Below are 64,888 nucleotides of genomic sequence, written 5' to 3'. Positions count from 1 at the left end.
AAGGTCAGGAGAAGAATAGTAGCCTCTGGCCCTGCCTTTGTTTTGGCCCAGTCAGAGCCTTCCCCGCTAGCTCCACAACTTTGCCTGTGAAGTAGCGGTGCCCAGGTCACAGGCATAGCAAGAGAGTCTCGTATGCTGCTTTGCACCTTGCGGGTGCCACCTCCCAGCATGAGAACTCATTTTGCACTAGGGGGAACACGTGCTAGGCCCCAAGAGGCACATTTATTTATTTATTTGCTTGTTTAAAGTATTTTTATCCCACTATTCAGTGAAAAAGCCTCCCGGAACGGCTCACAGACAATTAGTTAAGACAGTCCCTGCCCACAGGCTTACAATCTAAAAAGTCATGACACACAAGGAAAAAGGGATAGGTAGGGAAGAGAAAGAAAATGAGCCTGGCTGGTGGAATGGCCCTGCTCTCCCCCTCATGTCCTTTCGCTCAGCCTGCTGGAATGGCTGCTGGTGGCAACAGTTGAGGGAGGAGGAGTCTTCATGGGGGAGGTCTTTCAGTGGGGCTGGCAGAACGGCCCTGATCTCCCTCTCATGTCCTTCTATACAGCCTGCAGGAACAGTGCAGCTATCCAGCCAAACTTGTTCAGAAGCAGTACACAAGGCATTGCCCCACTTCTGAACTAGCAGGCACCCCCTTACAGAATGAAATGAGTAGATAGGCCCTCTCATTTCACGCTGGGAGGCGTACCTTATCAAATTCTTTAGTCTAAAAGTGCATTTCCTAACTGGGGGTCCCCAGATGTCGGTAGAAACAGTTACCATCATCCCCAGCCAACATGGCTGATAAGGATGATGGGAATTGTAGTCTAACAGCACCTGGGGACCTCCAACTCAGTACTTCTTCATTCAGACCCATGGCAAATGAGCCATGCACACTGCTGTTTGCATTTTGTCCAAGTGCAGAATCTAGATTCCTTGTACTCTCGGCTTTCATTTTCTAATTAAAAACAAACAAGCTCCTAGTCCTCATGACTACAGCGAGGAATATGGAGACAAGCGGATGCTCTCCAGGGAAAGCTGAGAAGATCTGCCAGGGCTTCAGTGGCCTGTACAGATTTTTGGCCTCCTTTCAGAACCTTGGACATATTGTCCTCCTGGCTATTTCCTTACTTACCCGAGTTGGTTCTACTGCAAGCAAAGTCCCTTTCAGAGCTTCCATCGCCTGTTCTTCATGAGGAGGGGATGATCTGGAGCAAAAAACGGATGTTACTCTGAAGCCTGTCAAGATGGAAAGCACAACACAGGAACTATCAGGTGAATTTCATCTTGTGTATCAGCTACCGAGCCAAGTTCAAGATCTTGGCATATAAAGCCCTGCATAACTTGGAACCAGGTTAGCTGGTGGAACGCTTTACCCAGTTTGGATCTGTGCGATAGCTAAGATCATCAAGGAGGGCTTGCGAGTTGTACAACAGCCTGCAGATGGCTATCTGCCCATTAGAGCAGACACTGCTGAGCTAGAGAGACCCCTGGTCCGACTCACTATAAGGCAGCTCCATACGTTTAATGCTTGGACACCCGGTCCCGCAACCAGTTTGTAAAGCCTTGCTGATTACGAAATTATCTGTGCGATACCTGGATGACTTAAATGGTCTAGAATGGAAAATACTTGAAGCAGTAAGTAGTTCAGGGCTGCAGATAGTGCATCTCCCCATCACACACACCAAGACCTACCTGTGTCACCCTCCAGCTGTAAAGTCTCTGGACGGAAAAAGACAAGGGGGGATTTTAGACTGAAGCTATCGAAGGGAAGTATCACACACACACATATATCCCACCCTGTCCCAAATATTTTGGCAGGTGACACTGTGGGATCCTCACAAAAGTCTCTGTCATTATTGGCCGTCATTATTCCCAGTTCATAGGCGGGAAAACCAAGGCTGCAAGAGTGAGAGAGCCAGTATAATGTAGTGCTTAAGAGTATGAACTAAGAACTGGGAAGTCCCAAGTTCATATTTCTGCTCACTAAGGAGCTCACTGGATAGCTTTAGCAAGCCGCTGTTACTCAGCAACAGCCGCACCCCCTCAGTCAGCAATATACTGACTTTCCTCACAGGCTTGTTGTAAAAAATCACTCCGTGCAAAGATGGCTGACCTGGCACCTCCTGATTTTTGTCCCGAATAGCCACTGACAGACCTACCCTCCATAAATCTGGCTATTAAAGAAGAAGGCCTAAGTTGTACAAAGTAGATCCTAAAGCAGCTACGCTACTGGGCATCCGTTACCACCTTGAGGTTGAAAAACTGAGGGTTGGAGGTGAGACCTAGGCCAGGGGTGGGGAACCTGAGCTGTATAAGGGGGGGAAGGTGAGTTTTAATAGGGGAGGGGGTATGGAGTGGGAGGAGCTTGGCAGGAATAGTTGGCAGGCCACACGGGGGGGGGCATGTGCCAGAGGCCCCCCAAACTTGGCCTAGGCTCCTGCTCACCTTTGAATTCTAGCATCAGTTCCTGCAGTGCCTCCTTTTTCTCAAGAGAAACTGTTGACTCGCTCTTCAAGCTCCTCCAGGTCAAGTCCTGGATTCAGGGATGTGCCATCACCCTCCATACTGGAGCCACAAAGAGGAGGAAAGAAAGTGAAGGCTAGGTCCAATCCCAGTCCCCAGGTAACCCAGTGATCCTAATTTCCTTCGCAGAATCTGTCATGGCGGAGCCATGAAGGGCAGGGACTCACCTGCTCCCAGTGCTGCTGACGTTCTGGTGGGGAAGACAAAGAAGTGGGGATCAGTGGCATGTCTTGGGCCTGTCCCGCTGGAGGCTCTGGTACTCACATTTGGAGCTTTTATATCTGAACACATCCAGGCATGCTCTTCGGCATGTGGTTAATATGGCTACTTAGGCCTAGTGACCCCTCTGCAACCACCCTGTGTTAGCCTAGCATCTGACTGTCATGCCAGAATGGGACCTCCTCTACTTTATTTTTTTCCCTTTTTCCTCCCCCTTCTTTCAGCCTCTTAGTGGAACTCATCCTGTCCTTGGCCCTAAAAGTGGGGAGAATGATCCCACTCACAATTTTATATAGTGTTTATCTATTATTTCTATACCATCCTTCACCAAAGTCGGTTCCAGAGTGATTTACACAATTAACATGTCACAACAATGAACACACAGAACAAACCAAGAGGCAGATGCAGCAGATGCATTGGCAAAATTAAAAAATGCCTAAAACTTAAGCATTTGAGGGTGCAATCCTATGCATGTTGAGACAGAAAATAGCCCTACAGTTCCCAGCATGCCCCAGCCAACGTGGCTGGCTGAAGGAATGCTGGGAGGTGCAGGACGTTTTCTATCTAAACATGCATAAGATTGTGCCAAGAGAATTAAGATTTTAATCTGGTGCCTGAAAGAAAACAGTGTTGGCACCAAGTGAGTCTCTGCAGAGAGAGGATTGCATAAATGGGGTGCCACAGCCAAAAAGGCCCTCCCTCTGGCTGTCACCAGCTTCAAGAAGGAAGGGCCTCAGCTGATAATCTGATCGTCCAAAGACGATCAGACATGGGCTAGAGCTGTATCTTCAGCCTATCACGTGGTGGTGAAGGCAGCAAAAATATTATGCTGCCTCTATCACGTCTGCAGAGTGCTGTCCCAGGAGGCTGTTCCAAGTGGTCTGGAGCCTGGTCAGTCCAGTTGCTCTAGAACCACTGCAGCATTCTAAGGCCTACTGTGAGGTCTTGGCAAGGCACTTTGCGGATAAAATTGATCGGATTAGGAGTGTTATTCCATGTGCCATGGATACAGTTAGCGAGCGAGAGGCGGCCTGTGGCAAACCGATTTTGTGGGATCAGTTCCAGCTTCTTCCTTCTGATGAAGTGGACACGGTGCTTTCATCTGTGAGGCCGACTACATGCTTATTTGATCCTTGCCCATCTTGGCTCATTATGAGCTGCAGAGAGGGGCTGAGTGAGGGGATCAGGGTGGTGGTGAACGCCTCCCTTGAGGAGGGAGCGATGCCATCAGCTCTCAAGGAGGCAGTGATAAGACCACTCTTTAAAAAAGCCCTCCTTGGATCCCCAAGTTCTGAACAACTTTCACCCAGTTTCGAATTTGCCTTTTTTGGGCAAGGTGATTGAGCGGGTGGTGGCAATGCAGCTGAAGGCACACTTGGAAGAAGCTGATTATCTATATCCATTTCAGTTGGGCTTCAGGCCTGGGCAAGGGACAGAAACGGCCTTGGTCGCCTTGGTAGATGATATGAGGAGGGCTCTGGATAGGGGCGAATGCTCCTTCCTTGTTCTCCTCGACCTCTCAGCGGCTTTTGATACCATTGACCACGGTATCCTCTTGGACCACCTGGAGGGGTTGGGCATTGGAGACACTGTATTGCAGTGGTTCCGGTCCTTCCTCTCCAGCAGGTAGCAGAGGGCAGCGCTGGGAGAGGAGGTTTCGGACCCGTGGCCGCTCACTTATGGGGTGCCACAGGGTTCCATCCTCTCCCCGATGCTATTTAACATATATGTGAAGCCGCCGGGGGCTATCATCAGGAGCTTTGGGGTGCAGTGTCATCAATATGCGGATGACACACAGCTCTACCTCTCATTCAAATCTTCACCAAAGTTGGCCGTAGAATCCCTGTCCAAATGTCTGGAGACGGTGAGTGGCTGGATGGGGAGGAATAAGCTGAAGCTGAACCCTGACAAGACCGAGGTATTTTTGGTGGGAGACAAGAGGAGGTTGGGGGATGTTGACCTGGTGTTGAATGGGCTACGGTTACCCTTGAAAGACCAGGTCCGCAGCCTGGGGGTCATTTTGGACTCCCAGCTGTCCATGGAGGTTCAGGTGTCAGCTGTGAGCTGGACAGTGCTGTACCAACTCCATCTGATACAGCAGCTGCGCCCCTACCTTCCCGACCACCTGCTCCCATCGGTAGTGCATGCCCTGGTCTCCTCTCATTTAGACTACTGTAGTGCACTCTATGTGGGTTACCCTTGAAGACAGTTCGGAAGCTGCAGCTGGTACAGAACATGGCGGCTCGCCTGATTAAAGGCAGCCGCCGGCATGATCACATCACTCCGGTGCTGAAGGAGTTGCACTGGTTACCAGTTGTTTTCTGGGCCAAATTCAAGGTGTTGATTTTGACCTTTAAAAACCTATATGGTTCCATCCCAGCCTACCTTAAGGAGTGCCTCCAGCAACACCAGACAGGCCGCTCAAGAAGATCAGCCTCGGATGGCCCTCTCTCTGTCCCATCAGCCAGGACAGCTAGGCTGGTGAGGACGAGGGAGAGAGCTTTCTCTGTGGTAGCCCCCACTCTGCGGAACTCCCTCCCTAGGGAACTCTGCCATGCCCCCTCTTTAATGAGCTTCCGCCACACGTTGAAAACTTGGTTGTTCAGGCAGGCATTTGGGGTGGGTTAGGGAAATTTTAGAAAATGATGTTTTAATGTGTAACTTTATTGTTTTTAAACTGTTGGCATTATTGTATATTGCCCAGAGTGGCCAGGTGTCAGGAGTGCCCTAACTGCCTCTTACAGTCCCCTCCAATAGCCAACTCAAGACACAGATGAAGAGGATTGTTTCCAAGGCTTTATTCCTTTACAACTTAATGACTCTTTCAGATGCTAATCACCAGCGTCTAAGCAAGGAACTGCATTGGGGTAGTTAGCAGAGTAGCCTAAGCTCCAGGTAAGGCAGTTGGTCCCCGTTTGAAGAAGAGCGGGAAACCTCTGAACTTATGGGCTATGGAGAGGTCCTCCCTCTTACCTGTAGGTCCTTGGGACGCGACTGTTGTTTTAGTGCCAAGCGGGCAGAGCACCTCCTCTCGGCGCCCTCCATCTGGCACCGCTCCCTGTGTCTGCGCCGAGCATCCAGCAAGGCCCCCTCCCCCGATCTCTTGCTGCCAGGGTCACCATCTCTCTCAGGAATGCAGGCAGGAGGAATCTCTCCCTGCTGCTGTGCCCGTGAGCGATGAGCGAGCTCCTCTCCCACGGGCTGTTGCTCTTCCTCAGAATCAGAACTGCTCTGGGGCTCTATGAGCTCAGTCTCCACCCTGACACCAGGTGATCAGCCAGATGAGCAATTAAGAAATTTAAGAAATAAAATAAATAATAATCAAAAACCTCAGGCAGGATAATAGAGGAGAAGTGGCTGGGTCCCACGCCATTTAGGGCAGCCTTCCCAACCTGTGCCCTCCAGATGTTTTTGGACTCCAAATCCCATCATCCCCACCAGTACAGTCATGTTGGATGGAGGTAATGAGAACTGTACTCCAATGCCTCTGGAAGGTGCCAGGTAGGAGATGATTGGTTTAAGGCTTTAAAAGTCAAATACTGGCACTTTCACAGACAGACAGAGAAGCAAAAAGACACCATGTGACCTCACCTGCTGGGATCTGTGCAACGATGGCTGCTCTTTTCCACATAGCAAATCATCAAGCAGGAAAACCTTGAGGGAGACCTTGGAGATGCTCTCCTCCCATTTCTGCGCAATCTTCCTGTCCAGCTCTTCCAGCCAGCTCAGCAGAAGCCGCTCCTGCTCCTTCAGAAACGCACCCAACTCCTTCCATTCCTGGATGATTTTCTGCTTCTCAGCCTCTATCCATTTCTGCAGTCAAAAGAAGGGGATTATAAGGGGAACAGGAGAAACACCAAGGAAGGAATCCCTAGCTTATAGGAGAATGAATGGGGTGTGCAAATGTTGCCCAGACTTTTCCCAGTGCATGTCTGGATAGGGCTGGAGATAACCCTGCCAGTTATCCATGCACTAGTATATTCTTAGCTGGATTATTGCAATGTGCCGTATGTGGGGCTGCCTTTGAAAACAGTCCAGAAACCTCCACTGGCCCAAAATAGGGCAGCAAGATTTATCATATTACAGACATTCACTGGCTTCCAGTCCATTTTGGGGCCCGATTCAAAGTATTGCTCTTAACCTTTAAAGCCCTAGATGGCTTGGGGTCAGGTTGCTTAATGGATTGCTTTCTTCCACCTGCACCTTGGGATCTTCCTCGGGGCCCTCCTCTGGGTCCCCCTGTCGAATGAGGAGTGGCTGGTGGCTACCAAAGAGAGGGCCTTTTCAGTAGTGGCACCTTAGTTATGGAATGCACTCCCCAAAGCAACTCAACTGGCACCTATGCTCTGGTTTTTTTGGCGCCTCGTATAGACCTTTTTCATTTTCCTAGGCTTTCACTTGTTACATTTATATTCCACCTCTCCTCTAAGGAACCCAAGGCAGCGTACATGATCCTCCTCCTCTCCATTTTATCCTCACAACAACCCTGTGAGGTAGATTAGGCTGCAAGTCAGTGACAGGCCCAAAGTCACCCAGTGAGCTTCATGGCCGAGTGGGGACGAGAACTCGAGTCTCCCCAGCCCTAATCCAGCACTCTAACCACTGCATTACACTGGCTCTTTCTTTGTAAGTACAGATGTTATTTCTGGAGATTTCATATCTATAAAAATTGTAGTGATGACTGTGATGATTATTGAGATTATGATTATTAGCCTCCACTGCTGGTTTTATATGGAATTTAGATTTTATAGTTTTAATTTTGTATGCAATTGTTTTACTTTCCGGGTTCTAGTCCCCACTCGGCCATGGAAGCTCACTAGGTGACTTTGGGCCAGTCACACACTCTCAGCCCAACCCACCTCACAGGGTTGTTGTGAGGATAAAATGGAGAGGAGGAGGAGAATGTCAGCTGCCTTGGGTGCCTTGCAAGAGGAAAAAAGGCGGGGTATAAATGCAATAATAATAATAATAATAATAATAATTACTGTAAGCTGCCCACAGAACTCTTGTTACTGGGCAGCATATGAATACCGCACATAAATAAGTAAATATAAAATGCCAACCAACCCACTCCCAATGGGGAGACAGTCCTATGTGTGCCTTGCTTTTTGTGTTGATAGCCAGTGTAGGGGATCAACAAACCCCATGACCTTGTGCACACCCCCCCACGGCACCATACAAAATATTAGAAACAGGAATCTGCTCAAAGGGTAGAGAGCTCACTTAGCCCCACACCAAGGGTAGCAGGATCCTGCCCCCCGTCTCCTACAGGAGGCTTCCCCAACCTGGTGCTCTCCACCCCCATCAGCCCTAGGCAGAACGGCCAATGCTCGAGAATTATGGGAACTGAAGTTCAACATGTGGAAAGCCACAGTTCCCCACCCTTGGCCCTTTAGGCATTTGAAAATATTCACCCTAAAGCTTTTCCTTAATGCTTTTGGAGGCATTACATTCTCCCAACCAATCCTATGCTGATACCCTGGCAGGGTCTGCTCTGCCAAAAGGACAGTGGGTCTGCAACATGAAAACATGCTTTTCTAACAACGAAGGGCTGGTTGGAGAAAAGAGGATGACACTGGATGGCCTTGAAGTCTTGCCAACAACTCCTTGATTTTCTTCCCATCTGTTTTTGCTGCTTCTCTCTCTTTTCTTAGACAAGCCAGGCACTCTTGCAGCTCCACCTGAAGAACAGATCAAAAGAACTCCGTTTTCTTGGTGTGCTGTACCCACAGTATATCCTTTTCATTCAAACATCTGGCTCCACCCTCACACTACCTCCCACTTTTACACTCACAAAGCCCCAGTGAGATTTAACTAGTCCTGTTGCACCCATGGGCAGAGCAAACCAAACAAACTTTGCAGCTTCCTTCCAGCTCCATAAAGCAGGACAGAGACTGCTGCATTTGAAAAGGACGCTCTCCCCAGATATTTCAGTGAAGGGTAACTCCAGAAGGTACTTCTAAGGACAATTCTAGTGGCAGTGGTGCTCACCAATGTACATGGGAATTATCCTTAGAAGTAACTTCTGGAGTCATCCCTCACTAAACGATCTGGGGAGAGCGTCCTTTTCAAATGCAGCAGTCTCTGTCCTGCTTACACTACCATTAGTTGCCTTGAGCACTGTTTGATGAAGAGGTGAAGGGCGGGGGGGAGGGAGATGGGGGGGAAACCACAGAGGTGGGCAAAAATCCCAGTCCAGAGCAAAGGGAGGCCTTGGAGGTGCCAGGAATGTAGCCAAGCCCCAGGACCCAAACGACGCCTGATGTACTGTGAGATGGTCGAAGGCTATTTTTTAAAATGAGAGGTCCTGGGGCTCAGGCGGGGCGAGCAGTTGCACTCTTTGATGTGGAGCCCCCCCCCCCCCCGATCCGGAGTTTCTCAAACTTTGGGAACTTCAGGCCAACTTCTACGCTGGCTCTCCCCACCGCTGACCAGGCATCAATTTCTGCGAATGAACATGTGGGGAGAATCCTGCTGCCGCTGCCTGGACGCGCGCAAAAGCGCTCAGGGCGAAACAGCGACTGGAGACTTGTGCAGGCGGGAGCTACTCTAATGAGAAAAAGCCCGAAGCCCGGGACGAGCGGTTGCCAGGAGCCCCGATCCCCTGCGAAGGGACGCCAAACGAGATGGGCTGAAAAGGCAGCAGGCAGGGCGAGCCAGGCTCCCCAGCCTCCGAGCACCGGCCCTTCCTTTCCCGACGCCGATCTTGCATCCCGGATTGGTAACAGAAATGGAAATCGGGGAAGAAACAGGCGGGGCGACCATAGACACAAGGCGAGATGGATCGTAGAGGAGGGGGAGGAGGGAGCCGGAACAGGAAATAATGGGCGGGCAAAGCAAAATACCCCCCCGAGGAAATCGTAGATACTGGGCAGATTTGTTCCTCGTGGGGAAATCCGCGATTGTTTCGTCTTTTGTGATCCGAGAGCTTAAGCGGCGCAAATCGCTCCCAAGCTGGGCGTACATGTCAGCATAGCCTTTTCCAGTTTTCCTCAGGTAACCCTAGGAATGTTTTGTTCATCTAACAAAAACAAAAGGAAAGGCAGCGTGTTAGCCACAAGGGAGAGAAAATCCAAAATCCTTTATTAGGGCAACTCAAAGATCACAGAAAATGGGGATGGTGTAAAAGCCAGAACGGTAAAGAATGGATGGAACGGCTCGGAACGGCACCTATATATTGAAAATGCATGCCAAAATAGTGGCATGTGTTAGAAACACTTGAGTTCAATATTAGGACTAAAACCCTTGCAATATTATATTATTGTTGTTCATTCGTTCAGTCGTGTCCGACTCTTCGTGACCCCATGGACCATAGCACGCCAGGCCTTCCTGTCCTCCGCTCTCTCCCAGAGTGTGCTCAAGTTCATATTCATTGCATCGGTGATGCTATCTAGCCATCTCATCCTCTGCTGTCCCCTTCTCCTTTTGCCTTCAATTTTTCCCAGCATCGGGGTCTTTTCCAGTGAGTTTTCTCTTCGCATTAGGTGGCCAAAATATTTGAGCTTCAGCTTCAGTATCTGTCCTTCCAATGAGTAGTCAGGGTTGATTTCCTTTAGGATGGACTGATTTGACCTCCTTGCAGTCCAGGGGACTCGTAAGAGTCTTCTACAGCACCACAGTTCGAAAGCATCGATTCTTCGGCACTCGGCCTTCCTTATAGTCCAGCTCTCACAGCCATACGTTGCTACTGGGAAAACCATAGCTTTGATTATACGAACCTTTGTTGGCAAGGTGATGTCTCTGCTTCTTACTATGCTGTCTAGGTTTGCCATAGCTTTCCTCCCAAGGAGCAAGCGTCTTTTAATTTCATGGCTACAGTCACCATCTGCGGTGATCTTGGAGCCCAAGAAAATAAAATCTGTCACTGCTTCCATTTCTTCCCCTTCTATATGCCAGGAAGTGGTGGGGCCAGATGCCATGATCTTAGTTTTTTTAATGTTGAGTTTCAAACCAGCTTTTGCACTCTCCACTTTCACCCTCAACAAGAGGCTCTTTAGATCCTCTTCGCTTTCTGTCATTAGAGTGGTATTGTCTGCATATCTGAGGCTGCTGATAATTCTCCCGGCAATCTTAAGTCCGACCTGTGATTCATCCAACCCAGCGTTTCTCATTATGTACTCTGCATATAAATTAAATAAGCAGGGCAACAATATACAGCCTTGTCGTACGCCTTTCCCAATTTTGAACCAATCGGTTGTTCCATGTCTGGTTCTTACTGTTGCTTCTTGACCCTTGTACAGGTTTCTCAGGAGACAGGTAAGGTGGTCTGGTACTCCCATCTCTTTAAGAATTTGCCACAGTTTGTTGTGATCCACACAATCAAAGGCTTTAGCATAGTCAATGAAGCAGAAATAGATGTTTTTCTGGAATTCTCTTGCTTTCTCCATGATGCAGCGAATGTTGGCGATTTGATCTCTAGTTCCTCTGCCTCTTCAAAACCCAGCTTGTACTTCCGGTAATTCTCGGTTCACATGCTGCTGAAGCCTAGCTTGTAGGATTTTGAGCATAACCTTGCTGGCATGTGGAATGAGCGCAATTGTATGGTAGTTTGAGCACTCTTTGGCATTGCCCTTCTTTGGAATTGGAATGTAAACTTTTCCAGTCTTGCGGCCATCTCATGTTTGACCACCTCCAGCTTACCTCGATTCATTGATCTTACATTCCAGGTTCCTAAACAATATTGTTCTTTACAGCATCGGATTTTCTTTTCACCACCAGACACATCCACAGCTGAGTGTCCTTTCGGCTTTGGCCCAGCCACTTCACTCTTTCTGGCGCTACTTGGAAATACCCTCTGCTCTTCCCCAGTAGTATATTGGACACCTTCCGACCTGAGGGGCTCATCTTCCGGCGTCATCTCTTTTAGCCTTGTGATACGTTCCATGGGGTTTTCTTGGCAGAAATACTGGAGTGGGTTGCCATTTCCTTCTCCAGTGGACCACATTTTGTCAGAACTCTCCGCCATGACCTGTCCGTCTTGGGTGGCCCTGCACAGCATAGCTTACGGCTTCACTGAGTTACACAAGCCCCCCCATAATGCCCAGAACAAATCCTGAACAGAACAGAATGGCCCAGAACAGCCACTTCCAAATGAGCAAAATCAACCAAACTCACCAGTCACAAATAACTGCATGGCAGGGATGCGATAAGCCACAAAAGGTCCACAGGAACCATGTTCCGATACCCTTTCTGGGCCATAGTGTGTATTCTGCAAAGCAGGCTAGAACGGCAACTTCCATATGAGCCAAATCAACCAAACTCAGCAGTCACACATTACTTCAAGGGACTGATGCAATAAGCCACAAAATGTCCACAGAAACCACATTCTGATACCTGTTAGAGGCTGTAGTCTGTATTCTGCAAAACAGGCTAGAACTGCTCACTTGGAAGGTGCTGTTCTGATGTGTTTTTTGGAATATGGACTATGGCCCAGAATAGCTATTGAAACATAGTTTCTGTGGAATTTTTCAAGCTTATCATATCTATCCCATCTACTAATGTGTGACTGGTGAGTTTGGTTGATTTGGTTTACTTGGAAGTTGGACCATTCCAGCCTGTTCCATTACAGCTTTTACACCGTCCCCCCCCCAAATGTGCAAGCTTTCAAGATCGGCCCATCAGGCAAGTTCTTACAACACCTGCTGTTTCTGTACAGCATGTGTGTTTACTCACTGCAGCAATCTCACGGAACTGAATGGGACCAGCTCCCAAGGAAGTGTGCATATGACTACACCCTTAGGGCAAAAGCCAGCATCAGGTAAGCAGAGCACTGCTTGGGCACCATGATTTTCTCCATCTTTCCCCCTCCTGCAGTCTCCCAAAAATCTGCTCCTGAGGGGCGCCCCAACCCTCTGGAAGCTTTGTGGGTATGTGGGGGGGGGCAGGGGGGATTGCCCCTATATTGGATTGCACCCTTATGTTTTACTGAAGGAAATATTTTTACGTTGGTTAAAGGAAGATGATTAATCACTGAAAAATTATTTTCCTCTGTTGACAGCCTGAATTAAATTAAACAAGGGAATTGTTGTATAAACAGATGAGCACCAACCTATTGTATCTTTTGATCCATTATTCCTTTTGCCTCAGGCTGCTGCCTCAACTGCCAACTAATAATTACTTGTTTGTCAAGGTGCTTCTATCCCTTAGGGAACATATGCAAGATCATACTTCATGATGATGATGATGGGTTAAGTCATCTGGATGAGACATGGCTTTTCTGCACAAGGCATATATGGCTTGTCATTCCCTTCTCACAGTTGTTTACAGGTTCTTTAGACAATGTTGTGACCCTCCAGTTTTGCTTCTGTGTCTAACCAGCACTTTCTGCAAGTTTTTGTAGAGCAGGGAAAATGCGGCAATTAATTGTGAAAGTGAAAGTGCCATTTTCTCTTGCACATTTGCGCTATTGTGCTGTATCACAGTGCCACCTAGTGGTTATGTAGCAGAAAATCACGAAAGGAAATGCTCCCTGTGTAGTGCTTGGATCTCAGTTCTGTGATGAAGCTGAAAAAAGATACAGCGGATTAACTGCCTCATGTAGAAAAGCTCATAGAGTAGATTGAGAAACAGAGCCTTACTTCAGGTCTTTACACTGCTCTTGTGCCCTCATTGGCTGTGAGAACTCAAGGCAGCGACTGATTGGTTCAGCTTGCTGCTACTCAAAATTAAGAAAAAAACCTCGTTTCATTTAGAATGCTGTAGTGCCAGGCTGCAGCTTCGACTGGCCTGCTGCCGTGGCAGTCCCTTTTACAAGTCAGCCAGCTAGGAGGAGGAGAAGCTGCTGCTTGTCAGGGGGTAGTTTAGGGGCCCTCCCAGACAGCAAGGCCCCAGGCCTGAGCCCTATGGACCAGTCCTGATGGTGCCACTGGTCGCAGCTGCATGAAGTCATCTGCGCAGGCTTCTGTCCTTCCACTGGTATCTGTCACCACCTGCTGCTACTAAACCCCCTTCAGCTGAGGCAAGTAGATTTCTTCAAGCTGTCAGGGAGTGCTACTTGAGAGTAGCTAGTCAGGCAGCTGACCTCCCCCTGCCACCCCTGCTGATCAGCGCCTGGCCCATCCTTCCTAAGCTCTGTCCAGGACTCACTTGGGCACATGTAACCAAACATGAACATCGACATCTTGGGAATCAGTGAACTAAAATGGACAGGCATGGGCGAATTTAATTCAGGTGACCATCATATCTACTATTGTGGGCAAGAATCCCTTAGAAGAAATGGAATAGCACTCATAGTCAACAAAAGGGTGGGAAAAGCAGTACTGGGGTACAATCTTAAAAATGATAGAATGATCTCAGTACGAATCCAAGGCAAACCATTCAACCTCACAGTAATTCAAGTCTATGCCCCAACCACTGATGCCGAAGAAGCTGAGGTTGATCGGTTCTATGAAGACCTACAACACTTTCTAGAACTAACACCAAAAAAAGATGTCCTCTTCATCATAGGGGATTGGAATGCTAAAGTAGGAAGTCAAGAAATCACCGGGATAACAGGCAGGCATGGTCTTGGTGTACAAAATGAAGCAGGACAAAAGCTAATAGAGTTTTGCCAAGAGAACACGCTGATCATAAACACTCTTTTCCAACAGCACAAGAGACGACTGTACACATGGACATCACCAGATGGTCAATATCAAAATCAGATTGATGATGTCCTTTGCAGCCAAAGATGGAGAAGCTCTATACAGTCAGTCAAAACAAGACCTGGAGCTGACTGTGGCTCAGATCATGAGCTTCTTGTTGCAAAATTTCGGCTTAAATTGAAGAACGTAGGGAAAACCACTAAACCATTCAGGTATGACCTAAATCATATCCCTGATGAATATACAGTGGAGGTGAGGAATAGATTTCAGGGATTAGACCTGATAGACAGAGTGCCTGAGGAACTATGGACGGAGGTCCGTAACATTGTTCAGGAGGCAGCAACTCAATCCATTCCAAAGAAAAAGAAATGCAAGAAAGCCAAGTGGCTGTCTGATGAGGCTTTACAAGTAGCTGAGGAAAGAAGGGAAGCGAAAAGCAAGGGAGAAAGGGGAAGATATATCCAACTGAATGCAGAGTTCCAGAGAATAGCAAGGAGAGACAGGAAGGCCTTCTTAAATGAACAATGCAAAGAAATCGAGGAAAACAACAGAATGGGAAAGACTAGAGATCTCTTCAAGAAAATCGAAGATCTCAAGGGAACGTTTTGTGCACAGACGGGCATGATAAAGGACAAAGAAGGCAGGGACCTAACAGATGCAGATGAGATTAAGAAGAGGTGGAAAGAATACACAGAAGAACTATACAGGAAAGATCTGAATGTCCCTGATAGCCATGATAGTGCGGTCACTGAACTTGAGCCGGACATCCTCGAGAGTGAAGTCAAGTGGGCCTTAGGAAGCATTACTAACAACAAAGCTAGCAGAGATGACAGTCTTCCAGCTGAGCTATTTAGAATCCTAAAAGATGCTGCTGTTAAAGTGCTGCATTCAATATGCCAACAAATTTGGAACACTCAGCAATGGCCGCAAGACTGGAAAAGGTCAGTTTACATTCCAATTCCAAAGAAGGGCAACGCCAAAGAGTGTTCAAACTACCGCACAATTGCGCTCATTTCACATGCCAGCAAGGTGATGCTCAAAATCCTACAACCTAGGCTTCAGCAGTATGCGAACCGAGAACTACCGGAAGAACAAGCTGGGTTTCGAAGAGGCAGAGGAACTAGAGATCAAATCGCCAACATTCGCTGCATCATGGAGAAAGCAAGAGAATTCCAGAAAAATGTCTATGTCTGCTTCATTGACTACGCTAAAGCCTTTGATTGTGTGGATCACAACAAACTGTGGCAAATTCTGAAAGAGATGGGGGTACCAGACCACCTTACCTGTCTCCTGAGAAACCTGTACGAGGGTCAAGAAGCAACAGCAAGAACCAGACATGGAACAAAATTCCATGTTTCGAGTGGTTCAAAATTGGGAAAGGAGTACGACAAGGCTGCATATTGTCGCTTATTTAACTTATATGCAGAGTACATCATGAGAAATGCCGGGTTGGATGAATCAGAGGTCGGAATTAAGATTGCTGGGAGAATTATCAACAACCTCCGATATGCAGACGACACCACCCTAATGGCAGAAAGCGAAGAGGATCTAAAGAGCCTCTTGTTGAGGGTGAAAGAGGAGAGTGCAAAAGCTGGTTTGAAACTCAACATTAAAAAAACTAAGATCATGGCATCTGGCCCTATCACTTCCTGGCATATAGAAGGGGAAGAAATGGAAGCAGTGACAGATTTTACTTTCTTGGGCTCCAAGATCACCACAGACGGTGACTGTAGCCATGAAATTAAAAGACGCTTGCTCCTTGGGAGGAAAGCTATGGCAAACCTAGACAGCATAGTAAGAAGCAGAGACATCACCATGCCGACAAAGGTCCGTCTAATCAAAGCTATGGTTTTCCCAGTAGTAATGTGTGGCTGTGAGAGCTGGACTATAAGGAAGGCTGAGCGCCGAAGAATTGATGCTTTCGAATTGTGGTGCTGGAGAAGACTCTTATGAGTCCCCTGGACTGCAAGGAGGTCAAATCAGTCAATCCTAAAGGAAATCAACCCTGAGTGCTCATTGGAAGGACAGATACTGAAGCTGAAGCTCAAATATTTTGGCCACCTAATGCGAAGAGAAAACTCTCTAGAAAAGACCCTGATGCTGGGAAAGACTGAAGGCAAAAGGAGAAGGGGACGGCAGAGGATGAGATGGCTAGATAGCATCACCGATGCAACGAATATGAACTTGAGCACGCTCCGGGAGAGAGCGCAGGACAGGAAGGCCTGGCGTGCTATGGTCCATGGGGTCACGAAGAGTCGGACACGACTGAACGACTGAACAACAACAACAAACCAAACAGGACTTTGGGGGAGTGCAGTGCCTTCTGTAACAAGTTGAACACCACTCAGCCAGACAGATGAGCCACCCGCTACCAGTATCTCTACATCTTGCCTGGATTGACCTTCACTGTACTGGCCCTCATCCAGTTCATTATTTATTTTTCACATTTTTATATTGCCCAATAGCCGAAGGTCTCTGGACAGTTCAGAGTAAAAATACAACAGCATAGTAATATGCTTTTAGAGACAACCTCCCCAGAAGGACGCCATGGCCAATGGTATCGCAAGCCACTAAGAAGTCCAGGAGAATCAACAGGGTTGCACACCCCTTGTCTCTTTCCCACCAGCACCTGCTCCTATTCGACCCCCTTCAGCTGAGAGGAGCAGATTTCTTCAAGCTGTCAGGGTGTGCTACTCGGGAGTAGGTAGTCAGACAGTCAAACCCTGGGTCCCTGCTGATGCATGCCTGGCCTTCTTTCCTCACTCTTGAAGCCTCCCCATATAGCAGGAGATAAGAGTTTTGTAACTTCATGGCAGCTCCTTCTCACCCAAATCCCTCACTTCCAATTTTAAGATACTAGAAACAGTAAAGGGCTCGTGCCAACCAATTTTCCAAAATGTTGAAGGAGCTCAACCTCCTTCAACATTTTTTTGCTGAGCATGCTCAGTCCTCATCTGGCTTGTATAGATGCGTGTGTGTGTGGGCATGCTTTTAATTTACAAGCTAATATGTTTCTCTGCACCCTGGAGTCCCTTGAGTATGAAGAAACTATTAGTGTGCATGTGAGTGGCTCCGCTTTGCTGTCCTATTGACAGGCACAGAACCAGCACATTTGGTATTAGAAAGGCGGGGGGTGAGAGAGAGAGGAGAGGAGAGGAGAGGAGAGGAGAGGAGAGAAAGGTGCTTCCAGATGGGTGGCTCCTTGTGTTAAGTATCAAAAGGCATTGTGTATCTATTCTGTCTTTCCTTCCTTTACAGATTTTTTTGTGCAAGAGGAAAAAAGCTGGAATATAAATGTAATAATAATTAAAAATAAAAGAAATAACGAAGCAGTGAGAAAAACACAGTAGAATTACAAATGGTCGTTGCACCTCAAAAAGGATATTGTAGAGTTGGAAAAAGTGCAGAAAAGGACAACTAAAATGATCAAGGGGCTGGAGCAATTCTCCCATGAGGAAAGGTTACAACATCTGGAACTGTTTAGCTTAGAAAAGAGGTGAGTAAGGGGGGACATGATAGTGTACAAAATTATGCATGGTGTGGACTAAATGGATAGGGAGATATTTTTCTCCCTCTCATAACACTAGAACCCAGGGTCATTCCATGAAGCTGATTGGTGGGAGATTCAGGACAGATAAAAGGACTTCTTCACACAGCGCATAGTTAAAGTATGGAATTTACTTCCACAAGATATAGTGATGGCCACCAATTTGGATGGCTTTAAAAGGGGGATAGAAAAATTAATGGAGGAGAAGGCTATCAGTGGCTACTAGTCCTGATGGCTATATGCTACCTCCAGCATCAGAGGCGGTATGCCTATGTATAGCAGTTGCTGGAGAACATGGGCGGGAGGGTGCTGTTGCACTCGTGTCCTGCTTGTGGGTTTCCTGTGGGCAGCCAGTTGGCCACTGTGAACAGAATGCTGAACTAGATGGACCTTGGTCTGATCCAGCATGGCTCTTCCTATGTTCTAAAATGGGTGATGGTGGTATCTGGAACCCCTGTAAAATTCTATGAATGAGGTAGGATGATTGTACCATAAAAAGAAGCACCCAGAGAGAGGGGAATAATTTATTTGTTTTTCCTTATTTAGAGCACCTAAAATTGCATTCTGCATCACAGCCCAGTAGCTGGTCAGGAAGTCCTGATTCAGGAGCTGGTCCCACTAACTGCACATCGCTGAGCTAGTAACTTTCCACTTTGTATTCCAACACAACCCAGTAGGTAGTATCGCTGGCATTTTTGAATACTCTGACTTTTACCTTTGAGTCACCTGAGGTGTTACAGGTTCCCTCCCAGAAACCATCTCTACTGAGAGTCAGTTGGTGAGACTTCCCACATTCAACATCCACGTGAGCTATACCAGGCAGCTTGAGCTTAAATTGCACCTCGCGGTTGGCGGGCAGTACACCTGCAAGAGGTGCCACGAGCTCACAGCCTTCCTCCCAGTCCCTATACCACTGCGGGAAAACTGGCCATTTCACACTCTTGTTTGGACAGAAGAGGAGATAGCTGAGGGCACAGTGATGGCTACCCGGATTGGACATTTCCTTTGCCCAGATGTGAAGCGCAAACTCTCCTGCATGGGGGAGGTGAATCTTCAACTCCACCTGGCTTCCTTGGCAGGTTTTCCAGATGTGACGCCTCCTCATCTCTTCGGTCATGCTGCTGGAATTGGAATCCAGGGTGGCAAAGACATCCAGATCTTTACTCCGAGTGAAAGTGATAACGCAGCGGCCATCGTCAGTGTGGATAACTGGGCCAAGAGGCAAGGCCTCCAGGATCCCCTTCTCCTCTGAAAGCCAGCTGGGCCCCACAGGCTGGATGAGTTCTTTGGGCAAGCAGATGCTTTTGTCCACAGAGCTACATTTCAGGGAGTATTCTAACACATGTTTATAGTCTTTTTTTGTGTCCTTGGGAGATCTGGCAAAGATATCCAAACGATGAGTTCCCGTCTGTGGAGGATACACTTCCAACATCATCCCATTCCTCAGCAGGTTCATTACACAGTGCTCTTTTACCCGATTAAGCTCAGCCAGGAAGAGTGTTGGAGAACGACTCTCAATGAAAACAGTGGCTTTGCCATTTTCTGTGAAACAACAATAAAGATTCTTGTGTCGTTAATAGTAGTAAAACATATTTTCCATAAGTAGGCTGTTTTAATGCATTCTCTGTCCCCTTGCCATGAGGGAGAGTATCTAATAGGCAGGGTTTGTTAAGCTAGGCCTGGGACAGCCCTGCTTCCTCAGAATGGTCTGTACCTAACGTTGCAGAGAAAGACGCCGTGGGAATTTACCCTGAGCCTGCTCCGTGCGTTCCTGGGCCTGTGAAAGCTGACTCCCCCCCTCCACACTACTACTCTAAAAAGGTGAAGGTGTCCCCAACCAGTCGTGTCCGACTCTAGGGTGCGGTGCTCATCCCCGTTTCTAAGCCGAAGAGCCAGCGCTGTCCGAAGACGCTTCCGTGGTCACGTGGCCGGCATGACTGAACACCGAGGTGCACGGAACGCTGTTACCTTTCCCGCCGAAGCGGTACCTATTTATCTACTTGCAATTTCTTGCTTTCGAACTGCTAGGTTGGCAGAAGCTGGGACTGAAGACGGGAGCTCACTCCGTCACGCAGCACTCGGGTCTCGAACTGCTGACCTGCCAACCTTCCAGTCTGCAGTCCAGCGTCTTAACCACTAAGCCACCGCGGCCCACTGCTACTCTACCTGGCTTAAATCAAGTTCAGCAGTCATATTGTGCTGCCAAAGAACAGTTGTCTGATGCATGTAATACTTCACATTTGCCTGAACCAAGCCAAGTAGTGTTAGGTACTCCTGTAGGGGTTTATTCCAGAGGGGATTCTTTGCTTCTACACTGTTCACACTCTCCTTATGTACAGGAAAATACATTCCGTTCTTCCTTCACAGGGAGGGCAGTGCTCACTGAACATCCCAGAGTTCGCCTCTGCTTTGCTTTCTAGAGAGGAAGCAGTCAGTCTCACTACAGGGAAGAGATGCGTCTAGTGGGAGAGCAGCATGGGACCATCTGTGGTAATGATGATAGAGGTTTAAGGCAGCCTTCCCCAAACTGATGCTCTCCAGATTTGTTGGAGCCCCACATTGGGGGAGGCTGGTGTAGGGAGTAAAGGCAGTTAATGCTCCCCTATAGTAACTTGGGCGTAGCTACACTAGGAAATATTGATGGGTTTTATATCAGATTTATTGGAACGTTGCAATTTTCTGATATGTGCCCCCCTCTGCCTGCTTGCAGTAGAATTGCAACTTTAACTTTTATCTAACTCACACACGGAGCATCTACACTACAGACTTAACATCTGTGTAACAGTCATTGCCCCTCCACAGGGTAGCCCAGGAAAGGACCCTGAGAGCTGGTCTAGGGATCTCTCATTGAGAATGCCTTCTGCCTGCTAGCCCTAGGAACCCTCTGTCTGGAAGCACCCTAAAGTGTGTGTCTGTGCCTTCTGAGGAAAGCATGAACCTCCCCGTATACTAGACTTATCATCTAAGGCCCTCGTCCAGGTGCCTCTTTCAAGGGAGGCTCGGAAGTTGGCAACAAAGGAGAAGGGCATCTTGGTGGTGGCCCCCCAATTGTGGAACGATCTCCCCAGCGAGGCCTGCCTGGCACCAACACACTTTATCTTTTCAGCGCCAGGTTAAGACCTTTGTCTACTCTGATAAGTTTTTAATCAGGTCCTGGGATTTCTTACTGTTGATTGTTAAAATTGTATAGATATAGATATATGTGTGTATGCTGTCTGTTTATATGTTTCCCTGTAAACGGTTTTTGTATTATGTGTGATACTGTATTTTGAAGGGTTTTCATTTCTGTAAACATCCCAGAGACCTTTGGCTGTTGGGTGGTATAGAAACGTAATAAATGAATGAAAAACGTTAGAGTTATTGTCAATGCAACTGTGATAATAAAAAGGAACAGGACGAATGCTTCTTATTGACTTTACCTGTTTCAATGACTGATGTTTCTGCAGATGCTGCAATCAGCCCTGATGGATAAAACTCAGGTGAATACCACACATTACGTTCATACTGCTGCAGTGTCAGTGTCGTTTTCAGAAGCTGCCACTTCTGGTCGTCTGGGAAGTGGTTATTAATAAACAAAGCAGGATGGGTAAGGAAGTAGAACTCGTTGTATCTGCAAAAGGAGGAAGTGAAAATTGCTGTGTTGCATAATATTTCTTAAATGAGCACCAGAGACAAACAGGCAAAGCCATCTGAGGATAAGTGTGGAGTACTTATAATCTAAAGCAGGGCTGGGTGAACTTCAGGCTTAAGGAATCTATTTTGTTTTTCACTAGAACCCTTAGACCCATCAACCAGAGCCAGGTGCAAAATAGTGGCTCAGATAAGCAGACATAGAACTGCAGAAAAGGGTGCCTCTGAGTATATACTCGGTCCAAGAATTTGTTGCACAGACAATCTTTCACATATATATCTACTATTTCCTGCAAAATTTTATTGACTTCAGCAGCCTCATTTAGGACATGGAAAGAGTTTTTGTTGACACTGTTGTTAAACCATTGGGAGTCGGAAACCCTTGATGATCTACTGCAAATCATCTGGAGATCTATCAGTAGATCCCAATCTACCTTCAGCCCACCCCTAGTCTACTCTAAAGGCACAATCCACTGGGAAGCTCTCCAGTGCAGGCCCCATTAAAGTGAATAGAAGTTCCTCAGGAGCATGATACAGCTCAGTTCCCATTCATTCCAACTGGGGCCCAATTCGTTTCCAATCTATTAAGCATTTACACATGAAAATTTAGAGCCCTCTTGTCATTTTTATAATGGCTAATGACATTCCACTATATTATCTTCTCCTGAATGTTCCCTACAGAGAGCTCAGTATCTAAAAAAAAAACCTGTAATGATGCAGCACAGGATAGATGTATAGTGTGGTTGTGTGAGGCACAAGAGCCCCCTTTGCAATGACCCAACATCCAAGATACCCACTTCCTGCACGTGTAGCATGGTGCAGATTGCATAAGCATAACACCCCAACATTGAATGCTGATCGGAGTCAATTTATTTTTCCTACCCCACTCCAAGCAGCATACATGTCCACTGCATTTGCTTATTTTAATCAGCCCTGTTAACAGCCATGGAAATTATTCTTTTTTTAAATCTATTTTTATACATGAAATGAACAATACCAACAACCTAATCAAAATCTTCAGTTTCCAACATTACGGTATTCTGAAGAAGAAACGGGGAGGAAAGTAAAGGGGGGGGAAGGATTATATCTAAACTTCAATAAAAGCAAACCAAATATCCAAATACAAATCCAATTGCAGATTATACCTATACAGCACTCTTCCAAACATTGCAGGTATTGTTAAATCTTCAATCTGCTGCACCATAAATGGTGAGCCTTATCTTTCAGTGTCATAACCTCAGTCTTATAGCAAAGGAACGGGAGCAAACAATCCATTCCCATTGGCCATATATTACCATTCAATTAACGCGTATTAATAAAAATTAAAGGTTTAACCAACAAGGAATAGTAATAATCATAATCCCATAATGATGATACTACTACTAACAATAAAAAGAAAAAAAATGAGAAAAAAATTAAGAAAAAGATAAAAAAAACAAAAGCAAACCATTTATATATTTTAAGTAATATCGTATCTAAAAATCTATTTATATATGTATTCACACATATACACACAAACAGGAATTTTATTACAATATAACATAAAAAAGAAAAAAAACAAATATGCAAACATTTACTCTGGTATACTGCCTAGACATCTTATCAGCTATAGCCCAAACAGTAGTTCAGAAAAACAGTAAAAATGGACAAATTCCAACTCAGGAGGTTGAGAGCTGGTTCCCTTGTTTTAATTTTAATACTAGTGAGGAATGACTCTGCAGCATCAGGATTTAAAAATCTTTTCATCTGGCCTTCAAAAAGAATGCAAAATGTAGCCGGATATTTAATATAATATTGCAAGTTGTTGCTTTGCCAAACTTCTTGCCTTGGTAACTGCCTTCTTCTGTCAGCAATTTCTTTAATATAATCAGGAGAGAGCATAATCTTGTCATTTGCTGGTCCCCACTGAAGCTCACCTTGTTCTCTTGCCAGACGCATAAGATAAGTTTTTGTAGAGACTCGTGAAAATTGAACAATAACAGTCCCAAAAGTCCCTTTAGTGCCACGTATTAAACCAGGAACACGATATGCATGCTCAATATCAAGTAGAAAATAAGATGGTAAAACCAATAGCTCATGCAAGAGTTTATCCATAAATTCAGCCAGACATATTTCAGTAGCCACGTCTTTAATACCAAAGATACGAAGATTCGCTCTGCATGTGAAGGTCTCCAGTTGAGAAATTTGAGCAGACAAAATATTATGAGAAGCTTACATAGCAGTTTCATGAGCAGTAACCCGATCTTCGAGAACATTAACCTTCGATTCCATCTTTTGAAGAGAAATATTAATTAAGTCCACAGCCCCTTGAAGGGCAGTGATTGAGTCCTGAATTGTTTCAAGCTTCTTTGACTGCACTGATAGCTGAGAAGACATAGTTTTTATCAAAGCAAGCAACTCCTCTTCATCTCCAGCATTTCTAGAAACCTTTGCCGGGGGTGCAATTGAGGGGGTAGGTGGCGTTCCCAAACCTTTCCTTTTTCCGTTTGGTACTGCCATCCTCCTCTTTCAAAAGCACAACACACAAAGTATAATTGCAGAAAGAGAAAAACAAACATTTAAGCAGATTTAATTGCAAGTCCTCAGATACTGCTGGTAGTTTAAATTCACAAATACTAACTAAAATTGGAGCTCGTCTCACCTTGTGTCTCCTAATTGCTTAGGAGTTTCAAACAGCATTCAGTAGATGATATTCCGGCGACTAACCTTAGATTCCAGCCCTTCTGCTCCTCCGCAAAAGCAGCTGTTCTTCCAAGATTTCATCCCGATGGTACTGTAAGCTTCCCCTTTTAATTCCAGGGGAAGTTAAAAAGGTTTCTCAACCTTTTCATAGCTGTTTGAGATAAGCAACCTGTGGAGCTCCACAAGTCACTGCCAGGACGACATGGCTCCAACTGGAAGTCACAGCCATGGAAATTCTGATGGGCGTTTCTACATGAGGCTGTTAATCCGCTGCATCTGCTTTCAATTTTGTCGCAGAATTTTGATCCGAGCACTACATTGAGAAGCATTTCCTTTCCTGCCTTTCTGCTACATAACCTCTAGGTGGCACTGTGGTATAATGGAAAAGTGCAAATACACAAGAGGAAATTGTGCTTTCTTTCACCATTAAAAATAATACTCAATTTTCCATGCTCTGAAAAAACTTACAGAAAGTGCTGCTTACAAACAGAAGCAAAACTGGAGGGTTACGTTGTCATCTAAAGAACCCATAAACAACCGTGAGTATGGAATGATGAATGCACAACAAATGCTTTGTGTAGAAAAGCTCCAACTCTGGCAAGTGACCTCCACAAAAAGCCCCAAACAAGCACACTGTGGAATTAAACTCTGCCCTCTTTGTATTCAATACTGTGATTGGTCTTGCTACAGTCTAAGAACTTACGTGAAAATGAACTTGCTACAAGAGTCATCCACATGGCCACTTCCCCATGTACTGTCCAAAAGGTGCCACCTTCCATCCAGGTAAACAGCATTCCAGGCGTGATTACTATCCCCCTTAAAGACCATTCCAGGTTTGTATGAATACCCTTTGGCGAATCCCGAAAGATACTTGCATTGTATCCCTGCAATACTGAGAGGAAGAAAAGTATTCAGAACCACCAGGCTTTCACACCAACTATTTAGGATGGAATAGACATCCTTCATTTACTCAGTTTTTATGGAGAAGCCCCCCACCCCCCAATTTCGTGCCCACCAGGTGCATTTCAGTTTTCTATATTGTTCTCCCACATTTTTTCCAGGTTGATTTGTGGTGATTTTTCATCTTAAACACAATTGTGGCACCAGCCTGCCACTATAGACTAGCAAAGTGCTATTGAGGCTTTCACAACTCCTCTCTTTTCAATTGAAAGCTTCCATTTCTTATAAAAATGGCAAATGAGTTGTTTTTTGTTTCACCGTGGCCACAGCATTCCTGTATAGCTGTATTTAATCAGTTATTGCAGGGTCGTGGGAAGCTTTAATTACTAGATTCCAAAACACAGCAAGAAGAATGGCTCATTCAGGGTGCAGTCCTATGCATATTTGGACAGAAAATCAACCCACTTCTGTAGGGGAGTTGTAGGACCTTTTTCTGTCTGAACACGCATAGGATTGTGTCCTAATATTTTTAAATTGTACTTTAATTAGTGCAGTTTTACAATTGTGCACTGCAATCATAAAAAAATAAAATGAAATAAAATAATGACTATTTTTCTGGCTGCAAAGAGGAAACCATCAATTAACCCACCACCATAGGAAACAAAATTGACTCATTATGACCATTCAGTAATGTGACCACAGCGATTGAACAGGAAGCAACTAATTAATGGGTTTAAAGGCAAGGTGTGTGGAGGAAGCTACTAATTAATATTTAACTAAACTAATTAAAATTATTATGAAAACAACTGCAGGACGAAGCAGGACCTTTGTTGGATGGGAGGGACTTACTTCTTAGTAAATATATAGTGGGATCTTGCCCACAAGGATGGGCACTGCAGGATTTTTATAGGGAAAATAGAATTATATTAAATGCCATACGGAATGACTGCTTTAATTATGCTTCCAGTGAATTGCATAAAAGCAATGCCTCAGTAGTTGTAAAGGGCCCTCGTGTAGTATCAACCTGCCTTATTTATTTGCATTTAGGCACGGCTGTTTGTGTGCCACATAGGGGCACGCGTCGTTAGGAGCACAATTAGGCAGTTCAAGTTCTCCACTTACATTAAAGCAAAAACACGTTTCTAGCTCTTAAGAGGTATCATAGAGGGGCATAAATATTTGCAGGCAATGCTTGGTGAAGGAAGCATCGGGGAGCAGGGCTAAGCGGGATTTCCAGTGGTTGGGAAGGCCTGCCGTGCATTGTTCTTTGCTTGTCTCCAATGGGTGCTTCCAGACAAGGCTTTTATCATGCCATCATCCTGCTTCATACACGGAATTTTATAGGGGACCCAGACGTCGTGCTCTTCCACTCATAATAACCCCGCTGGGTTTTCCCACCATTTCTTCCATCCTTTTTCTTACTGCAGAAAATCCATTAAAGAAAAAACGATTTCTGCACAGTGCCTTCTGATGAGCAGCACCAGGTGCTCTCCCTCTGGAAGAACCCCATGATGATGTGTCAGAATAAACGACACAAAATAGGATAATATATGCACATTTGCTTCAGAGTATTCACAGTTTAGATCAGGGGTGTTGAAGCACAAGTCCGTGGGTTCCCCGGATAGCCAGGCCGCCTTCCCCTGGCCCCATCACCTTCTCTCCAACTGCTGATTGTTGTTAAATGTTACCCAGGTAAGCCAGGGTTAATAGAGTGTTGGCGAGTGAGTGAAAGGCGGGAGGAGCTTGTGTGTGAGTGTGAGGATCCCGAGGTTATAAAAGAAATGAACTCACAGTTAGAAGTGAGATAGGGCCTTAGGGATTGAGGAAGGGACATCTAGTGAGAGGGTATGTCGCCTCTGCAGTGGGTGTTGAACTCTTAGGTTAGAGGTGCCAAGATAGTGATAAATCAGACTCAAAGGTTTACTTACAAGAAGTACGTTACTGGGTAACTTACAGCACACAGGCGTACCCAGTGGTTGGATCAGACAGCTTCTCTGAACCCCGAGCCATCGGGTGCAATTGGTCTTATACAATACCTGTCAGCAATGAGGTAGCATAACAGCAGCACGCGCCCCTAGCGTTCATTCCCAGCATAGGCTAGAAGTGTTTGGTTCTCAGGCACAGCCACCTGTAGACAGACTTTGCTTCCCAGGCACATCAGAGATGAAGACGCTCCTCATTAGCAAGGAATGCACCAAGAAGCCTGTTATTGGCCTTTTGACTCATCTGCACATGCTCAGAGGCTTACTAGCATGGGAATTGCACCAATAATGAACGTAAGCAAGAATTATGGATCTCTAGGCCCCTCTAACACTACAAATGACTTGGCTACGCTCCTGGGGCCAATACAGAGGGGTCTGGGGAATAGGATTTAGGAGGGGTGGAGTAGGTAGGTAGGTTAGGACCAAGCATAGATTGATAGATTAATAATAATATATAACTCTTCTTGTATTAAATAAATTTTTATTTGTTTGTTTTTAACTATAAATCCCACGCATTGGTTTGTCTTATTGCACTACCATTAAAAAAAACTATTTCCTTGTTACTTCTCCTGTATTGGGTAGAGAAAACCAATTAGGCATATTGGGTGTCACTTTAACCCAGAGACAAAAGGGGCTGAAGCTGTGTATGTGTGTCAGTGAGGACAACTGACCCAGCAGGGGCAGACATTTGGGGGGTTGGGATTGGGGGGGTGTTCTTCTCAGTTTCATCAGGTGAAAGCTGGAGAAGGTAGAACCCAGGGCAGGGGTTATAATAACATATGCACATTTGCTTCAGAGTACTCACTGTTTAGACCAGGGGTGCTGAGCCTCAAGCCCGTGGGTTCTGCGGACAGCCTGGCCCCCTTCCCCTGGCCCCATCACCTTTTCTCCGACCACTGGTGGTTTGGTGGTTTCCTGGCATTTGCATGTTTTTTCCCCATTCTACAAGTTAAGAGCCTTACACTAAAATAAGCTGTTATTTTTGGTATTCTGGCTCAGCCCCTCTTTCCCTCGGCCCCACCCACCACTGGAACCCTATCCCCAAGAGCTTTTCCAGATATGAATTTGCCCTGGGGCTGAAAAAAGTTCAGCACTCCTGGTGTAGACATTACAGGCAAATCAGAGTAGGTCCCACTGCCCACAAATGAAAGAATGACCAAGAATCAGGGCAAACGTTGTGATTTATCTGGAGATTTGCTTGGACATTTCTAGGACTACTCAGTCAGTCATGCTGCATATTACCTGCACATTTGTTCAAACAGTCTGGCATATCCACTACAAACACTCCTTCTTGATCGAAGGACATCTGCTGGCTCACAAGACCTCTTTTCTTTATTATGGTAGCCTTCCACATCATATTCTGGAAAAATAAAGCCACTTGAGAAATTGCACACCAAAACATGGAGTTTGCAAACAGTAAGGGGCTGCAACCATCTCACTTGGATTGCAAACTTTGAGTAGTAAACCAGGGCGATTAATCTATTAATTACGTACACAAGATGGGAATGCTCACACAGCAGAACATCCTTGCCACTCCCCGTGGTCCTCCTCTAGCCTTCTCCAATCCCAGTGACAACTCCAGAGTGCCTTCCCTACATACTGCACCGCCTTCCCCAACACCCCAGCTTAGCAGGCAACAGCTGGGAGGGGGGCCTTTCCTGCCCCCTTTCCCCCTTTTTTCCCAAATGGCTAAGAGCCCTTCAACATGAAGTGTTTGCCTCCAGCTGCTTGCCAATGTCATTTTCTAAGAACACCCCTGGGCCCTATGTGGAGCTCCTTACTTATATGATAGCACGTCCAAATCCAAATGGCTCGGAGTTTCTCCAGATCACTGTGGGCTTTTTGGAGCAAGACATTCACCAGTTTTTCCACACTGTCCCTGACATCCACCTGTTTTGTAAAAAATAAATAGATTCGGCAACAGTGAATTTAGAAGAGGGCCACGCAGGTCCTACCTTCTATCTAGAGTTGTCACTTGATTAAAGAAAAATTAGGGACAAATCCTAAACGTACTGACTAGAGGATAAGTCCCATTGTACTCAGTGGGACTTACTTCTGAGTAAACATGCCTAGGATTGCTCTTGTCATTAATTGAAGCGGTAATCCTATACTCACTTACCTGGGAGTAATAAGCCCTGTTCAAACCAAACCAAGCGTTCGTTTAGTCCACAGACTTTTCCACATATTAGTACATAATACCTGGGAGCAAGCCCCATTTAAACTTAGTGGGACTTATTTTTGAGTAGACATGCCTAGGATTGCACTGAAACTGTATATGTTTTAGTCAATCAAATTAATTTACTTATTCCATTGGGGTACACAGAAGGAGCCTCCTCGCAGATTGTTATACAATCGGGTGTACCCTGGTAACGGTGCATTGCCCCGGCTAATCCTTCTACCACCTGATCGAACCGCAGCTCGGCAGTGTGGTGGTGGCTACATTTTGGTGGAGCGGAGTTTGGTCTGGACACGACATGACGCCAACTTATTCCATTTGCATAAATTTGCTTGTAAGTATGAACAATTGTTCTGAAGCAAGAAGCATACTTAGTTTTTAGGTGACACGTGTGTGCCATCTTCACCATCTAAATCACCTGCTCCCCAACGTTGCTATTAGCTCCCCAGCAAAAAAAACAACAAAACAAGGCACAATATAGGTACCTTTACTTATTTCTCACTGCAAGGTTAATATCAACAGGGGTGTGAGGGTGCAATTTAGTTCCAGAAAAAGGCATGGGGGCAAGAACACCTCGCCCAGTGCAACTGATCTAATCAAAATCGGAGCCTCCATGGCTGCTTAAAAATAAAAATAAGAAAAAAGAAAAGGCAGGAGAAAACAGGTCCTAGGTCTGTCATGTGTGGTTTGGCTCTAAAGTGCTACAGACCCTCTTATCTATACCTGGGAGTAACCCCCACTCAAACCAAACCAAAAGAGTTTATTTCATCCATAGACGTTTCCACACATTAGTGGGAAAGGTAGGGGGAGGCAATGAGGCACCAGTGCGCTCTCAGGCACCTTTCTTGGCACCCACCAATGTGCCCTACCCCTCCCACTTTTAAACAAATTAACAAATTCCCTTCCGGGCAGCTGGGATCACTTCAAAGCAAAGTGAGGGCCTCTGGCTGCTCCCATCTTCTTTCCCCATGAACGCCTCTGGGCCACATGTGGGGCTCAGAGACATGCTTAGGAAAAGAGGATAGGTGGCTGCAGGCCAGTGCTTTCATCTGCAGCACGCCCATTTTGCCTAGGACAGTTTCTCAAATTGCGAAGTGTCTCCACAGGCCCCAAAAGATTGCCTATCCCCAATATAAGGTATATGAAGAGTTCTGAAGACTGAAAAGAGGTATATACATACTAAGGGCATAGCTACACTACAATCCCAAATTGATTTTATGCCAATTTAACTCCCTGGGTCCCCCCACAGATTCTTGGAAATTGTAGTTGGAGGAGGGGACTGAGAATTCCCTGCTCACAGAACTATAGTTTCCAAGGTTCCCCAGAAAGAAGAAATGACTGTTAAATGACTTTAAGTCTGCAGTATAATGGGATCTAGGTAATTTTATGAAAAAGAAGCGAGTTACAAACCCTTTGATATTGCCAGTGCTTGTTGAATCTCATTTTAATTTGACTTCTGTGTTTTCCCTTGAATGTCAAAAACAAAGTAGCAGCTGAAGTGCTGTTATCCCAGAATAAATAACTATGTAAATAGGCACTTAGAAGGTATTATGGTTCCGGCTTCTTGTAGTTCTGCATGGACCTAGGCTCAATTGGAGTCCACCTGGAGAAGAGCCTTCAGCGTGGTGGCCCCTTCTCTATGGAACTCCCTGCCTCTGAAGGTTAGGCAGGTGCCGACACTGTGTTGTTTCAGCGCCTCCTCAAAACAGCTGTATTCCAGGAAGCCTTCCTTCACTGACCAGCCACAGTTTTTATTGGTACTCTGCTTTTAAAAGAATAATTTTAATATGGTGTTTTATTCTTCTTATCTTTTTATAATTTCATCTTTTATTCTTCACTGTTCCGGAATCTGTTTAGATATGGAGCAGTATATAAACGTTGTAAATACATACATACATACATAATCAAACTCCAAACCTTCATGAAAAAGCTCAATCACCACTGGCAATCTAGTGGATTCCATATAAGACTGTATACCACGATAAGATACGACTTACCTTTGATGCATAGGCATCCAGTTCGTTAAACTGTTTCAAATCTATTGGCATTGATTTCAGACTGGATTTTTCCCATGGATAAGCTAGAAACAAGTATGGAAGAGTCATTCTATAAACAGAGGAAATCATGCATCAGAGGAGAAAAGGAAAATGGCCCATCCCATAATGTGATCAAAAAGGATGGAGTTAAGGACTGCAGGAAACCAAAAAGATCATGAAAATAGGGAGTTGTTCTACGGTTCCCCGAGTAAAACCAAGGAAGACCATGGGGATGCTGCACCTACACAGCTGCCAGTCTTGCTCTGATCATAGGATCACAGAATCATAGGGTTGGAAGGGGCCTACAAGACCATCGAGTCCAACCCCCTGCTCAGTGCAGGAAGCCTGATTCCCAGGCGGTCTCCCATCCAAGTACTAACCAGGGCTGACCCTGCTTAGCTTCCAAGATCAGACGATGGAGAAACAGTGCTGGACAAGATGGACCTTATCTTGATCTGATCGAGCAAGGTAATTTCACATTACTCTGTTCCTTGGAGCAATCAAAGTAGATAATCATGTGATGGTAGAGGAGTGGAGTTTGCACCTCCCACTGAAAGTATCTGAGTCTCCTTAGGGAAGCTCTCATCACACTGACTTTAGTATAGGATATGCCTGGCATCTCAATCTCCAGCAGCAAAGGCTTCCATCAAAACAGCATCACATCCACCTCTCTCTGCCAGAGGGCATGATATTCATTCACTTCACTGGGACATAAACTGGAGGTTCATTCTGAGATCTATACTGGTAGCAGAACAATGATACAAAGGTACAGTGCAGCTAACAGTTACCATAATCCTATTCCAAGAACATCTCAGCAAGGGAGGAAGGGCTCATATGGTGAGAAACCTGCTCTGCAAAGATGTACAGGATTCAGCCAATAGCCATACAGAACTATAACAAAGAAGATCCAATATTTACCATATAGTCCCTTAGACAACGTTGATCCTTGCTCCCCATCACCGTGAAAGCCTACAGAATCGACATTGTTGGGATGAGACCATCAGAAAGCAGCGAATAAGTTTATGGAATCAAAGAGAAAATCCTATTACAATTGGTGATGCTGGCTGGGGATGATGGGAGTTATAGTCCAATACAACTGGAGGTCTCCAGGGTGGAGAAGGCTGCTGCAGACTGTTCTTTCCTGCATACCGGTCAGGTCTGGTCCAAAACTGGTAGTTTCTCAGTAGTCAGGTAGGTCATTCATTCATTATTTATTTAATCTTTAAGCCCCGCCTTAACACAGTGTTCATGGCAGCCTGCAAGTATCAGATTCCATGTAATGCGCATCCTTTTAAAACTTTGCAATAAATCCAATTGCAAAAAAGTACTTACGCTAAAATCACAATAAAACCAGAGGCATATTACAAACCAGGGGATAAAAATAATCATGAAGACCTCATCCTTGCTATTGTCTCAGGGTAGAGATACACAACCAGTTTCCAGTGTGAAATCAATTTTTCCAGCCGTCTGAATCAATACGTATCTTGGTCTTGAGAGTAGCGGCAGCAACATGGCCCAGTCAGAGGACAACACTTGGGATGGTTTTATACCAGTAAAACTTTCCTAGATGCCCTTAATGAATTGTAGATTGGTAAGTATACTTAGAGTCCTCTATTAGAGATCCTGAGCGCCCCCTCAAAGAACTATAGAATATGGGCCATGGCCATTAAAAAAAACTGGCCATGCTGGCAACCCTATCTTTGCTGCCCCTGAGATTTTTAAAGCTGTAGGCAAAAGCTGCAGGCCAACAATAGGTTTTGTTTGTTTTCCTAGGAGAGTTGAAAACAGTTTGAAAGAGAGACTGGTGGTCTGTTCACTTATCCCAGTTTCTGAAAACAGATTTCACAGTATTTTGTATTCTTTCAAAAACAATCTGTTTGACCTAACGCAACCATGGAAAAGGAGAAAGGCAACTGTACTCTGTAGGGCGTGATGCCTCAGTCAGGCTGTTTATGCCTCCAAAGCTCTGGAACTGGATCAAGCAATATAACAGAGGTTTCAGGTGTGCCTCCCATCTTGAAGCACCAAATGTCCACTGCCCTCCCATCCCTACTCCCAGAGCATGCTCACTAATACCATTTTTAATCATTTATTTAACCAGGGATATCTTTCTTTCCCCTTTTAGCCACCAGATGGCGATATGAAACTTTATGTATCAAACCTTACAGCACAAAGGCTGGGTTCACACAACATGACAACCACAGAATCATAGAATAGTAGGGTTGGAAGGGGCCTATAAGACCAATGAGTCCAACTCCCCCATTGAGTCCAACCCCCGTACTCAACAAGACAGGGTTGAGTGTGGGTTGTCATTGAACCACGAGTTGTTGTTGAACCATGGGTTGTTGTGTCCTAGTAAGTGACCACAACAACCCAGGTCAAAGACCTGGTTCTCAAGCTCCACAGCTTGAGAACCAGGACCCAGCCCTCTGCAAGCAGCGTCTCATAAGTGGCATAACCTTCATTTGAGTAGATAGGCCTACACTAGACATCATGCTCAGCTGCATATATTTTTTCCCTGTTGTTCCCTTTTCTTACCTGTGGCAAGTGCTAGCTACAGTAGAAGACTGGCCTCGGAGCTGATGGCCTTCTTAACCACTTCTACTCTAGCCGTTTTCCACTCAAAAACACCCCCAGATACTTTCCAACCTTTAGACCAGGAGTGGGCAACTTGTGGTCTCCAGATGTTTTTGCCTACAACTTCCATCATCATTCAACATCGCCAATGGGAGCTGTAGGCCAAAATATCTGGAGAATCACAAAAATACCCCACCCCAGCTGTAGGGGAAAAGTTATAAGTGCACCTATTTTTCCCTATATGAACTAAAAAGTGTCCAGGCGAGGGGAGTGAAAACTGCTAATGGCTTAAGGAGCCCCACTTCCACTCACTGTGGTGCAGTCTTAAGACTGCTGGTCTTCTCTGGCTACTTTAGGTACAAAAAAGAAAATTGTGGGGAGAGAGACAATTGACTAAGCATCATGTGCAGTTTGGGTCTCAGTCACTGCACTGAAATATGTCTTCTCAAATGCCCTCAGACTTGGAGAGATGTTCTGGGTACACCTATGATATAAAACTGCAACAGCTTTCTCTTGCCCATATCTACAGCCATATGGAAGCCTTACCTTGGTTGTCCTGCCCTGTCTGTTTGGGAAGCACCTGGACTTCTGCAACAACCACAGAAAACAACAACAAAGAATTGGTTAAGAGTTATTGAAGAATCCATATGTATTTTTAGGCTCATAAACACAAAATTGAATGATATCATGTATGTACTGAATCACAGCCAACATCCACAATCATGCAGGTAAAAACACAGCTTCATGAAGCACATCCAAATTCACTACTTGCTATAACTGTGTGATTACTCCATCAATCCTGCAAAGATCCTATATATAGTGGGTGTGGGCGTATATGTACACACGTGTGCACGCGCGCACACACACACACACACACACACACACATATAGAACCTACCTTTTCCAAAGGATAACTTCTTTCTTATCTGTGGTGTGGCTTGTCTTGGATGTATTTCTACAGTGACATAATCTGGAACAAACAAATAAACCAAGCAGAATTCAGAAACAAATCAAGCCAACTACAATGTAAAGAGATACAAAACTAGGAGAAAACGTCAATGTGTTGTGTCTTGATGCTTTGAAAAGAAAAGCTTTCTGCTAAAGCAAATGGTCTGCTTCCATGTGTGGTTATGGGCAGAATCCAACAGTGACCACCCGTGAGGGGCCGCCCCACCACTTCTGTTCCGCAAGCGGCAGCTGCAGCTTGCGTAAGGGAGATGTACTGCTTCTGGGGGCAACCTGAAATAAGCGGAAATGCTCATTTCTGAAACAGGGCAGGTCGGCGGAGCTCACATAGGGGAACAGAAGTGGCAGTGGCTCCCACTCAGATGGGCAGCACTGAAAACCGCCCTTTGAAAATAACCCAATAAGGGTTTTTGTAAGGCACAATGCAAGCGTGGTGCAGTAGTTAAACATTTGGGTTTGGAATATAGAAACCCTTCTGCATGCTAGTTCAACCTCACATCACAGGTGATATAAGTAAAATCAATCCAGTGCTTTTGTTTTATCCATGAAGATGCTTGCTGAATATTCTGCATACGGGTGAGCCAAAACTACTCACCATTGTGATTTGCAAATGTTTTCCGCAGTGCCAAAGAACACTTTCTTTTTCAGTGATTTTTTTTGTTTGGCATTCTTTGCAAAAATGTTTGCTTATCAGTTTAAATTGCCTTTACTTGTGCTCGGTAATGTCATCATACAGACATTCTGACTGCCTGAAACAATTTTCCAGTCACTGCAAGACCCCTGATTGGGTGGGATCACATGCAGGACTAATCTGGAAAGTGGGGGTGAGGGAAAAAGGCTAGGGGGGGAAATGGCACTGAAGCAGCAATGGTGTCAAACATGACTGAAACTCAAAGGCTGAAAACACTGAATTCATCCCCAATTTTTTATTTTTCTATAATCTGACTTCCAGACACCTTCAGACCAAGCTCTTGATTTTGAACAACTCTAGATTAGGATTTTTTTTTTACCAAGATCATGGTTACAACATTTGTATTTTAAATTTTAACATTCATTGGCTCACACATTACATACTTTGGTTGGACTCAGAGGTAACAACCGACTGCTGCCCATCACTGTGCCTTTGAGCTGTCTGATCTGTTTAAACAAAGAAGACAGCATCTCAGAGACCGGAAAGAGAGAAGATTTTAAATCGTACAGGCAGAAAGTAGCCCATGAGCTATTTCATCAAACCCTCTGACCTGAGGCAGATTTTTTTCCCCAAAACATTGAAAAGTCATGGCAGGCTTAGATTTGGGAGGTGTAGAGTGAGAGCTACGTTGAGAACCACCCAGAGAGCTTCAGCTATTGGGCAGTATAGAAATGTAAATAAATAAATCTTGCCACCTCCACCGTGCGCTGCATGAATGGCTTTGGGAGAATCTCTGTGTCCTTCTAAATCATTTGTAAAGTGACAACTACAGTAACCTACTTCACAGGGCTATCATGAGGGGGAACACAATAATGATTGTAAAGTACATTGCTAGTGAAATTAATAGTATTTATTATTATTATTAATTACATTTCTATACTGCCCAATAGCCAAAGCTCTCTGGGCAGTTTACAAAGATTAAAAACAATTAAAAATACAATATACAGAGATTAAAAGCCATTCACATAAAAACACATAAACAGACAATATACACAAAAGAACATGTATCTAAAACAACTTCAAACAACTAATCTCGAAGCGAACAACCATAACCATAAGACATTCCAGGATTGATTAAAACTTATCATATGCTGCCAAATGCTTGAGAGAAGAGAAAGGTCTTAACCTGGTGCCGAAAAGATAACAATGTTGGCACCTGGCGGGCCTTGTCGGGGAGATCATTCCATAATTTGGGGGCCACCATGGAGAAGGCCCTCTCCCTTGTTCCCATTTTCCGAGCTTCCCTCAGAGTAGGCAGCTGGAGGAGGGCCTTAGATGTTGAGTGTACGGGTAGGTTTTTGTCGGGAGAGGTGTTCCGTCAGGTTTTGTGGTCCCAAGCCATAGAAGGCTTTATAGGTTAAAACCAGCATCTCGAATCAGGCTCGGAAACACAGGCAGCCAGTGCAAGCGGGCCAGAGTCGGTCTTGTAACCCTCTTTGCAGGGCTGTTGTGAAGGGAGAACACCATGAATGTAAAATACACCGCAAATGAAATGAGAAGGAGCCATTTTGATTTATGAACAAATCAAGCTTTTAATATTTTTCTGAAGAGCTCAGCTCAAGGCACGTTACAATTTATTTTTAAAAGCGCTGCTCTACCTCAACTGCTTTTACCTCATTTAACAAAGGAACTCTAAGACTCCCCAAGGGTCTCAACAAGTAAGGAAGGCCTCGTATGGCGAAAGAAGACATAGAAACTGGATCCAAGCCATTAGACAGGCCCGGCCACAACAAGGATCTCACTGTTGCATCACAGTGAACCACGGGCAGAAAGAGACCACTCTGCCCCTGCGGAAAGCTTTACAGTTCCGGAAATGCATTTCTCACCTGTGATCCTTGGCTGTATGTTTGTTTCTCGCATCCCCAGTTCTTCTGCTTGAGCCTCTGGAAACACAATCCACCATTACTGCTCTGTATAGTGCCTCCCTTTCCACCATCACCAGCCTCCTCCACTGGTGATAGCAGCTTTCGAAGAAGAACAGGAACTTTAAATTGGGGAAATGGCAAAGGGGGAAAGTTAATCCCCTCGCACCACAGCCCTAATTGAATTTGGGAGGCCTCGTAGCTCTTTTCAAGTCTAAAAGCACATTAGGACACCTATTTCTCCCCCCACAAAAAATCTGTTGAGGAGGAAAAGATGGAATAGCTGCATAATGCCTTTTGACTGGTCATGGTGGGAGCCTTCACTCTGGAAGACCCCTGGATCACTTCCCTTTCCAGCTGTCCTTAGTTGACTGATAAACTTTTTCCTCCCTAACCTATCCTATCTACTGGCAGCAATTGGGAGGGTTATACTGCTAATCTCCTTTAGGGCGCAATCCTATCTAGATAGGCAGCCTTCTCCGAACTCGGAGGCCACCGCCTATCCAAAGCAAGGCAGGAGAGGCATGGGGGGGAGGGGGATCGTTCCCTCTGCACCTCTCCTGCCCTGCTTTTTCTGCTAGACAGCCATTTTCGGCTGTCTAGCCGCAGAGCAGGGGAGCGGGAGAGGAGGCTGCTATATGACACATAGGATGTGTCGTACACGCAGTTCCGCTCTCCCCGCCCCGGAACGCCCCCAGTCCCGCCCCTTTTCAGCCGCTCCGCACTCCTGTTCCAAGCGCAGAGGACAGGGCTTCACCACGCTGCCTTGGAGGCAGGGCGGACTTGGGGGGAGGTCAGTTCCCGGAAAACAGCATATCATATGGCCATTTGGCTGCTGTCCAGTGGCCATAGGATTGCTCCCTTCGTCTATTTTTTACCATTCTGTGTATTCCCACCATTTCTTCCATCTTTCTTTGTGCCATAGAAAATCTGTTAAGGAGGCAAAGACGGAAAGGCATAATGCCTTTTGAATGACAGTGTTAGGAGTTGCCCATTTGGAAGTACCCAAAAGGGAAGGTACTGGGGGCCAGGAAGCAAGGCTGACCTGTAATTGCACAAGAGCCTGTAAAGACATTTGCTGAATCTTTCGGACTAGAATGCTCTTGTGTTGTTTAATTAAATCTAATTAACATGGGTTAGAGTAAAGAATAAAGAAGCTATGTTATGAACCATTACCACAACTGAGGATCTATAACCCACAGAGGGAAATAATGGGTTTAATAGAAGCATAGCTTCCAAATCCCGGGAAGTACTAGTTCCCCTCTACTCAGCACTGGTTAGGCCTCATCTGGAGTACTGTGTCCAGTTCTGGGCACCACATTTTAAGAAGGATGCAGACAAACTGGAGAGGGTTCAGAGGAGGGCAACAAAGATGATCAGGGGACTGGAAACAAAGCCCTATGAAGAGAGACTGAAAGAACTGGGCATGTTTAGCCTGGAGAAGAGAAGACTGAGGGGAGATAGGATAGCGCTCTTCAAGTACTTGAAAGGTTGTCACAGAGAGGAAGGCCAGGATCTCGTCTTGATCATCCCAGAGTGCAGGACACGAAATAATGGGCTCAAGTGACAGGAAGCCAGATTCCGGCTGAACATCAGGAAAAACTTCCTGACTGTTAGAGCAATACGACAATGGAACCAATGACCTAGGGAGGTGGTGGGCTCTCCCACACTGGAGGCGTTCAAGAGGAGGCTGGACAGCCATCTGTCAGGGATGCTCTGACTTGGATTCCTGCGTTGAGCAGGGGGTTGGGCTCGATGGCCTTGTAGGCCCCTTCCAACCCTACTATTCTATGATTCTATGATTCTATGGTTATATCCAGTGGGGTTTGTCCACCCACAGACTGGACACCACTGGTGGAACTGATTCCCCCTACCCCATGCAGCCTCCCCCATGTAGCCTGCCCAATACATCCCCCAAATCTGCTCTGGAGGGTTGAGCGGGACCTACCATTCAGAGCAGATTGGGGAGGGGAGATGCAGGGAAGAAGAGAGGAAGAGGACGTCCCATTGTGCGAACAGAGGTCTGCTTGCATGCCATTCAATGTAGCCCAATACACACACACACACACACACATATATATATATATATATATATCCCCATGGCACCAACCATTTTCTCTCTACCCATGAGGACTAGATAAGCTGAGGGTGTCCCTCACCTGTTCAGAGATACTTGGGTAAAATTGGACTCACACACACTGAGTCTGTTCAAATGTAACAACAGCTCATTGGTTGAACAAACCACGGGCTGTTGGGGATGAGCAGGAGAGAGAGGGTGTGCTGCCTGCAGCGGCCCGCCATTTCCACTTTTATTCAACAACCTACGATCGATTCCTCCATAGGTTGTTGAGCATGACATCCAAACCCGGACCATGGGTTAACCACTGGGTTGTTTAGTCCCTTAAACAACCCATTGGTACAGGTTCAGACATCATGTTCAACAACCTAGAAGGAGCCGATTGTGGGTTGTGGAGTAAAAGCAGAAGTGGTGTGCATGCGGGAAGCAGCGTACCCACATTCTCTCACTCATGCACAACAACCCATGTGTTGTCATTATGTGCAAACCAGGTTATTCTGAGCACCAGGGAGCAGGAAAAATCCAATGCTCGCTCCCAGCTACAAAATTCCAACCTCTTGGCTCCTTCCTTTGGACAGAACTTATACAAATTAGCCTTCCGTCTGTCACACCAAATGTTATGTCCGAGAGCCCATGGGAGTCCTAAATCAAAATTGGTTAAAAATTAGTAGTAAAAAGGATCCAAGGATGTAACTGGGAAACTGTTTCCTCTCAAGCAATCTTGTGCTTACATTTATCATCTAACATATGACAGAAAGGGAAAACTACAAGATTTTGATGTTCACTTACCAATGGTGTCAGGCGTCTCCTTTTCCTCCTCACTCCTTGCACAACCTACAGAGATATCATAGCTATTACAAACCCATATACAGAGAACAGGTCTGACTGTGAATAAAATTCCTCTCTTGTCCAAGTCTCCTTCTCTCCCTTTTTCTCTTCCCTCCTTGTTCTCTCTCAGCAATGTCACTTACCGGCCTTACTGAAATCTGGCAGGTTATTCTGCAAATCCACAGCATTGTAGGCCAGACTGCAAATACACTGAGGCCTTCTGCACTGCCACGGCATAGTGCCATGCCAACAAATGAGGCCTCTGCCTATGCCGTCAAGAAAGCCTGCCATCTTTCCTTCTTTTACTGCAACGGGACCCACGATGCCACCTCTAATAACATATCCTTTCCTTTTTTGAACCTCCACTGTAGCCCCACAGGAAAGGTCAAGAGTAACAGCGTGGGTGGGCGGGGTAGCTGGAAACTATCTTCTGGATTAATCGTGTGGAGTCAATGCCCAGAAAAAATGCCCAACTGTTAAACTGTGGACATTAGTCTTAACCGAAAGACATACATGCTCCTGCCACACCCCTTAGTCCACAGGCTCCTTGACTGACATAGCCATTCCCATCTGTGACACCGAGAAGCTTTAACTATATGTGCCATGTATGAATGTGGCAGAGAATTCAGAAGAAAAATCACACATATATCCCAGAGAATGTAGGTTTTATATTCTTTTTAGAAGTTGACATGCCTTATGTGCAAAAAACAAACAATTGAATTATAAGAAGTTATTTCCTCACTAGGACCATAAAAAATGCAGACCAAAAGCATACACGCACACACGCGCACGCACACTGCAAGCCAATGTCAAATATATCAGTTTATGTCAATGTAAATCAGACTAAAGGTGCAATCCTATGCATGTTTAGACAGAGAAAAGGCCTACAACTCCCAGCATGCCCCAGCCTTTCTCTGTCTAAGCATGCATAGGATTGCACCCTAGGGGTGCTTCCAGATGAGGCTTTTATGATGCCATCACCCTCCCTCATTCATGGAGGTTTATGGGGGGGGTCCAGATGTTGTCTTCTATTCGCAATCCTCCCATGTTTTCTCACCACCTTTTCTGTATTTTTCCTTAATGCTGAAAATCTGTTCAGGAAGAAAAGACAGAACAGCTGCACAGTGGTTTCCAGTTGCTAGGGCTAAGAGTCCTCCTCCTGAAGAATCCTAAGGGCACAATCCTATGCACGTTTAGACAGAAAAAAGTCCTACAACTCCCAGCATGCTGCAGCCAGTTTACTACCTTTTTCTGTCTACACAAGCATAGGATTGCACCTTAAATGTCATGGCTTTCCCTAAGCAGTCAAAAAAATAGTGGTTTGGTGAGGTGATGAGAATTCTCTGTGGGAGACCCCTAGTCCTCATCACAGAACTAGAGTTCCCAGAGTTCCCTGGGGAGAGGAACTATTAAGGGTGCAATCCTATTTGCGATGCCCATCAGCCTTCAAACTGTCTTCTGATGGGTATCCTATGCAGAACGGGAGGAGCGTGGAGGCGATATTTGCCTTTGTACTCTTCCTGCTTTGCATTTTGGCTAAATGGTCTTTTTCGCCCATCTAAATGGGGCACTGCAGAGCAGGAGGGAAAGAGGCTGGGGAGGCCGGAGGATTCCCTGTAAGCCAGCCTCCCCAGTCTCCGACAGAACCACCCTCTTTCCCTCCTCTCAGAGGTCACTTTTTGTGACCTCAGAGAGGCAACTGACGTGGTTCTCTCCATGTTGGCTGTGAGGGGGAGGGGGTGGGGAGGTCAGACCCCTGGGTGCAAGCGCTGTCTCCAGACTCAGATCCAGGGATCCAAACTATCCTATGTCCCCTCAGATGCTGTCTACAGATTATAGGATTGCTCTCTGATGTAATTAAAGCCTATGGTACTGATATGCCCTATACAGGTTTGTCATAGGGTAGTCTGTAGCATAGACATAAACTGATAGACACCTATAATATGGACCCAACTGAGACTGAAGTGAAACATGAGATATGTATGCATGTTATTTCTGATTAAGTACATTTCCTACTTACATAAGTAGCAGAGATAGAAGGGCAATAGTGGGAAGCAGAAGATTGCCAGCAGTATCTGCTGAGTGCGAGATAGACGCTCATGAAAGGCCATTCCTCCCCTGGATGTTCAGCTGAAAGGAATAGCAGTAATCAACTGACTGTTTATATCCTGGAATATGTATATCCTGCCCCTCATCACGTGTGATCTCAGGGCGGGTCACAGCAACATATATACAACAGAATACAGTTTCTTTTAAAACAGAAACATACAGCAAACAAGAATCGTCCAAAGACCTGCTGAAAAGAAAAGCTTTCCGTTGGCACTGAAAGGTACATAATGGAGGAGCTAAGCAGAGCTCAGAGGGAAGAGAATTCTACAACCAGGGTGCTACTGCTGAAAAGGCTCTCTGATGAGTCACAGATTTTTTTTTTTACTTTTGCCAGTGATGGCATCCTATAGAAAGGCCTGTATTATATTGTGGGATGAATGGATAGATAGATAATTTATAAATATATATTAACATCAATGTGCATAGTGTAGCAGGGGTATTGAAGCTTAGGCCCATGGGCCAAATCCAGCCCACTTGAAGTCCAATCTGGCCCTCTTGGCTTTCCCAGATGGTAACACCCCCTTCCCCTGGCCCCGGACCTACCAATCGTTTGGTGGTTTCCCAGCTTTTGCATGTTTTTTCCCCATTCCAAACGGTTGAAATGCCTCTCCAAGTAAAAGCTTTAAGCTAAAATATACTGGTATTTTTAGGATTTCAGCTTCACCACTTTTGCTCTCAGGCCCACCCACCAGTGGAATGCAGCCCTTGAGAGTTTCTCCAGAAATAAATTCGGGCCTTGGGCAGAATTAAGTTCAACACCCCTCTTGTACAGCAGTAGCCCTGTTCACTCCCCATGAAATTACAGTCATGTGAGGGGGAGAGCAAGGCTGAATCCATTGTCTCTGACCCCTCTGTAGTATCCTCATTTACCATCCCCACAGCCCTCTATGCATTGCAGGGTCAACTTCTGCAGTGGGAACCATGCACCCACCAGATGGATCATGCAAAAACCAGGTGCACTCCAGAAAGATGACTGCAGAGCCAAGGCGCTCCAGGCACACTCAAGCAAGCCAGGGCAAGCCATGCACTCCTACGTTGCCTTGCCCCAAATTCAGACATTCCTACTCATTCAAACCCTTTTTGCAAGCAAACCAACTTCTGTTTTCCCCCAAGATAATGGGTCTGGGCCATCTTGGAGGAAGCAAGCAAGCAATGAGGAAGGCCTCTGGCACTCCACTTGATATGGAAGTAGCCAATGTACCTGCTCTTCCTTTTGTCAAGTCTACACTGCCTACAATGGGCTAGAACACAAGTGCAACTGCCCAGCAGCAACTGGCTCTGCAGGACTCTGCAGAGTCAGACACACTCCAAGAAAGCTGGATGACTGTGGTGCTGTTAGGCAATTTTGGACTCTGGACTTGATGAAAAGAATGAGCAGACGTGGAAGGAAAATGGCAGTATGCCCCTTAGTTTAAAAGGCTGGTGCCTTCATGCTAGACTCCTTATTAGCCTGCTAAGGGAGCGAGTCCTAAGTTCTCCTAGTAATTGCAAAGCTACTGAGTTCAGAGGGAAGAAGCAGGCTGGTATTAAGGCAGATAATGGCAACTGGGGCAGTCTAAAGATCCAGGCCACAGCTGAGAAGACCTGGTAGGCCGCCTTGAACACTGCCCATGGTGGGGAGCATTCTCTGCTTGTGTAGGTGTTTAGAGTTATGCTCCCTCTGCACATAGAGGTTCATTTAGCTCTGATGCCTTTGAAGGCACGATGAAAAAGTATGTTTCCAAGCCTGTACAGAATGCTGCCCTCCCTCAGTAGTGGAATAAACAATCACCACCAGATCTCACATATCTGGGAGAAGATGAGGCTGGGAACTCCCTGGCTTTACCACCTCGCTTGTTGAGAAGCTGAGCTGTGCTACTTGTAAAATACATCCATGTACACCAGAAATGGGGAACCTGTAGCCCTCCAGATGTCGTGAAACTATAGCTCCCATCATCCCTTACCATTGGCCATGTTGGCTGGTGCTGATAGAAGTTGGAGTTCGACAACTTCTGGAAGGTTCAGGCACCCCTCGCCTGATGTAGACGCCCCAAGAAGTTGGCAGCTAGTCTGATGCATTTCCATGTCTTTAAAAACATGCAATTTTTTCCTTGCTGTAAAAATGCTGTAAAAAGCATCAACGAATCTTTTCCTGGCCAACACTATTTGGCAAGCTCAGCTCGTTCAGCAGCTGTTTTTCTTGCCAGTTCTATCCATTTCTCGCCAAAGTGCTAATTTATAAAAAGACAAACTGAAGAAGCCCCGGGTTGCTCTGACATCCAGAGAAAAGCGCTGAATTGTTATTCTTGAGGGGGGCCCTTGAGGCACATCCCCCAGGTGAGCTCTTTCAAGGCAGACCCCCAGGGCATGCCTTGAAAGAGCTTCTGCTTGCTAACTCTCCTGGGCTTCCAATCGGCAAAGCTTGCCAGTTGCTAAGCGCACACCTCATGGCCCCAGACATTTGCTGCATTTGGTGGATGCCCTGTTTTGTAAAAGACCCAGACAGGTTAGGGTGCCCTGGTTACCTTGTTTTTCTGTAGATGCTGAGCAGATACCTGAGTGATTCTTCCCCTTGGAGAAAAAGCAGTGTGAGAGAGGAAAGTTTTTTCTCAGAGAGCACCTTGGAGGAAGAGGTCAGTGCTTTATTTCCTTGTTGAGGAAAGGCTGAACTTTGTCTCTATGCAATGCATATGTAAGCAATAGCATTATTTATCAAGGCTGCAGAGAGAAAATATATTTATACAGGCAGGTGTGCAAGTCGCTGAGGCATAGCAGGGGAAAACACTTTTGTACTATGCATCTGGATGTTTAATTAAGGTGGGTGGGGTGGGAACTCTGGCTTATTGCAAGCCAGGAATGACGCGCCAAAGCCAGCATGCAAGGGGAGAGAAGGGGTGAGAGAGGAGCGTGTTGTGGGCAGTTTTATCTCCCCAGTGCTCTTTCACTCTGTGTTGCTACCCCTGGAAGTTTTCCCTTCCCATCAGCCCTAGCCAGCACAGCCCATGGTGAAGAATGATGGGAGTTGTAGTCCAAAAACATCTAGAGGACCACACATTCCCCATCCCTGCCTTACTACAACCCTGTCAGGGAAGTCAGTAGTATTATGCCTCTATAAGGGTGTATGGGCGGGCGGGGGGAGACTGAGTCTGAGAAAGAGTGGCTTGTTAAGCTAGTTTTGTTTGTTCTCCATTCAGGTCAGCCGGACACTCGGCAAATCTGTATTGTTCTATATATTGTAGACTTGGGGGGGGGGGTTCTTCATGCCAATGTGGGCTTATTTCTCCACACCACCCTTTCCCAACCTGATGACTTTCAGTGGTGGCAGGACTCACTGCCCACCATCCCCAGCCAGTTCAATACATCTGGAGGGTGCCTGGTTGGGAAAGGCTGCTCCATACCAATGCCAGTCAGGGATTGTGCAGTGGTGGCCTCGAGAAGCTCTTCCTGAAAGCAGAGCTGCTTTCAGGTGTTGTACCACACATACATACACCCTGGGGCTGCAGCGTCATCGCTTTCAGTGCAGTCCCTCATGGGGGCTGCAGCATGAGAATCAGCTGTCAATAAGAACAGACGTTTTGACATGGCACTGTTCTTGTGACCATAAAAGCAGCAATAGCCACTCCCTCTGTGACCTGGTTCGGGTGGCCACTGATGACTCGCCAAAAAAAGAGGAAACGCATCACCAAAAAAGAAGATAAAAGAGTACATCAATTTCCATAAAATGTGCATATGCTAATTTATTTGCATAGATGCAAATTTAGAAATTATTATTGTTATAAATGAAACAGAAATACAGTACATCTCACCATAGTGTAGAAGACTCTGACCAGGTGACCTGTGTACTTTGTTCAGTCTGCTGTCCAAATGCTGTTGATGAGCAACTTCCAGACCCAGCTCTTCCTTCTGATGAGTCTTTATCTTTCAGTCTTGGACTGGGCAGCCCTTCAAACAGAGGATGCCTTCAAAGAGAGGACAGTCCTCAGACAGTCTGCCAAAAAGAGGACTGTCCACTCTAAATCCTGCAGTCCAGTGTCACTTCTGGAGAAGCCTGGGATCCTTTCTCTAATCCCTGAACTACAGACACCGGGAGAATGTGCACATTCAAGGATGTGTATGTGAAGACTCCTCCTGATCCCCAATTATCACATCTCCTGGGGTGAGATCCCTACAGACCCCAAAGCTTTCAGCAAAATCATATAGATCAGATGGCCACCTGCCCCCAAGGAGTCCCCTTCATGCAAACATCAAGCACCTGTGCCCCATTCAAGAGCACTTCCGAGGTTGTATATTGACGTCTCTGGCTCTCGAGGCACCTGGCCAGTGTGAGGGACAGAAAACTGGTGGTCAGTTGGTCTGACTTTTAAGGCACTTCTATGGCCTTAACGCCAATGGCTTGCCTTAACGGAGTGAAAGAGGCATTCTAATATAGCATTCAATTTAATGTTTAAGAGCCCCCCCCCCTCCCAGCCCTTGTGACAGAATCCTTTTGCAGCACTCACCATTGTACAGGTGCTCGTGGGAACAGGAGAGGAGGAGGCAGGCATCATGCAAGCAGTTTGGGGAAGGTCAGGTGTGGCTGGTTTCCAGTGAGGCTTATGCTGTGAAGAGTCACCCCACTTTTTGGCTTTGGAAGGTTGTTGCATTGGAAGACGTTTGTATTGTTTCACAAACCTGTTTCCCCGGAGGCAGTAGTGCAACTTTCCCCAACCTGGTGCCCTCCAGATGAGTTGGACTGCAACTCCCATCATCCCCAGCCAGCATGAGAGTTGTAGTGCAGCCCAGATTGGGGAAGGTTGCAATAATGGAACAAAACAAATGTGTGTGTGCAGCATGGGGAGAAACCTTTCAAACCACTTTCAGTTCTCTGAAAAACTACTTGATCATCTTCAGCTACACTGATCAAGAGGGGAAGGAATCAGAGCCTGCTACAGCTGATATAAGGCCTCGTTGAGGAATACAGGGGAAGAAAACCTACAAGAAACAAACAGCCCTCATACTGCAGTCCTCCAGATCTCTGTGAGACCAGCGGCGGTAGGACTGTGGGGCCAATGGTCCCTCAGTACTTGGCTCAGGGCCTCTCAATGGGAGGGTTTGGATGTTGATTCAGCACTATTGTGCTATCGGTTGCACCTTTAGAGCTTGGAGAACGTCATCATCCCACTTCCATTGTTCAAGCTGTGAGTGCCATTCCTTATGTAGCCAAAACAGCGCCACCCACACGTAAGCAGGAGGTATCAGCAGGCTTGGGCTGGGGGCATGGGAAACCTCAAGGTTTGCAGAAGTACAAAAGATCGTTAGGGAAAGAACCCTAGGAAGGAAACAGCCCAGTGAGGTAGGGGAGCTACTTATGAATTGTCAGAACAGAGGATATGCATCACCAAAAAAGAGGGCACTGGTCTGGAATGGAGTCCCTGGAATCCTGAACAGCAGCACTCCATGTAACAACATTTTGTTGCAGTCCCACTTCTTCTCCTTATTACATTTTAATTGTCATTTATTTTACATATTTATGAATTGCCCATGGGCGATCAAGTCAATGTGTACTGCTTAGATAAAACAAAATAAAAATAAATACATCATAACACAGGCCATTTTTGGCAGAAAGGCAGGATATAAAATAAATAAATAAATAAAAATAAAAAACAATTGAGAAGAGCGAAAAAAATTAAGATAAAACAGAGTGTGACATTAAAATCTGCATCCAGGCAATGGTTCAGTTACATAGAACTGTTTTCAGCACATAGCATGAGGGGGTGAGGGTAAGTGAAGGTAGTTCATTTAGAGTGCAATCCAATGCATGTTTAGACAGAAAAAAAGTTCTCCAACTCCCAGCATGCCTCAGCCAGCCATGCTGGCTGGGAATTGCTGGGAGCTGTAGAACTTTTTTCTGTCTAAACACGCATAGGATTGTGTCCTAATTGGTTAATTTTGGTGGGAGGGGAGATGGTGTTCAAACTCAAGCCTGCTTGGAAGGTATGCCTTTCTGACCCAAATCCCTGCTTGTGGATACCCCAAGAACATCTGCACATGCTCAGAGGCACGGTCGTACTACCTCACATCTTGCAGGATTGAGCAGGGGCACTGAAAACATCTAAGAGGGCGGAGACCGGGCTGAACTTAAGCACCAAATTCTGTCGAAAGCTTTTTGAGGCGATGAAACCCAGGCCTACAACAAGAAGAGAAGAGTGGTAGCAGTGGGAGACTCCTTGCTGCGTGGGATCGAGACCCAAGTATGTCGCGAAGACCCGTGAACTCGCCAGGTATGTTGTCTCCCGGGAGGATGGATTAGAGACATGACTGAAAGGTTGCCTGCACTCATAAAGCCCACTGACAGGTATCCCTTCCTTCTCATCCTCGTGGGAACAAATTATACCGCCAAGCGGAGCTACGAAGAAATCACGTCAGACTTTGAAGCTTTGGGAAGGAAACTCAAGAACGTTGGGGCCCAGATAGTTTTCTCATCCATCCTTCCAGTAGTTAGAAGAGGGTTAGAAAGGGAACGAAAAATACTCCAGGTGAATGACTGGCTACGAAGGTGGTGCTGACGAGAGAGATTTGGATTCTGGGACCACGGGCTATACTTCCTCGAAGATGGGCTGTTGGCAAGGGATGGGTTGCACCTCACAAAGGATGGGAAGAATGTGTTTGGCCACAGCATGAAGAACTTCATCAGGAGGGCTTTAAACTGAATCGTACGGAGAAGGGAGATGTAATGTTGGGGGTAACAATGGACGTAGGCGCATGCACTGCGATGGAGAGAACAGCTCTGATAGCGCCCAATAATAGTCTTCAGACACATGTAGGAAGAAAGCCAGACTATGAAGCACATGGTCTTCAATGTCTATATACTAATGCCCAGAGTATTATTTATTATTTATTTTATTTATTGCATTTATACCCCGCCTTTTTTCCTCTTGCAAAGAACCCAAGGCGGCTTACATTATCCTCCTCCTCTCCATTTTATCCTCACAACAACAACCCTGTGAGGTGGGTTGGGCTGAGAGTCTGTGACTGGCCCAAAGTCACCCAGTGAGCTTCCATGGCTGAGTGGGGACTAGAACCTGGATCTCCCAGCTCCTAGTCCAACACTAGGGAAACAAACAGAACGAACTTGAACTCTTAATGCAGGAGGGAAATTATGACTTGATAGGTGTAACTGAGACTTGGTGGGATGACTCTCATGACTGGAATACAGCGATTGAAGGATATAACTTGTTCAAAAAGAACAGGAGGAACAGAAAGGGAGGTGGGGTTGCACTGTATGTGAAAAATACATATCTCTGCACAGAAATACAGGAGGATGAGCTTGGTAGCCCATTGAGAGCATCTTTATCAAAATAAATGGAGCAAAGAATAAAAGGAACCTGGTGGTCGGAGTCTACTACCGGCCACCCAATCAAGGAGAAGACGAGGATGAAACTTTTGAAAAGCAAATAGCCAATGTTTTAAGGAAGCATGATGCAGTAGTAATAGGGGACTTCAATTTCCCCGATATTTGTTGGGAGACAAATTCTGCAAAACATGGCCCCTCCAGGAAATTCCTGACTTGTGTGGCGGATAACTTCCTCCTACAGAAAGTAGAGGAAGGAACTAGAGGATCGGCTATCCTTGACTTGATCCTAACCAACAGAGATGACTTAGTGGATAAAGTAGCAGTTACAGGAACTCTGGGGGAAAGCAACCATGTTGTACTTGACTTCTTGGTTCTAAGGGAAGCAAAAGCCGAGTGTAGTCAAACGCATACCCTGGATTTTAGGAAAGCTGATTTGAATAATCTCAGAATGATCAGTAAGGTCTCATGGCAAGCAACGCTAACGAGAAAAGGAGTCCAAGATGGGTGGGAGCTTTTAAAAAAGGAAATTCCCAAGGCACAATTACAAACAATTCCAACAAGAAGAAAAGGTGGAAGACAACAGAAGAAGCCAATGTGGCTTCACAAAAAGCTTAGGGATGACCTGAAAACAAGAAAGGACACATATAGGAAGTGGAAAGAAGGTCAAGTAACAAAGGAAGAGTACAGGCAGGTAGCACAGAATTGCAGGGATGGTGTCAGGAAGACTAACGCTGAGAACGAGCCGAGGTTAGCGAGGGATGCTAAAAACAATGAAAAGGCTTTCTTCAGCTATGTGCATAGTAAAAGGCAGAGGAAAGAAATGGTTGTTCAGCTATTAAATAAGGATGGCAAAATGATAACAGATGACAAAGAAAAGGCAGAGGTGCTCAATTCCTACTTTGGCTCAGTCTTCTCCCAAAAGAGGGTCTATGACCCCCCTGGCAAAGGCGAAGTACAGGCTGAGGGGGCAGGATTGCAGCTTGAGATCAACAGGCATATGGTCAAGGAACACCTAATTACTTTGAATGAAGTTCAAATCTCCAGGGCCAGATGAACTGCATCCTAGAGTAATAAAGGAACTGGCAGAAGAACTCTCAGAACTGCTGTCTATTCTCTTTGAGAAATCATGGAGGACGGGGGAAGTGCCAGATGACTGGAGGGCTAATGTTGTCCCTATCTTCAAAAAGGATAAAAAGGAGGAACCTGGGAACTACAGACGAGTCAGTCTGACATCAATCCCTGGGAAAATTCTGGAGCAGATGATAAAGGAATCCATCTGGAAGCACCTTGAAAACAATGCAGTGATTACTCGAAGCCAACATGGATTTGTCAAAAACAAGTCCTGCCAGATGAATCTGATCTCATTTTTTGATCAAGTAACCTCCCTTGTGGACCGTGGGAATGCTGTAGACATCATATACCTCGACTTCAGCAAAGCTTTTGACAAAGTGCCCCATGATATCCTGATGAGCAAACTAGCTCAAAGTGGGCTAGATGAAACAACGATCCGGTGGATCCACAGTTGGCTACAGAATCGGACTCAAAGACTGCTTATCAATGGGACCTTCTCAAGCTGGGGAGAGGTAACGAGTGGGGTACCGCAGGGCTCAGCCCTGGGCCCAGTGCTCTTCAACATTGTTATTAATGACTTGGAGGAGGAGGTGCAGGGAATGCTGATCAAATTTGCAGATGACACAAAATTGGGCGGGATAGCGACTACTTTGGAAGACAGAAACAAAATTCAAAGTGATCTGGATAGACTCGAGTGCTGGGCAGAAAACAACAGAATGACATTTAATAGGGATAAATGCCAAGTTCTGCACCTAGGAAAAAGAAACCAAATGCACAGTTACAAGATGGGGGATACGTGGCTCAACAACACTACAAGCGAGAAGGATCTTGGAATTGTTGTCGATCACAAGCTGAATATGAGCCAACAATGTGATATGGCTGCAAAAAAGGCATATGCTATTTTGGGCTGCATTAATAGAAGCATAGCTTCCAAATCCCGGGAAGTACTAGTTCCCCTCTACTCAGCACTGGTTAGGCCTCACCTGGAGTACTGTGTCCAGTTCTGGGCACCACACTTGAAGAAGGATGCAGACAAACTGGAGAGGGTTCAGAGGAGGGCAACAAAGATGATCAGGGGACTGGAAACAAAGCCCTATGAAGAGGGACTGAAAGAATTGGGCATGTTTAGCCTGGAGAAGAGAAGACTGAGGGGAGATATGATAGCGCTCTTCAAGTATTTGAAAGGTTGTCACAGAGAGGAAGGCCAGGATCTCTTTTGATCATCCCAGAGTGCAGGACACGGAATAATGGGCTCAAGTGACAGGAAGCCAGATTCCGGCTGAACATCAAGAAAAACTTCCTGACTGTTAGAGCAATACGACAATGGAACCAATGACCTAGGGAGGTGGTGGGCTCTCCCATACTGGAGGCATTCAAGAGGAGGCTGGACAGCCATCTGTCAGGGATGCTCTGACTTGGATTCCTGCACTGAGCAGGGGGTGGGACTCGATGGCCTTGTAGGCCCCTTCCAACCTTACTATTCTATGATTCTATGATCCTCGCTGCTACAGGAGAGATTACATTAGGCCGATCTTCCCCAGCTCGTGCCCTCCAGGTGTGTTGGACTATATCTCCCTGGCTGGGGGCCATGGGAGTTGTAGTCCGACACATCTGGAGGGCACCAGGTAGGGTAAGGGTGGATTAGACAATCTCTAGTAAGTGGGACGCGGAGGGGTCTGGTGATCTGACCACCAGAGGGCTGTAGTTATTCCTGATGGGAAGGGAAGAGGAAGGGATGACGATCAGGAGCTGAACTTCCTGGGTCAAGAAGTTGCCCCGGTATGCTCTCTCCATTTCCAGATAAAGCCATGCCGGAGAGACTCTGCGTCCAGCAACCCGCTGTGCTCAGCAGAGGTGGGGGTGAGGTGCAGGAGGGGATCCCGTTATCTGCAACTGTCAGTTTATAAAAAGTGCCACAAACTGCACAGAAAAGCTGCAAGGGATCTGGGGTCAGGCAGGGAGCTACGTGAACTTTCTTCATGGAGTATTTCTCTTCTAGTGCAGCTGTTTGCTCCTTGCTCTGTGGTGGTCCTGGGAATCGATTTCCCCCATCCGCAGTGGTTGGCCGGAGACCTGCGAAAGAAGCAGTGACTGAGGTAGTGGAGGTTTGAAGGAGACAGGGAAGGTGCAGCAGAAGGAATAAAAGAAAGTATTTAGCAGCCTTCCTAAATACCTATCCAGGAATTACTAAAACAAAGGCAGCAGTGTTGGCCATAAGCGGGGGGACCCCATATAGTGCAATACCTTTGTTAGGCTTACTCAAAGATCAGAAAGAATGTGCAAGCTTTCGAGTTCTCCAGATCTCTTCATTAGGCAAGATGTCACATAAAGCAGGTTGGTGTGGGACGAGGAGAAGCTGACATTTTGCTGCCTGAGGCGAAGGACAAGATGGTGCCCCTTACCCCACTTCCACCTACGGAAGCCAACTGAGTCTCTGCAGCTTTGCAGGCTGCGTGTCATCCCCAGGGGGGTGGGCAGTGCAGGGACAGACGTAGTGGACCACATCCCCAACAGTGGGCACTCTGCTACACTTAGTTTGCATGCAAGGGAATCTGCCCTGCGCAGGAAAACCGCCCCCCCCCATCACCAGGGAGCATCTCTCCCCCTACACACCACAAATCAGAGATAGCCAGGAGGCTGTCAGGGTGGACACTGAGCCCATAGAATCCCAGAGTAGTTCTGATTCGGAGGAAGAGCAGTTGCTCCTGGGAGAGGAGCGTGCCCCTTTTTCCCAGGGCTCGCAGCTGACAGAGATTCCTCCCACCCACATTCCTAGATTAGAAAGCAGTCCCAGGAGTGACCCAGCACCAATAGCAGACTGGTTGGATGCGCGGCGCAGACGCAGAGAGCGGCGCCAAATGGAGAGCGCGGAAAGGAGGCGTAGCGCCCGGTTGGTGCTCAAAGAACGGTTGCGCCCAGAGGATCCAAGGGAAAAGGGGAGGGATTCTCCCTAGTCCTTATATTCATGGGTCTGCCAGTAATTGCTTTTCAAACGGGGACCAACTGTTCCAACTTAGGGCATAGGGATGCTGCTGCTCAGATCTAGTTGCTACCTGTAGAGTTGTAAGTTGTAAAAGAAGAATAAAGCTTTGAAAAGAATCCCTTTGTCTGCGTCTGGACTTGGCTACTGGATTAGACTGAGAGAGCCCTCCAAGGAGCCCTTGACAGCTTGGTCCCCGTTCCTCTTTTTTTTTTTCTCTCCTCTCTCCCTCTTTTCTCCTACTGCCTTATGGAGGGTGCTGGGAACCCAACGGTGCAAGCTCTGGCGCAAGAAAACCAGATGCTCCGTGATCAGATGGCTCAACTGACGGCTGCCGTGCAGAATCTACAGGCAACGTTTCAAACCCCCCCCACCTCCGATTCCCCCATGCCACAAGTGCCTGGTGGCGTTGCCAGAGAAGTTTTCTGGTGAGAAAGGACTTTTTCAGATTTTCAGGGCCCAGTCAGAGCTGTACATGCGTCTTAGACCTGAGGATTTCCAGACGGAACAGGTTCGTGTGGGTTTTGTTATTAACCTACTGTCGGGCATGGCCGCCAAATGGGCTTCGGGACTTCTTCTCGCTAATGACCCCCTGCTCGGGGACTATCAAGGTTTCATGACAGCCATGGCACATTTTTTCGGTGACCCCCTGCGCATGCAGATGGCTTCTCGGGAGATTCGCCGCCTCCGGCAGGGCAAGGACTCAGTTTCCAGCTACGCGACAACCTTTTGCTTGCTGATGCAGGATTTACAATGGAATGATGCCGCGCTAGTGGCTCAGTTTTTGGATGGTTTGAACAACGAGATCTTAGATGAGTTGGCGCGCACACCCTGCCCGCCTACTTTGGAGGAGCTCATCCAGACCTGCCTTCAGATAGATAGTCGACTGGAGGGGCGCCACCAGACCCGGCGGGGTGCCGGGAACCAGGATTTCCCTCCTCCCATTCCCCCACGTTTCCTGCCTCCTTCCCCACCCCCCGCTCCGGTGCTGGGGTTGGAGGAGACCCCGATGCAGCTAGGGGCTACCTGAGCCTCACTGCCGCCAGAGGAGCTTCAGCGCCGGCGAGTTGAGCGCCGATGTTTTCGATGTGGAAGTCTGGGACATTTTGCCAAGACATGCCCAGTTAAATCCACGGCTCTGCTGCCTCCTCCTCCTCCTCCTCCTCGTCCCCAGGCTTGACTAGACTGCCCCCAAAGCTTGTTGGGGGCCTCCAGTGTGGGGGTCAGCTCCCCACCGGCTGGGTGCCTTCCCCAACCCCCCCCACCCTCCCATCTGCGGTTGCATGTTCACCTCCTCTCCCCACAGCGGGGTGGGGTGGAGGCACTAGCTTTAGTGGACTTGGGGGCTACGACCAGTTTCATGGATGAGACCTTCGCCCTCTTACATGGGATTCCTACCCTGCCCCTTCCTGCCCCCTTCGCAGTGCAGACCATTGATGGGCGTCCCCTCTCTTCGGGCGAGGTGACCCGTATTACAGTTCCAATCACTCTACACGCCCAGTCACACGTTGAGCAGATTCAATTTCACTTAGCCAAGGTTCCCTTATACCCAATTGAGCTGGGTTTTTCCTGGCTCTCTAAGCACAACCCTCAGATTTCTTGGGGGTTTCAGCAAATGGAGTTTGCATCTCCCTACTGCCGGGAGCATTGCCTCATGGAGGAGGCGCCAGTCCCTGCCCAGGCTTTCACCCTTTCCCCCCCTCCTTCTCTGCTTCTGGCAGTCCTTCAGCTACCGTCATCCTCCCAGAGAAGTATGCAGCTTTTCGGCATGCGTTTGACAAGAAGGAGACCGACCGGCTTCCCCCCCAAGGCCTGGCGGCAGCTGCGGTGCCTCACTCTTGGGAAGAGCTCCTTCACTCTGCACAGGCTCAGGATGATTTTGTTCGCACAAAGGTGCAGGAATTGGGGCTAGCCCCTGCCCCCCCCCACTCTACCCCCTTTTCTTTGCGAGGTGGCCTGCTTTACCATTCCGGCCGGGTCTATGTGCCTTCCAGACCCCTCCACGAGAGGGTCCTCCATCAGTGCCACGACTCCCCCACAGCGGGGCATTTTGGCGTCGCCAAGACCCTGCATGGAGTGACTAGGGATTTTTGGTGGCCTCGTGTGTGTCAGGATGTCAAGTCCTATGTTGCCTCCTGCCCAACCTGCCAGCGAGCGAAGGCCCCCTCAGGCAAGCCCACAGGCTTGCTTCACCCCCTGCCTACCCCCTCAGGACCTTGGAAGCTGCTCTCCCTTGACTTCATCACTGACTTGCCTCGCTCACACGGTAAGACCACTATTCTGGTGGTGGTGGATTTGTTTTCTAAGATGGCCCATTTCATCCCCTGCTCGGGGTTGCCCACAGCCAGGGAGACGGTGGAGCTGTTCGTGACGCATGTTTTCCGCGTCCACGGATGGCCCGAGGGCCTCATTTCCGATAGGGGGGCCCAATTCACTGCCCATTTCTGGAGGGAGCTACTGGCGTTGCTCCATGTGACGCTCGGTCTTTCCTCCGCCCACCATCCACAGACAGACGGTCAGACCAAGCGCACCAATGCTACTCTGGAACAATATCTGCGCTGTTATGTCAATTACCAGCAAGATGACTGGGTTTCCTTGCTGCCTCTCGCAGAATTTGCTTATAACAATGCCTGCCATGCTTCCACCCGCCAAACTCCATTTTTTGCCAATTTTGGTTACCACCCCAAGGCCTTCCCGTCCACCCTAGCTCCCTCTTCGGTGCCAGCGGCCCAGGACTTTTTAGAAGAGTTGCGAGCGGTACACCACCTCTTACGGGATTCCCTCGAGCAAGCCAAGACAGCCTACAAGGCCTCGGCAGACCGGCGGCGCCAGCCGGGTCCGTCTCTGCAACCGGGGGACTGGGTTTGGTTGTCCACCCAATACCTCCCCTCTCACTCGCCCGCACGGAAGCTCGCGCCTCGCCGCATGGGGCCTTTCCAGGTTACGGCCCAGATTAACCCTGTTGCTTTTCGCCTGGCTCTCCCCCCCTCCATGAAGATCCATCCTGTTTTTCACCGGTCCTTGCTGTCCCCCCTGGTTTCTGGCGATCCCCATCGCTCAGTCGGCTCCCCCTCACCACCAGTGCTGGTGGAGGGAGAGGAGGAGTTTGAGATCGCGGAGATTCTGGACTCCCGCCTTTCTCGTGGCCGCTTGCAATATCTGGTTGACTGGAAGGGGTACGGGCCAGATGAGCGATCCTGGGAACCCGCAGAAAATGTGCATGCTCCGTTGCTGCTGCGGCGCTTCCACCAGCTGTACCCCCACAAGCCCGGGGCCCCAGGGGAGGAGCAGGAGGGGGGGCCTCATGGGAGTGGGGATGATGTCAGGGTGGACACTGAGCCCATAGAGTCCCAGAGTAGTTCTGATTCAGAGGAAGAACAGTCGCTCCTGGGAGAGGAGCGCGCCCCTTTTTCTCAGGGCCCGCAGCTGACAGAGATTCCTCCCACCCACATTCCTAGATTAGAAAGCAGTCCCGGGAGTGACCCAGCACCGATAGCAGACTGGTTGGATGCGCGGCGCAGACGCAGAGAGCGGTGCCAAATGGAGAGCGCGGAAAGGAGGCGTAGTGCCCGGTTGGCGCTCAAAGAACGTTTGCGCCCAGAGGATCCAAGGGAAAAGGGGAGGGATTCTCCCTAGTCCTTATATTCATGGGTCTGCCAGTAATTGCTTTTCAAACGGGGACCAACTGTTCCAACTTAGGGCATAGGGATGCTGCTGCTCAGATCTAGTTGCTACTTGTAGAGTTGTAAGTTGTAAAAGAAGAATAAAGCTTTGAAAAGAATCCCTTTGTCTGCGTCTGGACTTGGCTACTGGATTAGACTGAGAGAGCCCTCCAAGGAGCCCTTGACAGAGGCTTCCTCCAGGCAGTGGGGTTTGGAGGCCAAGCCTTGCACCGCCCCCTAGAGGAATCCAAGGAGGGTCTGCAAGCTAGTTGGGGAACCTCTGAATTAGCCCCGTGGCCCAAAGTTCCCCATTCCTGCCATAAATGGAGGCTTTAGAGACCTCCCCTCGAACCCCCGCAATGTGCATCTGATGGAGATGCATTTCTGGTAAGGATTCATAGGAGCTTCTTGCTTTCACAGTTCTAAATAACAGCTTGTACCTGCTGCTGTTTGGTCAGCTGGGTCCATTATCTATGGTTCTTCCAAATACACAGGCGGTGAGCACCATCGTCTTCAGTTCAGCAAAGTAACAACCAAGTTTCAGGTTAAGGACTATAAGCAACTTAACACTGAAGGAAGCTACTGGTGATGTCCCCCAAAAGAGTGAAAAGGAACGTTGCTCAGACCCCTGTACTGGGTCCTATAGTCCTTCAGGAATTATTATTATTTATTTCTACACCACCCCATGGCTGAAGCTCTCTAGGTGGTTTACAACAATTTATAAAAATATGCCAGCATTACAAAAACAGATAATAAGAACTGTTTATGTAAACAGCTAAAAGCAATTTAACTAAACAATATTTTCCTAGTAGACCTGTTCAAAACAGCAGACATAGATGCCCCATCATATACCATTAAATGCCTGGGAGTAGAGGGTAGTCTTTGTCTGGCACCGAAAAGATGACAGCGTTGGCGCCAGGCAGGCCTCAGTGCAGAGGCGCTCGTTCCACAGGCAGGGGGCCACCACTGAGAAGGCCGTCTCCCTTGTTGCCATCTTCCAAGCCTCCCTTGGGGGTGGCACTCGGAGGGACGCCCCAGATGTTGACTGCAGTGTCTGGTTGGGAGAGGTGTTTTGTTAGGTATTGCAATCCCAAGCCAAGAATAAGACAGATATGCCATTGCAAAGCTCTGCAAGAGAGGGAGTAAACCCACATGCGATTGAAGCGGGGTAAATAGGCACAAAAGCACACTATCCCCCAGAAAATCTTCACAGGTGAGAAGCCCCACATCTGCACTGAATGCGGGAAAATCTTCTTGCTTAGATCTGATTAATCACCAAAGAACGCACAAAAGAGAGAAGACTTATATGTGACTTGACTGTGGGAAAAGCTTCTGCAGGAGCTTAAGTCTTAGTAGGCACCAGCAAAAACACAAGGATGAGGAGCCCTACATTTGTGCAGACTGTGGGGAAAGCTTTCCGGATGAATCAGCTCTGGCACAGCATCAGAGAAGGCAGGTGGCATTCAAGTCCTGTCAATGCATTGACTATGGGAAAATGTTCAGTCGCAGCACCCACCAGAAAAAACACCCAAAGGCCCCTCCAGAAAAGCAGCAGACCAAATGGAGTCAGTGTGGCAATGTTGCCATTGTTTCCAAGGCCACCAGGAAAAACAAAGGTGCTAAGAGCTTTAAGACACTTGCTTCCTCTGCTCTTGAGACCCCCAACACATGCACAGCGCGCTGGCATAGCTTCAGCCAGAACTCAGATCTGGTCAAGCACGTGCGCATCCACATGGGTGAGAAGCTCTGTGCGTGCAACCACTGCGGGAAGTGCTTCAACGTCAGCTCCAGCCTTACCAGACATGAGAGAATCCACATGGGAGAAGCCCTACACCTGCTCTGACTGTGGCAGGAGCTTCACCGACAAGTCCACCCTGACCCAGCACAACCGAACCCACATAGGAGAGAAGCCCTGCACCTACACTTGCTGCGGGAAACGCTTCAGCCGCAGCTCCCATCACAAGAGACACCAGCGAACCCACACGGGAGAGAACTCCATCTCCTCCCTACCCTGGTGGCCTTACCCAACTCAAGTGTGTTAGACAAAGCCTGTAGGATGAATGGGATGATGGGAAAGGAGACCGGAGCAGGAAGGCAGAAGGGCTGGTGGGTAGGAGCTGTGCAGCTGGTGGGAAAGGGTTGAGGCTGGGCTTTTACAAGATTGTCTAATATGCAGCGTGGGAATGGAAATCTGTCTAGTGTTTGGGTGGGGGAAATAGCTGGCAGGTTAGGGTGGGGCGGACGTGGGTTTGTACCTGCATGTATGTTTTTGTTACATTCATATTATCGCTCCCTGCTGAAGGATCCATCGATTTCTTTCCAGTCCCAAGCAATGCAGGCACATGTTTCCGGAAGCACCAGCAACACACTCTGTCACTGAAAGTTTCATCAGGCTCAGCTACAGAAAGTGGGCATCGCTGCTGGACTCTGTGGGTAGCTTGCCCATGCCTGGGCCCAGGCAAGCAGTATCGGATTCTCAACTTCAGGGCACAAGTCGGATCGAGCTGAGGGCTCATTGTCTTTGCTCTGGCGATCTTCCAAATCTACTATTATCCTGACGTAAATGAGCAGCCACAGACCTTGCTCTAATAACCTCATTGCTTTATTCAGGGGGAGTGGAATTCTGGTTAATTTAATATCGAGATAATTTGCCACGGGGAACATCTTGGCCTCTGCAGGATGTACAGAGTTGATATTCCAATAAGCCTGATTTAAGTCAGGCTTGTTGGTCTAGAGCAGCCTTAATCAACCTGGTCCCCTTCAGATGTTTGGGACTACAACTACCAGGATTCCTGACCATTGGCCATGCTGGCTGGGGCTGATGGGAATTGAAATCCAAAAAATCTGAAGTGTACCAGGTTGGGGAAGGCTTGTCTAAGGGCATAATGCTCACTTTGGGGTAGGAGGTTCAATGTTCATTTCCCAGATAAGACCATGCCTGTGCCTCTTGCTGCATAGAAAGGGACTCGGCTGGCACCTGCAGGATCTGGGTGCCTCCTTCCTGCCTTGCTTGTGTCGTGATCAGGGGCGATTGGATGCGATTGGGGTAGGAAGGGGCTGAGCTGGGGTTTGCAGGAGTCAGTCTTGCAAGTCCCTGTTGAGTTCGGGGGCATCCCCTTCTGATTCCCCCTTGTTATCTCTGATCGGAGGGGTTCCCCTCTTGCCAGACCAGGGGGTGGGGCTTAGAGAGGGGGCAGGGCCCAGGGAGGGAGGGGGCAGGGCTTGATCTGGCAACCCCCTGGGTTGGAGGTTGTCCTGCCCTGTGCTACAGTGAGGGAGGATCTAATGGGACTTCAAGATAGCTATATATTAGCCATGTTCAGGAATTAAACTATTCCTCCTCCTTGTGTACTGTAATAGGAGACTGTTATGAAAACTGGACCACTAAGGCATATGCACTTACACAAATGTAGAAGAGTTACATTCCACGTAGTTTAACACAATGTTTAAAGAGGTCCACATTTCTATTACCCTTGGAAAACACCTTTCTCGTTCTTCTATTAAATACATATTTACAAGGGAGGGTCAGATGTGCTTCATGAAACACTATCGCTTCATATGGACCACTGCTTGGGGCCCAAGAGGCCAGGCCTGTACGCTGTATGAATTGTGAGGCCCAGGATATTTCCCAGAATTCTCTACTGCATATAGGGGGTTCCGTTAAGATGCACCTAGGTTTGTTAGAAAATGCCATATGGAAAGGGTTCTTTCAAGCTAAAACATTTTAAAAACCACTGCCGCATGCTACTGTTACAATCTGCCCTGGTTTGGCTCTAACCTGGACTCCCACAGGACATCTTGAACAATTTCCTGGACCTGGTAACCTCACTGGCCACTGCAGAAGATCTTCTTGGCATTGCCTGTTCCTCTTGAATACTTGAAATAAAGCAAAGCAGTCTTTTAAAAATATCAGTATCACATGGTTCCCACTTTTTTTTTACGTCAAGTCCTTTACGTTTAGTTGAAAGCTAACAGTCTCCTCAGAAGATTCCCTGGCCAACTGGCAAAACCCTTCTCTGAAGGCTGTCATTCTACAGTTGCCCACAACAACATGGCCCTTAAAGCTCGGGTTATCTCCACATGCAGCCCTGTAGTTGAAAAATAAGTGGCAGCGCCTGCTAATTTCTCTGAAAGGGGAGTCACGCAACTGCTTCGGCATGTAGCAAATTGGCAAAGTGAGTTGCCGTTTATATTGTTAATTATACTGTGTGGACATATCAGAGGAACCACATGGTCACCCTTCTGAGCCAGGTGTCCAAAATATGCCCCTTCTCATTTATAGCATTTTTGCACGCCTATGGGTGGCCACTTAGGAATTGCCCCCCCAAAGGAATGCATCGTCAAAAAATGAGGAAACAAATTTGCATATGCTAATTTATATGTATAGCTACAAATTTAGAAATTATTACTATAATTTAAATAGAAATATAGCACACGTCAGACTAAAGAGAATAGGGAAGACCCACAGAACAGTGAGATATGAGCTTACTAATATTCCTCATGAATATGCAATGGAGGTGAAGAATAGATTTAAGGGACTAGATTTAGTAGATAGGGTCCCGGAAGAACTATGGAGAGAAGTCCGCAACATTGTTCAGGAGGCGGCAACAAAAAACGTCCCAAAGAAAAAGAAAACCAAGAAGGCAAGATGGCTGTCTGCTGAGACACTGCAAGCAGCCCAAGAAAGAAGGAAAGCAAAAGGCAACAGTGATGGGGGGAGAGATGCCCAATTCAATGCAAAATTCCAGAGGTTAGCCAGAAGAGAGAAGGAATTATTTTTAAACAAGCAATGCACGGAAGCTGAAGAAGATAATAGAACAGGAAGGACAAGAGAACTCTTCCAGAAAATTAGAAACATCGGAGGTAAATTCCAGGCAAAAATGGGTATGATCAAAAACAAAGGTGGCAAGGACCTAACAGAAGCAGAAGAGATCAAGAAAAGGTGGCAAGAATAACGGAAGATCTATATAGGAAGGATAATAATATCGGGGATAGATTTGATGGTGTGGTCAGTGAGCTAGAGCCAGACATCCTGAAGAGTGAGGTGGAACGGGCCTTAAGAAGCATTGCTAATAAAAAGGCAGCAGGAGATGACGGTATCCCAGCTGAACTGTTTAAAATCTTGCAAGATGATGCTGTCAAGGTGATGCATGCCAGCAAATTTGGAAAACACAAGAATGGCCAACAGATTGGAAAAAAATCAACTTATATCCCCATACCAAAAAAGGGAAGCACCAAAGAATGTTCAAACTATAGGACAGTGACACTTATTTCACATGCTGGTAAAGTAATGCTCAAGATCTTGCAAGGTAGACTCCAGCAATTCATGGAACAAGAATTGCCAGATGTACAAGCTGGGTTTAGAAAAGGCAGAGGAACTAGAGGCCAAATTGCCAATATCTGCTGGATAATGGAGAAAGCCAGGGAGTTTCAGAAAAACATCCATTTCTGTTTTATTGACTATTCTAAAGCCTTTGGCTGTGTGGATCATAACAAATTGTGGCAAGTTCTTGGTGGGATGGGGATACAAAGTCATCTTGTCTGCCTCCTGAGGAATCTGTATAACGACCAAGTAGCAACGGTAAGAACAGACCACGGATCAACGGACTGGTTTACAATTGGGAAGGAGTATGGCAGGGCTGTATACTCTCACCCTACCTATTCAACCCGTACACAGAACACATCATGCGACGTGCTGGGCTTGATGAAGCCAAAGCTGGAGTTAAAATCGCTGGGAGAAACATTAACAATCTCCAATATGCAGATGATACCACTTTGATGGCTGAAAGCGAGGAGGAGCTGAGGAACCTCATGACGAAGGTGAAAGAAGAAAGTGCAAAAGCTAGGTTGCAGTTAAACCTCCAAAAACCAAGATTATGGCAACCAGCTTGATTAATAACTGGCAAATAGAGGGAGAAAATGTGGAGGCAGTGACTTTGTCTTTCTAGGCGCAAAGATTACTGCAGATGCTGACTGCAGCCAGGAAATCAGAAGACATTTACTTCTTGGGAGGACAGCAATGACAAATCTTGATAAAATAGTTACGAGCAGAGACATCACACTGACAACAAAGGTCTGCACAGTTAAAGCAATGGTATTCCCCGTAGTAACCTATGGCTGCGAGAGCTGGACTATAAGGAAGGCTGAGCGAAGGAAGATAGATGCTTTTGAACTGTGGTGCTGGAGGAAAATTCTGAGAGTGCCTTGGACTGCAAGAAGATCAAACCAGTCCATACTCCAGGAAATAAAGGCAGACTGCTCACTTGAGGGAAGAATATTAAAGGCAAAACTGAAGTACTTTGGCCACATAATGAGAAGACAGGATACTCTGGAGGAGATGCTGATTCTAGGGAAAGTGGAAGGCCAAAGGAAGAGGGGCCGACCAAGGGCAAGATATTTGGATGATATTCTGGAGGTGATGGACTCGACCTTGGGGGAGCTGGGGGTGGCGACGGCCGACAGGAAGCTCTGGCATGGGCTGGTCCATGAAGTCACGAAGAGTCGGAAGCGACTGACCGAATAAACAACAAAATAGCACACGTCACCATAGCGTGGAAGGCTCTGACTAGGTGACCTGTGTGCCTTGCTTATTCCACTGTCCAGGTGCTGCGGATGGGCAACTTCAAGGCCCGGCTCTTCCTTCTGATGGTTCTTTATCTTGAAACCAGACTTGGACTGGAGAGCCCTTCAAACAGAGGATGCCTTCAAACAGAGGACAGTCCTCTGGCATGCCTTCAAATAGAGGGCTGTCATCTGCAAAAGAGGACACCTGGCCATCCAGGGGTGGTACGATTGCTGCAATCTCCGGTAATGTCCCAGAATGCATTGCAGGAGGTGAAATGGTTACTGAAACACTGAGGCCAAAACAAGTAAAAATAGGCAATTCCACACAGATGGTAGAGCAGGGATAGGGAATGTGTGGCCCTCCAGGTGTTGGACTACAACTCCCATCATTCCTGACCATTGGTCATGCTGGCTAGAGCTGATTGGAGTCCAGCGACATCTGGAGCCCACAGATTGTGCTGGAGAACAATTAATATGTAGTCCCTTGGGCAGCTCTAGCAGGTTGTCATGGTGAAGAGGCGCAGCACGAGGGAGCTCTTGTCAGCAAGTCCCTGCTGGGGTGTGGGCCCTTGGCAAGTGCCTGACCATACCTGCCCTTTACCCCAGTGTTGGAAGGAAGCATGTAATTGACACCACCCACATGTCTCCGGCATCCAAACATTACTTGAACAACTCCCCATGCCACTGCAGTAATGTGTGGCCCAAACCAGGCTGAATTCCACCTTCTGTGCAGAGCAGCGCAGTCTGGTACCCAGAGGCTGTATCGCCGTGTGTGCGGCTATCAAAGCCATTGTGGCCCCACTGGTGGTACAGGGCATTGACTGACAACCTACATTTCCAAAGTCCTGGCAACATGCTCCAATGGAGGGCCGGACAGCAGCCAGACAAACCCTGCAATAAAAACAACCAGATGGGGAA

The 64,888-nt window shown here is 46.9% G+C and overlaps 1 protein-coding gene and 1 pseudogene across 1 annotated transcript; one reads left to right on the top strand and one right to left on the bottom strand.

Moving 5' to 3' along the window:
- Nucleotides 1-18,502: 18,502 nt before the first annotated feature.
- On the bottom strand, nucleotides 18,503-42,383 carry LOC146355127 (kyphoscoliosis peptidase-like). Its single transcript, XM_084829843.1, has 14 exons — nucleotides 42,293-42,383; nucleotides 40,416-40,637; nucleotides 40,234-40,278; nucleotides 35,889-35,951; nucleotides 34,995-35,087; nucleotides 34,747-34,818; nucleotides 34,395-34,436; nucleotides 32,190-32,240; nucleotides 31,233-31,315; nucleotides 28,841-28,949; nucleotides 28,302-28,419; nucleotides 24,881-25,069; nucleotides 21,285-21,475; nucleotides 18,503-19,407 (listed from the first exon to the last, which is right to left on the bottom strand). The coding sequence occupies exons 1-14, from the start codon at nucleotides 42,381-42,383 to the stop codon at nucleotides 18,503-18,505; spliced, it is 2,274 nt and encodes a 757-aa protein (XP_084685969.1).
- An 8,020-nt stretch (nucleotides 42,384-50,403) lies between these two features.
- LOC146355126 (uncharacterized) lies at nucleotides 50,404-59,448 on the top strand (annotated as a pseudogene).
- Nucleotides 59,449-64,888: the final 5,440 nt, after the last annotated feature.

Source organism: Heloderma suspectum, chromosome 2, assembly GCF_057233095.1.
Source record: "Heloderma suspectum isolate Gila_16-S chromosome 2, 16-S_ref, whole genome shotgun sequence".
NCBI classification, from domain to species: Eukaryota; Metazoa; Chordata; class Lepidosauria; order Squamata; family Helodermatidae; genus Heloderma; species Heloderma suspectum.
The sequence above is the reverse complement of the archived record's forward strand: the minus strand, read 5'-3'. Positions and strand labels throughout refer to the sequence as shown.

Coding starts and splice junctions, on each gene's coding strand:
- LOC146355127 (XM_084829843.1), bottom strand. CDS start 42,383: ATGGCCTTTCATGAGCGTCTATCTCGCACTCAGCAGATACTGCTGGCA. Junction 35,088..35,888: donor TACCTCTGAGTCCAACCAAA/GTATGTAATGTG, acceptor CGCTTATTTCAG/GTTGCCCCCAGAAGCAGTAC. Junction 25,070..28,301: donor CTGTTTGAACAAATGTGCAG/GTAATATGCAGC, acceptor TCTTCCTCTCAG/TATTGCAGGGATACAATGCA.